Source organism: Rattus norvegicus, chromosome 18 (genome assembly GCF_036323735.1).
Source record: "Rattus norvegicus strain BN/NHsdMcwi chromosome 18, GRCr8, whole genome shotgun sequence".
NCBI lineage: Eukaryota > Metazoa > Chordata > Mammalia > Rodentia > Muridae > Rattus > Rattus norvegicus.
In genome coordinates this window covers 49,870,819-49,942,907 of record NC_086036.1, presented here as the reverse complement: position 1 = coordinate 49,942,907, position 72,089 = coordinate 49,870,819, and the positions used below count along the sequence as shown (strand labels likewise).

At 41.8% G+C, this 72,089-nt stretch overlaps 2 long non-coding RNA genes across 2 annotated transcripts; one reads left to right on the top strand and one right to left on the bottom strand.

Moving 5' to 3' along the window:
- Positions 1–22,171: 22,171 nt before the first annotated feature.
- LOC120098230 (uncharacterized) lies at positions 22,172–29,738 on the bottom strand. Its single transcript, XR_005496352.2, has 2 exons — positions 29,447–29,738; positions 22,172–26,880 (listed from the first exon to the last, which is right to left on the bottom strand). It is a non-coding gene; the product is annotated as an uncharacterized LOC120098230 (long non-coding RNA).
- A 13,124-nt stretch (positions 29,739–42,862) lies between these two features.
- Positions 42,863–46,380, top strand: LOC103694217 (uncharacterized). Its single transcript, XR_596998.4, has 3 exons — positions 42,863–42,978; positions 45,387–45,500; positions 46,192–46,380. It is a non-coding gene; the product is annotated as an uncharacterized LOC103694217 (long non-coding RNA).
- The last annotated feature ends 25,709 nt before the right edge of the window (positions 46,381–72,089 follow it).

The following is a 72,089-nucleotide window of genomic DNA, read 5'->3' as shown; positions in this document are numbered from 1 at the left end:
CTTTCTAGAGTACTGACCTGGGACACTGAAGGTCAAACCAAAGCTGTCATTTTTATTATTCCAAGATGTTTGAGCCTGAGACTGGAACATATGTCCATCAGCATTCCTCTTCTGGGGTTATTACCTCGGCTCCATTATGTCCAGATGCCTTCCTCTTCATCCCAATCCACTGTGCCTATTTAATGGTAGACTAGGCATAGGTTTATAAGCTCATTCCATGATCATTCTCTGTGATCTAGAACATTTAGTGCTCTGTGCCTCAGTTTGTCACCCTCTGAAAGGTTAAGGGTAGGGTTTGAATCATAGTTCAGTGGTATCACTCTTGACTAGCTTCCCTGAAGTCCTTGGTTATATCCTTCACAAGCACAAGAAAAGGGAACAGAGAGAGGGAATTATAAAACAAAGTATTGAGGAACAGAATAATGCCAGGAAGCAAGTAAATAAAGCTAATAAGTGTGCTTTCTTCCACAAGAAGGGGGACTAAGGCAAAGGAAAACCATGGCTCTTCTCTGGGAGTGTTTGAAGCAGAGCAGTAAGATGTCACAGTGCTAAATAGAGACATTCAACAACATGGAGACACATGGGAGACTTATAAAGATGATAACTAGGCATGTGGTTCCCATCATTCTAACACTCTAGTAGAGATCTACCCTGAGCTAAGGACTTCTTCACTGGATGGAGCAAATGGAACAGGAAGCCCAGAAAGTCCCTCAAATGCTATAGTTATCTGAAGTATTTGCTACTGGAGAATTCTTACAGACACTGAATACAAATTGGGATGCAGCCATGAACCGTCACCCCACCACAATACTACATTGCTTTAGACAGGGTTTCTCAACCTTTCCAATACTGTGACCCTTTACTACAGCTCCTCGTCTTTGGTGACCTCTAAGGATAAAATTATTTTCATTGTCATATCATAGGTGTAACTCTGCCACTGTTATGAATCATCATATAAACATCTGATTTACAGAATGGTATTAGGTGAGCCTTGTGAAAGGGTTAGTTGACCCCTAAGTTGAGAATCACTGCTTTAGACTCTAGTGCAAGAGTCTAGGCCATGCATCCATGTTTCCCATTCGACTTCTACTGCACAAAGACATCTTGAAGTCTAACTCATCCACAGTCTCCTGAAGCAACTGAGTGATGTCCAAAATCATTCAATCAGCCTAGCTGTGCTATAGAAGCCATGTGGCCCCATTGAAGAATCTTTCTACAGAAAGACTAGTGTGGCTAAATGTAAGTTTAGAGAGCCATCTTAACCAGAATCCTACTTGAGACTTATTTAAGTTTCTATAACTCAGAGATTTTAATAACTGTTGACAAAGGTTTCCTGTTGAATAGGTAAACTGTTATGCCAATACCCTGTGACAATCTTGTTTAAAAGTATTTCATTACAGTTAAAAATTAGATGTAGTAACTAAATGTGTCAATTTATAACCAATATTCCCTCACCAAGTTTTAAAGAAAATATGAATGCAATACAAGTTGCCCTCCTTTCTGAGAACTTTTAAAATAAATTCAGAATCAGTAATAATTTTTTGGCAGAATATGAAATGTGGTCTTTGGTTCCACAAAAATAACTTCAAGATCCAAAGCAGCTGTCCTTAGCTCTCACACTTCAGACACTAATGTTCTCTGATTTCTCACTCCTGCTGCAGCTCTTTCCACACCAAACAACCTATTACCTCGGAAATTGGAGTGTTTGCGCTTGCACCCTCCGTGCTCTGCTGTCTACCAATCTCCTACTCTACCAGGTTTCTGGGATTCAGCACTGTGAACCGTGCAATCAGCCAACCACGGTTCAAAATATCTGAATTTGAAAATCTACTTAGGAAAAAGAAAATTCATTTTCTATGCAACCCAGGAACATTTCACACTAAGCTTAAGAGGTATAAAGAGCCGTCCTTCGGAGTCTCTGGTTTGTTCCCAAGTCAGAGTCCTGGAGCATGCAGGTGCATACCAACATCTTTAATCTGTGCAGTAAGGGGGAGGTGTAGTCACTCAGATAAGCCAGTCCCTTCATCTCCTCTTTTATTCCATTTTCAATTATTTGGGCCACTCATACTTTTAAAAAGATGGAAATATTTATGAGGCAAAGGCTTCATTTAGATGGTCTAATTCTACCAGAGGCCCAATGCTCTAAAATGGTCTAAATCAACCAGTCTATTTCACTGTAAACTCGGAGAGGCAAGAGGAGATTTATCTAAAGAAGACCTTGTAAGTCCTTTTTATATACTCAAGTGTGAGGCTAGAGAAATAACCCAGCGGTTGAGTGTCTGCTATTCTGCCAGAGGACCCAGGTTTGATTTTCAGCACCTATATGGCAGCTCACAATCATCTGACTCCAATTATATGGGCTCTGACACCCTCTTCTGGCTTCCGTGGGCACCAGAAAGCTTCTGGTGCATAGTCATCCATGCACAAAAGAAAAACAAATGACTCTTGTAATAGTCACCCTCAGGATACCTTTTAATTTCCTTTTTTTAAAATTTTTTTAAGTTCCTTGGCAATGTAATAAATAGTAATAAGTTCCTAATGAGAAAGAACTAGAAAATGTTATTTTAATTTTCTTATAATAAACATTAACCTCAGCCAGAAATGTTGACTTAATTACATATAAAATTGCTACACTTTTTTCCCTTTTGAATGTATATCTCTTATTCATGATATAATGGAAAATGATCTGGGATGAGGTGTCAAACTAAAGTAAAGTGTATATATATATATATATATATTTGATGGTGAGTGTGTGTGTGTGTGTGTGTGTGTGAGAGAGAGAGAGAGAGAGAGAGAGAGAGAGAGAGAGAGAGAGAGAGAGCGCAAATGCAGAAATTTGTAAAGGTCACAAAACAGCTTGCAGGAGTGGATCTTCTAGGGGTTGAACTCAGGTCCTCAGGCTTGGCAGTAGGTGGCTTTACTTACACCCCGATCCATTTCACTGGCCCAATGTATACTTTTAAATTCTGTGTCAGACCTGAATTATTTCTTGGAGTATCTTAAACATTTCAAGTGGATAATATCTGGTACTAGGGAGATGACTCAGTCAGTAACATGCTAGTCACTCGATTATGAGGACCTGAGCTCAGATCTCCAGCTGGGAGGAGAGGCACACCTGAACCCAGCAGTGGATGTGTAAGAGATCAAAGACAGGACCATGTATGGGGACTGCTGGCCAGCCAGTCTAGGTGAAGCACAAGTTCCAAGTTCAGTGAAAGATCTTGCCTCAAAAACAAACAGGAAGCAATTAAGGAAGACTTCCTATACTAGTATGTGTCTTCTACAGTACACACACACACACACACACACACACACACACACACACACTCCTCTGAAATAAAATGAGTTTTATGTGACTCTCCCTGAGCCTCCACAACCATTTCTGACACTTTCTCATTTACAGAGCTGGGAATTCTCATTAGGCATGAGACTCAGCAGGCAATAGGAAACTGCCTCTCTGATAGCACGTCTGTTATCTCTTTTAATAAAACTTAATTTCCTTTCTTTCTTCTTACACTGTCAGAGATCAGCCCCTTACTTATTTTATTGACAGCCACTGGTCAACTAGCAAGCACCCCAGACTGTCTGTTTTGATTCACATCACTTGCTTCCTTCAACCCTCCAGTCTTGATTTCCCTACAAAGCCGTGGAAGAATGAGTTTGAGGTTGTCCCTCAACAGGACCAGCATTTTCCACACACATCACTGCTTGGCGTGAAGAGGATGCAGAAGGAACAGCCACAATGTGTACGGCCAAAAGCGCTTCTGGGAATCCTAAGAATGAGCGCCCAAAGAATCGCCCCACGTTCTGAGGCACTTTTCTCACAGCACATTCAGTCCACATTGTGACCGGACCCCCAGCCCTCTCAGCTGTGCTCAGCCTGGGGGTTTGAATCATGACAGGATGCCGCAGCCCGGAGTCTGTGTAATGTCGTACCCGGCAACAGAATGCATCAAATTAGAAAATGGAAACTTCTCCTTCCCCAAACTGTAATTTAGCTGCCACTTGCCTTTAAAGCAGCTGAAAACAATTTCTTGAAAGTGAATGTTTATTTCCTGAAGTTTCATGAATAATTACCAGCCTGTTTTCTACACAGTCGACATTCCCCTGGCATCCCCCATAACCCTGTCAGCAGTGTGAGCTCTGGCACACTCTACAGGGGTGGTCTTTTGCATTTAAAGATACTGTCACTAAAATGTGTGGCACCTTTGATCTGAGGCGTGGGCCGTGCTTCACCTAGGGTGCACTCATCAAGCTCAGCACACTGTCAGCTTGTGCGTGTGTGCCTGAGTACTACCAAGTTCGTTTCCTAAATGCCATGAGGAGAGCCCCATGGGAGGGGATCCTGGTTATACATCTGTCTTATCACAAGAAGAGAAGGGCAATCGAATGAATTTTTCATGAGCCATCTTTCCTAGTGTTCAGTGAGAAATCTTTGCCTGTCTAAGAAGCAGCTTTTGGCCGCCATGGTGAGGGGGTTGGCCGGTGCTTGCTGTCATTAGGATGACTGGAATCAAAGGTTTCCATGTCGGTACTCGTGGCTTCAGTAAAGTGCATAGTTTTACATTTGTGTCCCTGTGTCTTAACAAACATATGCTATCTTCGTTGGGGTTTCCACTGCTGTGAGAGACACCATGATGACCATGGCAACTGTAGAAAAGAATACATTTAACGGGGCTGCCTTACAACTTCAGGAGGTTCAGTCCATTATCATCATGGTGGGAAATATGGCATCGACTAAGCACACATAGGGTTGAAGGAGCTGGGAGTTCTGCATCTGAGTCGGCAGCAGCAGCAGAACTGGATCCAACTTCTGAGACCTCAAAGCCCACCCCTAGCAACACACTTCCTCCAACTAAGCTACGCCTACTTTACCTCCTAATAGTGCCACTTCCTGTGGGCCCATGGGGGCCATTTTCATCCAAACAACCACTACATTACATGTGCTTTGTAAAATTGTGTGCCTGAAGGTCAGTAAACTAGTCATTAAGCAGATTTAATGTTGCCAAAAGTAATGGCTTTCATGTCCCTGTGTGTAAGTGTCAAGATTTATATGCATAGAATTACTGAGAAGTTTGTCAGTTACTCTGACACAGAAATAGAAAGTTTCTTTTGCATATCAGAATTAATGTTTGTAAACAAAATACTTGTTATCAGGAGTAAAATAACTCTTATCTTACAGTTGCATAGTATTTTAGCAAATGTACTTTTGTTTTATTTTGTACATAAATGTGTGCAGTATGTATATTTATATGTGCAGTGCATGTACATGTGTGTGTGTGTGTGTGTGTGTGTGTGTGTGTGTGTGTGTGTGTGCGTGTGGGTGCCAGTACATGTGGTCATGGGCATACAGAGGCCAGAAGCAGACCAGGTATCCTGCTTTGTCACACTCTGCCCCATTCCCTTGAAACATGGTCTCTTGGTGAACCTTGTAGCTAAGCTGGTGCCCCACAACACTCACGGGACCTGCAGTCATCTCCCTTAACCCTTCGTTGCTGGTACATGTGGCCAAGAGTGACTTTTAATGTGAATGTCAGGTCTTTTGACTCAGCCTTTTGTGCTTCTGTTTACAAAGAAGGCACTCCTATGAAATGTGCTCTCTCTCCAGCCCAGGAAGTGTCTTTTAAAATACATTCTTAACATAATATCTGGTCTTCACTCTACCTCCCTCTTGGCCAAGTGTCATTAGCATTTCCATTTTCTAGAAGAAGAAACAAAAGGTAGAGAAAAACTACAGTTCTTAGGCTGAACACACATCTCAGAGGTTTCCACCCAGCCCTTCTTAACAGTCTTGCTTTATTGCAAGGCTGTCAAATTGCAGGTCACCAGATCCTGCATTCATTCCCTGGCATAAGATCATTGAAGCACAGCACGCTATTGTTTCCCCAACATTTCCTTGCCAGAAAATGTTTATTGCTCTGTTGTGTGGTTTAAAACATGTTCTGTATTTCTAACTATTTAATTTCAAATTTCCTGTTTTGTAGAAATACAATGTAAGAAACTGGCAGTGAGAACCTCAAGTCAATGTCTGTTGGTTTGTTTTATTCTGCTATTCTTTTGGTGCCTAAAATTAATAAAACAATTCTAAACTAAGTGCCAGAACCTTCTTTGAGCTGGTCCGTAGAACAAGGACATCTTCGAGAAGTTACTGTCGACAAAATAGCTCAGTTTTATTTCCCAAACTGTGAGTGACAACTATGTTTTGATTATAATAAATTTGTCTTTTTTTTTGTTTGTTTTTTTTTTTTTTTTTTTTTTTATTAACTTGAGTATTTCTTATATACATTTCGAGTGTTATTCCCTTTCCCGGTTTCCGGGCAAACATCCCCCTCCCCCCTCCCCTTCCTTATGGGTGTTCCCCTCCCAACCCTCCCCCCATTGCCGCCCTCCCCCCATAGACTAGTTCACTGTGGGTTCAGTCTTAGCAGGACCCAGGGCTTCCCCTTCCACTGGTGCTCTTACTAGGATATTCATTGCTACCTATGGGGTCAGAGTCCAGGGTCAGTCCATGTATAGTCTTTAGGTAGTGGCTTAGTCCCTGGAAGCTCTGGTTGCTTGGCATTGTTGTACTTTTGGGGTCTCGAGCCCCTTCAAGCTCTTCCAGTTCTTTCTCTGATTCCTTCAATAGGGGACCTATTCTCAGTTCAGTGGTTTGCTGCTGGCATTTGCCTCTATATTTGCTGTATTCTGGCTGTGTCTCTCAGGAGCGATCTACATCCGGCTCCTGTCGGTCTGCACTTCTTTGCTTCATCCATCTTGTCTAATTGGGTGGCTGTATATGTATGGGCCACATGTGGGGCAGGCTCTGAATGGGTGTTCCTTCAGTCTCTGTTTTAATCTTTGCCTCTCCCTTCCCTGCCAAGGGTATTCTTTTTCCTCATTTAAAGAAGGAGTGAAGCATTCACATTTTGATCATCCGTCTTGAGTTTCGTTTGTTCTAGGGATCTAGGGTAATTCAAGCATTTGGGCTAATAGCCACTTATCAATGAGTGCATACCATGTATGTCTTTCTGTGATTGGGATAGCTCACTCAGGATGATATTTTCCAGTTCCAACCATTTGCCTACGAATTTCATAAACTCGTTGTTTTTGATAGCTGAGTAATATTCCATTGTGTAGATATACCACATTTTCTGTATCCATTCCTCTGTTGAAGGGCATCTGGGTTCTTTCCAGCTTCTGGCTATTATAAATAAGGCTGCGATGAACATAGTGGAGCACGTGTCTCTTTTATATGTTGAGGCATCTTTTGGGTATATGCCCAAGAGAGGTATAGCTGGATCCTCAGGCAGTTCAATGTCCAATTTTCTGAGGAACCTCCAGACTGATTTCCAGAATGGTTTTACCAGTCTGCAATCCCACCAACAATGGAGGAGTGTTCCTCTTTCTCCACATCCTCGCCAGCATCTGCTGTCACCTGAGTTTTTGATCTTAGCCAATCGCACTGGTGTGAGGTGAAATCTCAGGGTTGTTTTGATTTGCATTTCCCTTATGACTAAAGATGTTGAACATTTCTTTAGGTGTTTCTCAGCCATTCGGCATTCCTCAGCTGTGAATTCTTTGTTTAGCTCTGAACCCCATTTTTTAATAGGGTTATTTGTTTCCCTGCGGTCTAACTTCTTGAGTTCTTTGTATATTTTGGAAATAAGGCCTCTATCTGTTGTAGGATTGGTAAAGATCTTTTCCCAATCTGTTGGTTGCCGTTTTGTCCTAACCACAGTGTCCTTTGCCTTACAGAAGCTTTGCAGTTTTATGAGATCCCATTTGTCGATTCTTGATCTTAGAGCATAAGCCATTGGTGTTTTGTTCAGGAAATTTTTTCCAGTGCCCATGTGTTCCAGATGCTTCCCTAGTTTTTCTTCTATTAGTTTGAGTGTGTCTGGTTTGATGTGGAGGTCCTTGATCCACTTGGACTTAAGCTTTGTACAGGGTGATAAGGATGGATCGATCTGCATTCTTCTACATGTTGCCCTCCAGTTGAACCAGCACCATTTGCTGAAAATACTATCTTTTTTCCATTGGATGGTTTTGGCTCCTTTGTCAAAAATCAAGTGACCATAGGTGTGTGGGTTCATTTCTGTGTCTTCAATTCTATTCCATTGGTCTATCTGTCTGTCTCTGTACCAATACCATGCAGTTTTTATCACTATTGCTCTGTAATACTGCTTGAGTTCAGGGATAGTGATTCCCCCTGAAGTCCTTTTATTGTTGAGGATAGCTTTAGCTATCCTAGGTTTCTTGTTATTCCAGATGAATTTGCAAATTGTTCTGTCTAACTCTTTGAAGAATTGGATTGGTATTTTGATGGGGATTGCATTGAATCTGTAGATTGCTTTTGGTAAAATGGCCATTTTTACCATATTAATCCTGCCAATCCATGAGCATGGGAGATCTTTCCATCTTCTGAGGTCTTCTTCAATTTCTTTCCTCAGTGTCTTGAAGTTCTTATTGTACAGATCTTTTACTTGCTTGGTTAAAGTCACACCGAGGTACTTTATATTATTTGGGTCTATTATGAAGGGTGTCGTTTCCCTAATTTCTTTCTCGGCTTGTTTCTCTTTTGTATAGAGGAAGGCAACTGATTTATTTGAGTTAATTTTATACCCAGCCACTTTGCTGAAGTTGTTTATCAGCTTTAGTAGTTCTCTGGTGGAACTTTTGGGATCACTTAAATATACTATCATGTCATCTGCAAATAGTGATATTTTGACCTCTTCTTTTCCGATCTGTATCCCTTTGATCTCCTTTTGTTGTCTGATTGCTCTGGCTAGAACTTCAAGAACTATATTGAATAAGTAGGGAGAGAGTGGGCAGCCTTGTCTAGTCCCTGATTTTAGTGGGATTGCTTCAAGTTTCTCTCCATTTAGTTTAATGTTAGCAACTGGTTTGCTGTATATGGCTTTTACTATGTTTAGGTATGGGCCTTGAATTCCTATTCTTTCCAGGACTTTTATCATGAAGGGGTGTTGAATTTTGTCAAATGCTTTCTCAGCATCTAATGAAATGATCATGTGGTTCTGTTCTTTCAGTTTGTTTATATAATGGATCACGTTGATGGTTTTCCGTATATTAAACCATCCCTGCATGCCTGGGATGAAGCCTACTTGATCATGGTGGATGATTGTTTTGATGTGCTCTTGAATTCGGTTTGCCAGAATTTTATTGAGTATTTTTGCGTCGATATTCATAAGGGAAATTGGTCTGAAGTTCTCTTTCTTTGTTGTGTCTTTGTGTGGTTTAGGTATAAGAGTAATTGTGGCTTCATAGAAGGAATTCGGTAGGGCTCCATCTGTTTCAATTTTGTGGAATAGTTTGGATAATATTGGTATGAGGTCTTCTATGAAGGTTTGATAGAATTCTGCACTAAACCCGTCTGGACCTGGGCTCTTTTTGGTTGGGAGACCTTTAATGACTGCTTCTATTTCCTTAGGAGTTATGGGGTTGTTTAACTGGTTTATCTGTTCCTGATTTAACTTCGATACCTGGTATCTGTCTAGGAAATTGTCCATTTCCTGAAGATTTTCAAATTTTGTTGAATATAGGTTTTTATAGTAAGATCTGATGATTTTTTGAATTTCCTCCGAATCTGTAGTTATGTCTCCCTTTTCATTTCTGATTTTGTTAATTTGGACACACTCTCTGTGTCCTCTCGTTAGTCTGGCTAAGGGTTTATCTATCTTGTTGATTTTCTCTAAGAACCAACTTTTGGTTCTGTTGATTCTTTCTATGGTCCTTTTTGTTTCTACTTGGTTGATTTCAGCTCTGACTTTGATTATTTCCTGCCTTCTACTCCTCCTGGGTGTATTTGCTTCTTTTTGTTCTAGAGCTTTTAGGTGTGCTGTCAAGCTGCTGACATATGCTCTTTCCTGTTTCTTTCTGCAGGCACTCAGCGCTATGAGTTTTCCTCTTAGCACAGCTTTCATTGTGTCCCATAAGTTTGAGTATGTTGTATCTTCATTTTCATTAAATTCTAAAAAGTTTTTAATTTCTTTCTTTATTTCTTCCTTGACCAGGTTATCATTGAGTAGAGCATTGTTCAATTTCCACGTATATGTGGGCATTCTTCCCTTATTGTTATTGAAGACCAGTTTTAGGCCGTGGTGGTCTGATAGCACGCATGGGATTATTTCTATCTTTCTGTACCTGTTGAGGCCCGTTTTTTGACCAATTATATGGTCAATTTTGGAGAAAGTACCATGAGGAGCTGAGAAGAAGGTATATCCTTTTGCTTTAGGATAGAATGTTCTATAAATATCCGTTAAGTCCATTTGGCTCATGACTTCTCTTAGTCTGTCTACATCACTGTTTAATTTCTGTTTCCATGATCTGTCCATTGATGAGAGTGGGGTGTTGAAATCTCCCACTATTATTGTGTGAGGTGCAATGTGTGTTTTGAGCTTTAGTAAGGTTTCTTTTACATATGTAGGTGCCCTTGTATTTGGGGCATAGATATTTAGGATTGAGAGTTCATCTTGGTTGATTTTTCCTTTGATGAATATGAAGTGTCCTTCCTTATCTTTTTTGATGACTTTTAGTTGGAAATTGATTTTATTTGATATTAGAATGGCTACTCCAGCTTGCTTCTTCTGACCATTTGCTTGGAAAGTTGTTTTCCAGCCTTTCACTCTGAGGTAGTGTCTGTCTTTGTCTCTGAGGTGTGTTTCCTGTAGGCAGCAGAATGCAGGGTCCTCGTTGCGTATCCAGTTTGTTAATCTATGTCTTTTTATTGGGGAGTTGAGGCCATTGATATTGAGAGATATTAAGGAATAGTGATTATTGCTTCCCGTTATATTCATATTTGATGTGAGGTTATGTTTGTGTGCTTTCATTCTCTTTGTTTTGTTGCCAAGACGATTAGTTTCTTGCTTCTTCTAGGGTATAGCTTGCCTCCTTATGTTGGGCTTTACCATTTATTATCCTTTGTAGTGCTGGATTTGTAGAAAGATATTGTGTAAATTTGGTTTTGTCATGGAATATCTTGGTTTCTCCATCAATGTTAATTGAGAGTTTTGCTGGATACAGTAATCTGGGCTGGCATTTGTGTTCTCTTAGGGTCTGTACAACATCAGTCCAGGATCTTCTGGCCTTCATAGTTTCTGGCGAGAAGTCTGGTGTGATTCTGATAGGTCTCCCTTTATATGTTACTTGACCTTTTTCCCTTACTGCTTTTAATATTCTTTCTTTATTTTGTGCGTTTGGTGTTTTGACAATTATGTGACGGGAGGTGTTTCTTTTCTGGTCCAATCTATTTGGAGTTCTGTAGGCTTCCTGTATGTCTATGGGTATCTCTTTTTTTAGGTTAGGGAAGTTTTCTTCTATGATTTTGTTGAAGATATTTACTGGTCCTTTGAGCTGGGAGTCTTCACTCTCTTCTATACCTATTATCCTTAGGTTTGATCTTCTCATTGAGTCCTGGATTTCCTGTATGTTTTGGACCAGTAGCTTTTTCCGCTTTACATTATCTTTGACAGTTGAGTCCATGATTTCTATGGAATCTTCTGCTCCTGAGATTCTCTCTTCCATCTCTTGTATTCTGTTGGTGAAGCTTGTATCTACAGCTCCTTGTCTCTTCTTTTGGTTTTCTATATCCAGGGTTGTTTCCATGTGTTCTTTCTTGATTGCTTCTATTTCCATTTTTAATTCCTTCAACTGTTTGATTGTGTTTTCCTGGAATTCTTTCAGGGATTTTTGCGATTCCTCTCTGTAGGCTTCTACTTGTTCTCTAAGGGAGTTCTTCACGTCCTTCTTGAAGTCCTCCAGCATCATGATCAAATATGATTTTGAAACTAGATCTTCCTTTTCTGGTGTGTTTGGATATTCCATGTTTGCTTTGGTGGGAGAATTGGGCTCCGATGATGGCATGTAGTCTTGGTTTCTGTTGCTTGGGTTCCTGCGCTTGCCTCTCGCCATCAGATTATCTCTAGTGTTACTTTGTTCTGCTATTTCTGACAGTGGCTAGACTGTCCTATAAGCCTGTGTGTCAGGAGTGCTGTAGACCTGTTTTCCTCTCTTTCAGTCAGTTATGGGGACAGAGTGTTCTGCTTTCGGGCGTGTAGTTTTTCCTCTCTACAGGTCTTCAGCTGTTCCTGTGGGCCTGTGTCTTGAGTTCACCAGGCAGCTTTCTTGCAGCAGAAAATTTGGCCTTACCTGTGGTCCCGAGGCTCAGGTTTGCTCGTGGGGTGCTGTCCAGGGGCTCTCTGCAGCGGCAGCAACCAGGAAGACCTGTGCCGCCGTTTCCGGGAGCTTCAGTGCACCAGGGTTCCAGATGGTCTTTGGCTTTTTCCTCTGGCGTCCGAGATGTGTGTGTAGAGAGCAGTCTCTTCTGGTTTCCCAGGCTTGTCTGCCTCTCTGAAGGTTCAGCTCTCCCTCCCATGGGATTTGGGTGCAGAGAACTGTTTATCCGGTCTGTTTCCTTCTGGTTCTGGTGGTGTCTTAGGCACAGGGGTCCTGCCGCTCCTGGGCCCTCCCCCACGGGAGCCCAGAGGCCTTATACAGTTTCCTCTTGGGCCAGGGATGTGGGCAGGGGTGAGCAGTGTTGGTGGTCTCTTCCGCTCTGCAGCCTCAGGAGTGCCCACCTGACCAGGCGGTTGGGTCTCTCTCTCACCGGGTCTGGGAGCAGAGAGCTGCTGCGGGCCGGGATCCGCGGGTGTGGGACTTCCGGTAAACACAGAACGTGCCCGGTTCTAGAGAAATTCTGCTTCCGTGTGTCCCAAGCTCACCAGGCAGCTTTCTTGCAGCAGAAAATTTGGTCTTACCTGTGGTCTCGAGGCTCAAGTTCGCTCGTGGGGTGCTGCCCAGGGGCTCTCTGCAGCGGCAGCAACCAGGAAGACCTGTGCCGCCGTTTCCGGGAGCTTCAGTGCACCAGGGTTCCAGATGGTCTTTGGCTTTTTCCTCTGGCGTCCGAGATGTGTGTGCAGGGAGCAGTCTCTTCTGGTTTCCCAGGCCTGTCTGCCTCTCTGAAGGTTTAGCTCTCCCTCCCACGGGATTTGGGTGCAGAGAACTGTTTATCCGGTCTGTTTCCTTCAGGGTCCGGCGGTGTCTGTGGCAGGGGTCCTGCCGCTCCTGGGCCCTCCCCCACGGGAGCCCAGAGGCCTTATACAGTTTCCTCTTGGGCCAGGGATGTGGGCAGGGGTGAGCAGTGTTGGTGGTCTCTTCCGCTCTGCAGCCTCAGGAGTGCCCACCTGACCAGGCGGTTGGGTCTCTCTCTCACCGGGTCTGGGAGCAGAGAGCTGCTGCGGGCCGGGATCCGCGGGTGTGGGACTTCCGGTAAACACCATAAATTTGTCTTTAAAGCTTTGCCTCCAATGACATGTATTTATCACATATAGAAAAGGAAAATACATGTAGATTTAAAATACCAGCACACAAACTCGTACAAAGCCCTAGTATTCAAAATCACTGAGAAAGGCAAGATGACAGATGTTATTTATCTCTTAGAATCATAGAAACCTGAGTTATCAGGCTCAGGGAATGTTCTATCATACTTCTTTGATTGCCACTGTTTTGAAGAAAAAAGTCCAAATTAAGGATTGGAGGTCAGTATTAAGAAGCAGAGCTTCCTCTTTGGTAAATGCTTGAAGTCTGTGAAGGATCTGGAGGAGGAGATCTCACCAGAGGAGCCCAGATACTTTGATTCAACTTAGTCTGTGTGTCAAGCTATGAGAAAGACAGATCACTGCTTTGCAGGAGCCATTGTCCTTTAAAAGCCACAGTGACTGTCTTTTACCCAGCAACCATCTTGTATCTATATTTGAAAGCTTTTATTCAGCTGTTTACATGATATTTCTTTGGATATCTGATAGCACTTTCAAAGTTCCTGGGTCCAGATCTGAGTTTCCCGTCTGGCACTCCCTCCACCTACTGTCTCCAGCCCCAATGAATGTAAGGGCCACCTTGGAGCCACTCAAGCCTCTGGCAGCCTTGTCTCCTCTGTTTCCTTGTAGCCAGCATTAGTCAGCTTAGCTGGCATTGAAAAGAGTCAGTCTTGGGTGGCTTAAATAAAGGAATGCATTTTCTTACAGCCTTGGAACCTACAAGAGTAAAACAATGGTGTCATAAAGTCAGAGTCTAGTGAGGGCCCTCTTGGGGGCATGTCGTATTTGTGGTCGCACTGTTATCACAGAGCAGAGAAGAATCACTCTGGTATCTATTCTCAGTTCTCATTCTGTTATCAAGGCCTCTTCCCCTCACGACTTTATCTAATCTGACTTCCTCTCCTAAAGACACTCCATGGGGACTCATTGAATGAAAGAAGGACTGGGATGGATCTATGTCATTCAGTTTGCCAATTTCTGACAAATACATTCTGTCACTATCTTCGTTCCTCCTATTCACATTCCCTTCCCAAACCCCAGGTCCATATGCCATCATATACGAGGTTGGAGCTTTAACACATAAAGAAAGGGCACAATTTGGTCCACAATATACTCACATCTAATCAGGAGATTCTCTTGTTTATATTTTGCACACTGCCTATCAGAACTAAATCATATTCCACAAGTTTTTGCTACTGCTCCCTGTCGTGTCATCAATACTATTACAATCATCTCTTTTCCTCAGCATTGCCATGTCATTGGTCCAGAAGAAATCTCTTGAATGAACTAACACACAGCATCCCTCTGCTCTCAATACACTCTCACCTCTTCCTCCCTATGCCCCCGCTCTTTCACTCTGTTTGAGCTTGAATTTGACATGCCAGGGGTGTTTATAACGTGAGGCCTTTAAATTGAACTTCCTGTGTACAGAAAGAACATGGCCATGACCGAATGGTTGCTTCTCTCCTATTTCAATTCCTTATACAACTCTCACCTCCATGGTCAGGTGTCCTCTGCCCTAACATCTCCCACCAGCAACCTTCCAGTATCACTATTCTTTTATGCCATCATAGCATCTACAATGTTATAATTTTTTGTTATTTTTATGCCATCTGTCTCGTTCCACTTTAGTGCAAGCCCCTGAGCTACGAGAACCGTGCACTATTTTGTGTGCTGTTACAACCCAACCTTCTAGAGATAAGTCTGCACAGCAAGGGACTCAGTAATGTTTGTCAAGTTAAAGAAAAGATAAAGTTAAATGTGACTTTGATCTGTGTCCTTTGTAATTTGGAAATCCCCAAGAAATTCTGTTCCTCTGTGGCCCCTCCTGTCCATGCATGCTCCCCCAAGCTTCTTGGTCACCAGTTGGTGAACAGACACATCATACTTGACTCACGAGATGGTAGAGAGCTAAACTTCGGGGTACATTTCCTAGCTCAAAGAGGACAGAGTGGTCAGGGCAACAACAAAATGCACACATTCTACAGAATTCAGTAAGAAAAAAATGTCAATGTCTATCAGGGTTTAGAGAACAGGTTGATTGAAAGAGGTTAGAAATTATGACTAAGGAAGGCTTTTCTGAATGGGAGGGATATGAATTATGATGTAACTATGTTATAAAGCTGTGTCATGTACTTCGTTCATTCACTTTCTTGTTACATGGACGAATTCCTGTTATGAAATTATTGGTATCACTCCCCCAAATGTCCCAGTAGGGACTTTAACCTAAAGGGAAGTCTGGCTATTGGCTTTCACAGACTTAGCATAAGAATAGGCAGCAGGAGTTGAGTAAGAAAGTCTATCTGCTTGGCCTCCTAGGAGATCAACCAATCAAACCTCAGTGACTTGACATAGTGAGGAGACTGGGCTTTCCCAGGAGGCCAGCAGCTAAGCCAGGCTAGCACAAAAGCACATAATCACCTTGCTCACGACTTGGAGTTCATCTCCTCTGCCGTCGGTCGGCAAGCAGTTTCAGTGAGAAAATAGTGAATGTCAGTCTGAGAAAGAAGCATGAATATATTACCTAGTTAATTGAAAGGCTTCAACATACCAGGCTTCAGGCAACCCAGAAACAAACCTCACTGAATTTATCATCGGTAGAGCAGAAAGAGTGTGAAGATCTTTTAAGTGCTTTGTAATCTTTCAGCGTTTATATACACATTCTGTTTCTCGTGGTTCATATATATATATATATATATATATATATATATATATATATACACTGATACTTTTCATCTTTATTGTGCACTAGTAATAAAGAAAACTAAAGTAAGAAATAATGTCAAAAATGTATGCCCACATAGACTTCAATAGAATCTCTGAGCATAGACTTCCTTAGAATCCACAAGCCACTGCTCTATCCTCTTCTATTAGTAATAACCACTCGTGTCATGCTTTGTACCCAGGTTTCTGACTCCCATTTCAGTGACTCCCATATATTTAACTATATACAGTTACATAGTGACCTACCAAATGTAAATGACTATAGTTTGTCCCTATAAGAAAGACAGAAGATATCGATGCCTTTGATAGAGTGGGGCATAGGATATCTGTTCATTCATTCAGTCAGTCCCTTGACTTGGAACCAGTGAGGATGTGACAAGCACGGAAAAGAAGACAAGAGAAATTCAAAAGCAAGTTTGAGAGATGTTCCGTTCTGTCTCTCGCTAGGCATGCAGCTCAGTAGTGAGTCATTTGTGTAGCAGGTTCAAAGCTCGGGGTTCAGGTTCTAGGATCCACAAATGAAAAACAGTTTTGTCCTAAAGACAGAGACACTAATATATTCAAGAGGAAGTACCGATGCTAGAGGTGGTGTGTGTGTGTGTGTGGGGGGGGTGTGGACTAGTGGCAGGAAATGGAAAAGACAGGATAAGAGCAGCCAAGAATGAGGGAACCAATGAGATGGGGCAGGAGAGAACCGTCAACTAGGCGGTGACAATAAGTGGATGCAGAGTGAGCGATTCTGCTTTGAAGAACAGGAGAATAAGAATTAGAGAAGCATGATTCCAGACAGGGTCGAACAACACGGAGGAGCAGATGTAAACTGCTTATTTGACAGATTTTACAAGGAAGGAGGATAGGAGCCGATACATCAGGGAGAGCAGCTGGGTCAAGACATTTGCTGTCTTGTTTAAAAGATTTCTATTTTGTGTGTTTAGTGTATGTGGGAGGGAGGGAGGGAGGGAGAGGCACGAAGGTGCCAATGGTTTCTTGAGAGAGGCCTCAGATCTAGACGCCACAGGAAGTTGTGAGTGATACAGCATGTGTGCTGGAAACCGAATCCTCGGCGACAGCAGCAAGTGCTCTAAACTGCTGCGTCACCTCCGTAGCTCCGGAAGAATGTTTTCTAAGGCATTGGAAGTATAATGGGATGGGTGGCAGAGAGCAAGCTGTGACTGAGGGGGCGGGGCAGGAGGCGGAGGATTGACAATTCTTGAGAGGGTAGAGAGAAGCTAAGGGCGGGGCTTGATGGTTCTGGGACAGAGGAGTAGGTTAAAAACATGGCCTCTTGGCTGTAGTGGGAAGACTCTTTTGCTCAGACAGAAAGGAGAGAGGCCTGCCAGGGAAAGGTGTTTCTAGTGAGGTTAAGTGCTCCAGGCTGTATGTGAGGATAACTTCTTTCACCTTTGTCACGTTATCCGACAACAAAAGCAACCATGTTCATGCTCGCTGGCAACCAAACTTGTCTCTCCTTCCCTGGTTTGACTTGCACTGTGTGTCCAATTTTAATGTTTACACAAAGTGTCTTCAGTGAAGCAGACGGAGTATTTCCTGCTTTCATTTATACACTCTCGCCAGGGCGGCAATCATTCCACGGCCTGCTTCTGACCCACACGGAAGCCCGCCTTCCCACATGCCACTCCAGCTGCTTTTCTTCTGGGAAAGAAACTGTCGGGTCTCTTTAGATAAAGATCACCAGAAATTAATGTAATTTGATCCTCGCCTGGGCTGTCATTTTTTTTCATGATTTTCAATTTGATTTTTACATGGAGCATGATGTATCTGAGAATTAATAATAGCACTTTCCTTTGCTTTAGTCATGTTCTGTTTTTCCATTTTCGAAAATGAATCATTTAGGGCTCTGAGCTCCAGAGGACAGCAGACACAGCTCAGTGGATGAACAAGACAGAATACAAAATTAAAGCATTAGGATTTCTCCCTCTTCACACAAAATGGGAAATAAATTCATTCGTAGTATTTGACATGTGAATGCAAGTCCCCTGACCCAGTTCGCATGTCACCCTGCCCTGAGTGCAATGGGACCGTTCTGCCTACTATAATGCATGGCAGTACCTGTTTGAGGAAACCTGTCCACTGTGTCTCCATTTTAAGGATCATTTTCATTAAGAGTTCAAGTGGTTTGAAAAGATTCTGGCAGGAAGAAAACACAGATTAAAAGTTCTGTTCCTAACACAAGCACAAATAAAGTCCTAGAAATTGCAAGAACTGCCACTTCTCAGGTGAGTTCAAAACCAACCAACCAACCACACAGACACAGACACAGACACAGACACAGACACAGACACACACACACACACACACACACACACACACCACCGCCACCACCACACACACACACACATGCACACACACATTGCCTGTCGTCACACCATATACAAACAATTTAAAGACTGACAAGCAGCTAGTCTATGTAATTGCCATCCGTAAGAAGATTGTTTCAAATACAGATTTGCATATATTATCCTTAGAGATAACCATATTTTAGATAGAGACTCAGTCTTTTAGATGCTAATAAATAGTTATAGTACAAGCAGATAAATCAATAAGTAAACTCTCATGTGAGTTTTATCTAAACATCTTCAATAATGACTTGGATACTCCAACCTAGTAAATTTTGAGGAATAACTTTTCATAAAGCAATAAAACATCATGGCTCCCATAGCTCACAGCTTTGAGAATAAAGGCAGTTTGGGGTGGCTTTTAAAATGTATTTATTTCTCATGAGGCTTATGCCTGACACTGGAGTGCATGACCGTGTATCCAAAGACATGTTCTCAGGCTGGCATACTATTTATTAATTTTATCAGAGAGCTCAAGTGGCCTTGAAAATTTTCTTCTCACTTCTACCACAGTTTGAAATGGCCCACCTCTAAAGTAGCTTGCCAAGGTGCCGCAAATATTGAATCTTGGTCATAGCTTAGAACTTGATTTTGCAACTCCGAATTCTCACTGAAGAATACGGAAAGAAGTGCTCTTGATAGTCCCACTGTGCTAGGAAGCAAGCACTCCTAATTTTGCCTTCAGGAAGAATAAGTACCTAGCTGTGCACTGTGACCAACAGCCACACCACATTTCGTCATGTGATAAGACGTCTTCTTTAAGCATCGTCAGTGTGGGGACACATGGCAAATCCAAATCCAAGTGCTGGTGTTGATTTAAGAGGCTCCAGCATGAATTCTACAAATTGTGTTTTCCTTCTCAAATATTGACAGCTGCGTGCAAGTTCCTATGTATTCAGATCAGTGCACTGTAATATTAAAGAGAACCTAGCTTGTGCTCTATTAATGTTTTGTTTGGAAACGGAGAGGCCAGCTCTGCAAGTCATTAGCTGGGCCTTACCTGCACGGTGATAGATGTTATAAAACTGAAAACTCTGTTGTGTTATTTTGAATTACAAAAAAATGATATTTAAATGGAAAATGTGTATGGTAACGACTGCTAAGATTTACGTAGTACCTGTTGAAAAGTTTCCAAGTACTTTAGAGGCTTGTTAATTCTAACGTCTTCCCTAGAGTGGGTAACAAACTGACTGAGAACACTGAAGTAACAGAGTCCCATGCTATTCCCAGGCTTCCTCACTGAGCAATGGAGAAGCAAAGATAGGATCAAGAATCACCTTATGATATAGTTACACTAGGCCAAGAAGGATCTAAGCAATAAGGTTAGAGTGTTTAGTAATGATATCTTAATACACCCAGGTGCACCAAATAAAACTGTGCCATTCAAACTATATTAAATCAAATTCTACTGACTATGTAATTTTTAAAAACAGGTTTATTCTGAAGTACTGATGTGATACTATCTCTACAAAGAGGTTCTCAGGCCATCTTGTTCAGCTAACACTTAGTTAAGCAGTCATGCTAAACCCCTCACAGCAATCTAGATTTTTAAATACCAGAAGTGGCAGAAAGCTCACAGGAATCTCTCCCTGCCTGGTTGGTAGCTTCATGCTTTTTCTGTCAGCGACTTAAGATGGACAGGACATTAACCTCGTTCATGAATATATGCCTGTCAGCTTTCTAAAGGACTGAGAAGGACGAGGAAGGCTGCAGCAGATCTCCTTAGGTAGAGAAAGTAATTAGGGTAAGAGAGGAGAGAGACCAAGGTGAAATTAAAATCTTTTAGCATGGCAATAAATTACGGCGATGGCTCCAAAAATTCTGAACGTAGTGGTTTGCCTGTGAAACATCAACAGACCCTTGAAACCTGTCAGTGCTTAGACTCCAGTGCTGGCCAGTGAAAAATTACACTCTCACTAGACATGCTTTTAAGCAGTGGTCAACTGAATAAAATTAAAGCCACAGCAAAGGGCTAGGGTGTGACGGCATGGCAGAGTGCTGCTGAGGATGTTTGAGGTCCTAAGTTCTATCCCCAGCAGCACACACACGAATTACTTTAATTAATTAAAGTAAAAATTGCAGTACGCTTTAGACCCAGCTAAGCCATCTCAGCTGACTGACCCATCGTACCTCTAGTACACTGTCAGAAAAAGACAACTAAATGAGGATAAATATTATTTACTTTAGATTCTATTTTCTTTCAGATTTGGGATATATTTATAGAGTGTAAAACATACAGCAAAGCGAGAGATGAAAACATCAGTGAAAGTGGATATGCAGGTGAGTCAAGCGTTGATGCTGTTGGTCACTCAAAAGTACAAGGAAGCAGTAACTGGTGCGGTTGAGATTGTACAGAACATCCTTAAAATAGGGGGATAACTTAAAACACAAACTTCATACAAGCACTCAAAATGAAACAATTCTATCAGTTTGCATAGCTTATTGTTTAGAGTTAAGATCATATTGGTACAGCCATGAAACTATCCAGAACATGAAGTACTCAATAGAGAATACGGAACTAAAAAGTAATCATTCTCGCAAAGCGCCAAAATGATTTAACAGTAGTGGAAGGGTTTCAAATAGTCCCAGGAGAACATACAGAAAAGGGAAAGAGGGATCGTATTTAATAAGACAGTGCCTATAGATATTCCAAAAAGGATAAAAGTATATGCAGTCACTTAGCAAGTCTCATCAGGATACATACAAAGGAAAGTAAGTTATTTCCAATGGCTGCAAACCCAAGATAGCAGTAGTCCTGGCCGGAAAGGATAGAAAAGGATGCAGATGTTGGTGCATTAGGTATCTGGTGAAGATCAGATCCTCAGTTCCAAGATGGCGCCCTGCTGCATACCACAGAGAGGAGGAAGATGTGTCTTGGTACAGCTGAGGCTCCAAGAGCAGACTGTCAAAGGCTGCCAGAAGCTTATTCTTTAACAACCTTCCATTTGAGGGGGAGGAGTCCTTATGGCCGAATTGCCTCCCAAGGTCCCCTCTCTTCATAGGATCACATTTGCCATTAAAATTCAACATCTAAATCGTCAGGGGACACACTAAAAGCATGTCATCTTAGAATAGACAGTTTTCTTAGAATACCTGCTGTATCCATGATAGAGATCAATTGATAAGTTTTACCCCATCCAAATTAAGAATTTCATGTCATTAAAAAAATCCTTTAAAAATGAATGGGAAAAGCATAGAATAGGCAAAAATAGTATAGTTATACACAGAGTAAATCAATAGTAAACAGTCCAACAGGAAGGAATACAAGAATGGTCAGCATCATTAGTAACTAAGGAAATGTAACTTAACACCAAACGGCTTATTTTTAGCCATGAGAATGGGCAAAAGGAAATCCAGAGGTTGGCATCTGTGAAAGTCGGTCATTACAGTAAATGAATCTCAGTTGTTGTCTTGAGTTTTGTGGTAGTCAGTTTCTGTTGATTTACACAAGTCATTTGGGAAGGAAGAGGGAACCCCAACTGAAGAATTGCCTCTGTCACCTTGGCCTGTGAACATGTCTCTGGGGCATGCTTAAGTGCTCATTGATGTAGGAGGGCCTAACCCACTGTGGGTGGTGCCATTCCTATGTGGGTGAGCCTGGACTGTAGAAATAACTGATCACAGAATGGAGTGAGGGCAAGCCAGTAGGCAGCATTTCCCCATGGTCTCTGCTTGCATTCCTGCCTTGGTGTCCTTTGATAAGGGACCACAACCCAGTATCTAAAATAAATTCCCCCCACCCCCTGCCAAGTTGCTTTGGTCATGCTGTTTATGATAGGAATAGAAAACAAACTAGAACTAGTTTCATTTAAAAACAAATTGCTTTATGGATGAGCACAAGTAGAATTTTGTCCTTTACTGTTCTCTATCAAACTTAACATCTGTCACTAGTTAGCCCACCATATGAACGTTGTAAGAAAATAAGTTTGTCACGAGTTTGAAATTGTCTACATCTTGCATACGTGAAGGAAAAGTATCTTCCTATTAAAAGTTGTTATTTTTGTCTGGAAGTTCATATACGTGTGTGTGTGTGTGTATCTGTGTGTGTGTGCCTCAAATAAAAACTTGACATTTCAAAGTCACAAAATTAATAAACTAAGCATTGTTTAGATTTATCTTGTTTATATGGCTTGTTTACAGAAAAATATCTATGAGATCTAACTGAAAAAAATCTACCTGTGACAGATAAAGAAAATGAACAGATTAAAAAATAGAGAAAAAATAGAAAACTCAGTATGCAAAAAGAAAACCAGAAAATCATCAAGAACAATGTCCCAATGAGATTAGGTAAATAAGATATTATTGAAGATCAGGAAGAGATACAATTTAAGTTTTATTTATTCAAAATAATTTTACCTTTCCTTAGTGAGTCACCTTCTTAGCCTTTGGTGAAGAATTCCATAGTCTTTGTCTATGGAGTCTCTTAGTGAATAATATCAGGGAGCTGAGATTCTCCTCCCTCCCCTGACAGACTGTGATGAGAAATATGAGACATTTATTAACACAGATATATTCAGAGTTATTGATGAAAAGGAAAACTCTATCATGCAATTCCCATGGTGCCAAAGAAGACTCTACTTTATTGATTCAACTGTTAATAGAATAAGTCATTTTTATGACCTGTTCAAAATGGCTTGAGTTTGAAGGATGAGTTTTATTTGGTCACTTTAAGCTTTTTTTTTTTTTTGGTACAGTGGAGGAAAACATTCTGCAACGATAAATATTTTATGCATTATTTTAAAACTTGGAGTGCAATTCACTTGGCATGGACATGTGAATAGAAATTAAAATGTAGTCACAATAAAGAAGAAGGAAGGCGGTAACAAGCACTCCTCGTTATTCCGAGGACGACTGGGAAACCAAGCTGCTTTTGTCTGGTTGCACCTTCCGCCCTGTTCTTCTGTGTTTCCAGTCTGTCAACACGGAATCTGAAAGGGGTCTCCAGTCTCTCACGTGTGCTGTCACAATGCTCCCTATACAAGTTATCTTGCCTAGTAGGTCTCACATACTTGAAAGGCAACGAAGTGTTTCAGATAAACCCCTTACAATGATCATATCCGTGATCATCTAAATGTGAAGATGAATGGTTTGAAACAGAAAAGGCCTGATATATAGCTCACCCAAACTAGTTTCTATCATTGAATGTAGAAGGGAAATAAAATTTTCCCTAACGTTTTTTTATAGAACATATCTAATCATCTGAGCTCTTCAGTCTAACCAGTTGTTTGAAAATGTCAAGCTGTATTGTGACAGCTTAACCACTACTTTACTAAACATCATTTAGGAAAATATACCACCATTTTTACAAATCATAATATGTAACAAATAATTATCCAATAGCTATAATCTTTGCAGCAAAGTGTGAGGGGAAAATGAAAACTTAGTCATATCAAGAGATCCATAATAATTGAAATGTTTTTGTGGAGTGAGTTCACAAAATAAATGTGGTTTTTGACCAAGAGTTCTACACTTCTTACTAAAATGTAAGCAGTTTTGATAGAAGATGTGTGTGTGCATCCTCTGATATATATGAGATATATATATATATATATACACACATATATAGAGATAAATATAGATATAGGTATATCCTACTATGTTTCTATCCTATACATCATGTGTGTCAACGCTAATCAGAGAATGTTAGAACATTTGAATTCCAAACTCCTGAATATTATTATATTTTGCGCTCCAGTTGATAAAATGACAAATGGTTTACATAGTATTACGTTTTTTTCCTATGAAATTATATTTAAGAAGAAAATGATTAATTAGTATTTTGTAAAAAGAAAACCCTGACTTTGTTAATTTAGCCACCCTCTTCAATGCCCTTCAACACACCAGTGAGCACTGTGAGACCCTATGGAGGCCAATACACTGTGTGGTCGGCTGCAAACTGTAGTTGTAGAATATCTAGCCAGAGGTGGCTGCCTAGATGCCCAGTACTAGTCATGACTTTCCTTCCGTTGAATGGGCCTTATGTCTGATTAGGCAGCTGTTGCTTTCCACCAGACACAGGTGCCATTAGTGCATCTTTAGGGCTACATTGACTTGCTGATCACTACTGTAGTTCCTAGACATCACAGCCAGGAAGGACTATTGATTGTTCCCTTAGAATCTATGTGTCAATCCCTTAGAATCTTAAGTAGCACCTTCTGGTAATATGAAAGCTAGTTCCGGAGGAGGAGGGGGAGGAGGAGGGGGAGCAGGGAGAGGAAGAAGAGGGGGAGGAGGGATAAGAAGAGGAGGGGGAGGAGGGAGAAGAAGGCTTTTGAATCAGTTTCGGCTCAAATCCTTCAAGTCCTATGTCCAAAGTGCATGGTATTTTCAGCAATAGGAGCCGACCTTCCACTTCAGGACTTAACAAAGGACAACAGAAATAGCCCACATTGTTCTGAGTCTCTTGGACTTCCCTAACTAATAACTCACAAGGGTTTCTCATGCTTGATATTGGGATTTTGTGGAAGGTGCTATTATCCTAAGTGGCATAAATCACTTATGTGTACAATATATATAAGTATATATAAGTAAAATGTAATAATAGGATTACCTCTGAGTATTTCAGACATCCTCACTGTACTCACCAAAGAAGATCCAGAATCCCTCCACTCTGTGTTTACTTCCTCACTTGTGTATTTATTTGGACTTGTGTGATGGTTTGAATGAAAAGTGTAACCCATAGGCTCAGGTATTTACACTTTTGGCCCGCATTTGTCGGCTTTGTTTGGAAGAGGTTATAGAACTTTTAGGAGGCGAGTACCGTGTTGTCACTGAATTCGTTTCTATAAGCGTGTCCATTTCTGCATTAATTTCTTCCATTGCCGACTGGTTATTTCAGAGCATGTTATTTTCAGTTTTGTCTTTGTATGTGCTCCGTTCTACACATGGTTCTACGCCACTGTGGTCCACGACACTACACAATGCAATTTCAGCTTTTTAAAAATCTGTTGAATCTGTTAAAACAACATATTTTACTTAAAGTGTCCTTTACTCTTTCTTATTTTAGGTTTCCATTTGCAAAACAGAATCCTTCATTTCAAGAGTTTCCTTTCCAATCCTTCTCTTTCAAGAGTTTCTTACAGGCAGTAAAGACTTGAGTCTTATACTCTTACCCACTCAACTGGTTGATTAATTTAGTCCATTGACATGCAAAGTTATTATTCATAACAACAAACTTCCTTCTTGTACTTTGTTCATTCAATTTCTCTTATTTTGCATATTTGGGTTTTCTACCTTTTTATTATTTATTTTTGTGATTTAGTTGTTTTCTCTCATGCTGGGGGTTTAATTCTCTTCATTTATTTTCATTTATCTGCTCTTCAAGTGAATGTTATACATTCCTGTGATATTATGATGGTAATTATCATCCTTTCATGTATATTGTAGAATGCCTCTAGTGTTTCTTGCAGGGCTTAATCTGTGGAGATGAATTCCCTCACTTTTTGCTTACCAATAAAGTATTTTTTCCTTCAGCTTTGAAGGAAAATTTCACTTATTAGTCATCGATATTTTTCTTTCAGCACTGATGCTCATTCACTTCTGAAACGTAAGGTTTTTGCTTGGAAATCCATTGTCTGATGGGCCTTTCCTAATATGTGACTTGATACCTTTCTCTTGTTGTCAGGATTCTTTGTAGTTTTGTACTTTTTAGTATGCCTGGACCAGAGTCTTGTTTTGTTGGATCTAGTTAGGTTTACTTAAATTTCTTGAATCTGGATTTCCACATATTCTTGAAGATTTAATAAGTTTCATTACTCTATGAAATTAATTTTCAGTACATCTGCCCCCTTTTCATCACAAAATTCCTACAATTTTAATATTGGTAACAAAACTTTGGTCCTTAATTTTTATGGTCCTTAATTTCTTAATTAGCAATGTGTTGTGGTTTCCTGAGTTCCAAGAATTGGAAAACACCCATAGTCAATTACTTCTTTGGAGCAGAGGAATCACTTTCGGCTTAGTAAGATCTGAGGATGGATTTAGATTCCAATATGCCCTACAGAGCTCAGAGTATTACTAAGGGGGTGCTTGGATTTTTCACTAGCTGGACTGTCCGTACCCGGAAGGTCAGAGTTGAAAATTAAGTTCTCCTTATCCTTCTTCATGTAGTCTACAGTTTATGGAACTTCTTTTCCTCTTTTCTAGAGTGTTCATTCTCATTCATTCTCTCTCTCTCTCTCTCTCTCTCTCTCTCATTTAAAAATGTCAAGCAAGTCTTTAAAGGGATGATGTATTCTACCTCTCCAGATACTAAAACTAAGCCATCACTCTATAGTGGGATTTTCCCACCACAAATTTCCATGTTTCACACATGACTAAACTTTCCCCTTTGTTTGCCATATGTTGATACTCCATCTGATGTAACCTTCTATACCTCTTAACTTTGCTGAATATAGTTGGAAAAAAGTGGTTGTCCCCGTAGGAGCCTCTAACACATTTTCCAAGAGATGAAAGATTGGTACTTGAATCGCAGACAGCCTGGGTACCTGAAAAGGACATATGAATAAGAAATTTTGTCTGATTTACTCTTGGCACTCATGAAATATCCCATAAGGAAATCTGGAAGACTATTATTTGGAAGGCTCTGAAGTGATGAAAACCAACGATCCTTTTATGGTTTCTTCTTCAACATCGCCCTCCACCCTTTTCTGAAATAGTCAATCTTTGACAGTCTCCTTTGTATCCCATTGAGTCACCTTATTTACCAAGAATTAAGAATTAGCATTTGTTTCAAAGGTAGTTGTGAATTTCTAAGGGCAACCTGTTTACTTTGTTTTAGTGGAATGAATCTGAGAACCTTTGCTTACTTCTAGAATGTCCTTAAGTGCTATTTTACAAGAGCTAATTGTATGTAGTCCACAGATGGTTATCTCTACTGTCCCTTGTAACCATATGTTTTTGGTGTAGATTTATAACTTTGGAGCATTTCAGTTCAGTTGCTAAAATGGACAGTGAAAGCTCCACTACCACCAATTCCGGCATCATTATACATTTACTATTTCATCTGAGATATGTGGCTCTGCTGCTGGCTACGATGTGAGGGCCACAAGACACAAAAGAAAGGATACATCAGTCAGTAAACAGGCGAGGAACTATAAAGTCTTTTGGTTCCTAACAGATATATCTTATCCACTGAGAGCATTGAGTCTTGGTGTGAAGCCAGTGCTATGAAAGGGAATAGACAGCCTTAAAGAATCCTTTAGAAAGCAGGGGTGATGATGAACTTGAAGCTGTTCTACTTCAACACTTCTGGTTATTCTGGAGTCAGTTTGAGTTGTACATCATTCATAAGCTCCACGATGAAGAAAAGGGATATAGAGAGACCTTGAATGACATGTCCCCTATAGTTTTGTCATTTGTGAACTTGGTCTCTAATTGATGGCCCTGTTTGAGAGGGTTAGGAGATGTGGCCTTGTTGGATGGAATATGTCACTAGACACAGGTTTTAAGAGTAAAAGGACTCTGACATTTGGAATTTGATCTGTCTGTTTGTGGTCCACAATGTTAGCTCTCAGTTTCCTATTTCTGCTGCTATATCTCCTTTCTGAGATCATGGACTTTAACCTTTTGGAACTATAGGCCAAATAAACTCTTCCTTTGTAAGTTGCTTTGGCCATGACATTTATTATAGCAATAGAAAGCTATCAAGTACAGACACATCTTTGATCTGTAGTGAATAGAGGAAATAATGCATACGAAATACTTTCTTATCCTTATAAGGCATCTAGACTTATTTCTCAAGTAAATATAGTTATCACTGTTATCCTTAAGAAAAAAATCTAAGAAAATTCCAATACCACTTTGCTTTGGTAAGAGGACCTAAGAAGAGAACTGATTGAGTCAGATCTGGTCTCAGCAGCCCTCTTGCTATATACAAGTAGAACTCGGATGCTTACTTTAGCCTCCATTTAACTTTAAACCTCTTTCACCTGTTCAGAAATCTCTTGATTCCTAGCATGTTTTACTCTAGTGGAAGTTTTACTCTCCTTAATGAGTAGATGATCAAAAATAAACCCATGCCTTGTGTGTGTGTGTGTGTGTGTGTGTGTGTGTGTGTGTGTGTGTACCTGTTTATGTCTCTGTGTATGACCTTTTTGTTTTTAAAAACTTACAAGGCTATTTTCTCAGACAAAAAACAAAGACAGTTATGACGTGCACTCTTAGCTCCCTGTACCCAGAAGGAATGCCAGCCTCTGTGTTTAAATAAGTTCAATGAGTACATGCAGGATTACTGCTGTGAGGCTTTGCTTCCAAAGTTCTCGTGCAAATTGAGAAAACCAACATTGGCTTTTCTTAAAATAATATCATGGATTTAGGGTGGTCAGAAGAGGGCAACCTCTGGTTACAGAGGAAGAATGAGATGCACTCCTGTGGTTGAAGGTCAGGACCCAGGAGTTGCATGGATTGGTTATGTTGTGACTGGTAGAGAAGCCACGATTACACTCAGGAATCTTTCTGACCCACAGATTTGCAGAATTGAGGCTGAGTCCTGTGAATGAGCTGGCCATCTCAGCAGTGGATTCACGTCATTGCCTTTATGAAGAGCACCTCAGGTTAGACAAGGGCCAACTCAACCGTAGTCAATAAGAACCAAAATCATGGATTTCTTCACCAGTCTGAGTTATATGAGCCCTGAAGTCCTAGGCCAAAGGAACCATAAAAACCTAGCCATTATTTCACCATAGAAGATGAGCTTGGAGCTTGCTATGTTGCAAATATGGAAACATCTTACCTGCCATGTATCTTAAGTGGCCAAGAAGATTTCCTGCTCCTCTGAACATTTTTGGGAGAATGTTGCCAGTAGCCTTTGCTACCCTGCCTAAGCTCCAGGAACAGGCTAGCAGCCCCCACCCAGCTTCCCTTGAATCCATGGATAAAAGACACACACAGGTTGTTCATTTTCAATTTATCTTCTTGGCACAATTGCTACTATCTGCCACCTGGAAGAGCGTGTCCTTATCAATATTCTTATCTTCTCCATACCTCCCACCTGCCCTAAACGTTAGTTCCTCAGTTATACCCAGTCCCTGCATAACTCTCCTGACCACTCACCTGTAGGAGCCGCCTGTGTGGCCGCTCCGTTTAGAGATCTCACGTGGCTGGTCAACTTTTCTTCATCAGAAGCATAGTGAACTCCCCTCTCCCTCTCATCTGTCTGCTTGCCTCCAGGGCCCCGGAAGTCCTGCCTATTTCTTCCTTTCAGCCATTGGCCCACGGCTTCTTTACTGACAGATTAAGAACCAATTGGGGAACAGGACCTTACGACCAGACCTGCCCCTACATGAGATTCCTGGTTTAAGTATCTAAAACCATCTTCTGGTTTGTGCTGCGGTGTCTCCAGGCCTAGCACACTTATGTCTAGGCGACTCTGAACATGTATCTGGATACACTGTTTTCCCTTCCATTGTGTGATTTTTCTTGTAAGTGGCTAACTTTGAATACCAAAATTATCAATAGGAAAATCTTGATTTTTTTTTCCTTTATTCTTTTTGTTTTCATCTGTATTTCAATTTATGAACTAGAGGATAGGGTCAAACATTAAAAAGCCAGTCAATTGTAAGTGTATTAGATTAGATGGAAAAGCAGTTGTTATACCATTAGTAATCTCTCCCATTCACAGATCCCATTCCCTGTTTTTTTTTTTTTTTTAAAGAAAAGTGTTTAAGAAGAAAACACTTAGTGAAAACCATAAGAACAAAATGCTTTTCAACTAAGGTAGCATGGGGTGCTGAGCACCGAGATCTGGAGATTAAAGCACACGTCAGCTTTTCTCTCACACAAAGCTGTCCTACTTGTCATTTCAGGAAACTGGCCTATGAAGTATGTGCTTTGATCATTTGGAATAGATTCTTTTTGATTGGCTGTCAATGTGAAAATTACAACATCTTGTTGAGAAAGGACAATCCAGCTTTGGCAAATGAGGATTAACCATTTGTTCCAAAAGTAATGATAACATGGTCTAAAAAAAATAAAAAAATAAAAACAACTAGACTGCTTGTTTGCTCGCTTGCTTTATCAGAAATCATGTCACATCTATCGTTTAGACTATTGTAAACTGTCTTTAAGATCACAATTTTTCTTTATGTATAGGTCACTGCAGTGCATATGCTTGGCATATTAAATAACTAAGAAAATTCTATTCCTGAAGAGCTGTTGTTCACATATTTAAATTAACTATATTATTAGACATTATTATATTCTTAATCTTCTAACAAGTTAGAAAAATAAAGGAAATGAGGCCAACAAACACAGCAGGGCATCTATTTAGGATTAGCACTTCGTTGACAATAAATTCCAAATAGTTTCAAAAATGAATTAGCTAAAGTATACAGTTTTACATGAAAACAAATAGCCCTGTGAAAGAAAAAAAAAACCCAATAACATAACTCGTAAGTGTTCTTTTGCAATAATTAAAAGATGAAGCACATGAGATCTAGTCGATATAATCATCTGTCAGGGGTGTATAAATATTTTCTTATCTCCATTGTTATATCAGAAAAAATATAAGCATGCAGTGTATGATATTTTAAATCATGAGCTCTAAGCGGTTATATGTGTCAGCCATCTTAATTTTTAATCATAATTTTAGTCCATCACTAATGATAGCTGTTATAGTCCTCACCTAGAACATGAGTTAGAAGAGATGTAGGTGAGCTGCCATTCCTGACATAGGAATCCGAACATGAAATGTATAGGTGGTCATTATAGAGAAATCAGGGAGCTATCTGTTCAAAGAAGAAACAGAGAGTTAATACCGAAACATCATGAAAAATAACTAGATCCATCCTTTCTCTGGCCTGAAACTGTAGAAGGTTTTTAAGTCTATACTTACACCACATCTTCTGCTGTGTGTCCTATGAGTCATCAAAAGGACACCTTGTATTAATTCACATTGGATACCAAACTAAATGCAGGCACCGAATGAGCATCTCTAAAAGAGGAAAGATTAAAGAGGTATTTTTTTCTGTGTAGAAAATTTTTGCCATTTTCCAGACCATGTTGCCACAAACCATAATTTTGAAGATAGCAAGGCAGTTTATGTTTAAAATAGTGTTCTGTCACATCTGACCTCAAACTGTATTTCAAAGCTACAGTGACGAAGACAGTATAAAACTGTCACAAAAACAGAAATACAAATCATGGCGACACCATAGAAGACCCTGAAATAAACCTACTAATTTATGGATGTCTAATTATCACAAAGACATCAAAAACACACTGTAAAAGGGACAGCCTCTTCACCGAAGGGTGCCAGCAAAACTGGAAATTCACCCTCAGAATAATTGAATTAGATTTATAGCTCTTTAAAAGGAGATCAAAGACCCGAATTTAAAGCCCAGACATAGAAACTTCTAGAAGAAAACATACGGAAAACACTTCAGGACATAGATCCAAGCAAGAACTTTCAGAATAGTATCCTATTAGCACAAGAAACAGCCCCAATAATTGAAAAAAAAAGTGGGATTTCATAAAATCAAAATCCAAAGGGAAGAAAACCCCAGCTGAGTGAAAACATTCTTATTCCTACAGAATAGGAGATCTTCAGCAGCCATACTTCAGACAAAGAGATCCATCTCTAATATACAAGCAACTGCAGAGACTAAACGATAAAAAAAAACCCTCACTAGCATCAGTAAATGGTCCAATGAGAGCAACAGAAAACTCAAAAGTGTTCAACATCCTTGATCGTTAGAAAAATGCAATAAAACTATGCTAAGATTCCAGATCAATCCAGTCAGAATGGCTATCGTCCAGAAAGTAATGGTAACAAATGCTCCAAGAATGTAGAGAAATGGGGATCTTTAACATTGCTAGTGAGAGCGTAAACTGCTGTGGCCACTATGGACATTCGTGTGAAAGTTGATTAAAACACACACACACACACACACACACACACACACACACACACCCAGCAATACTATTCCTGGTCATGTGGCCAAAGGACTTTATATTCTACCCGAAGATATGTGAGCATCTAAGTTCATTTCTCCTCTATTCATGACCGCAAGGAAATGGAATCAGACTAAATGGCCATTGACAGATTGATGGATATGAATGCCATGTTACATAATGAAATTTTATTGTCATAAAGAAAAATGAAATTATGAAAACTGTAGAAAAAAAGAATTTTGGGGGAAAATGTTATATTCCAAAATAAACCAGTAATGTGTGTCTCACATGCACGTTCTACTTTCTAACTTATACATATGTGTACTCACATGGGAGTTTGTATGAATAGAGGTCAGGACTGTAAAGTTGTCCGTGAGGAGGGGAAATGGCAAGGGTTCCGGAGGGTTCTATGGAATACATGGGATTTGAAAGTAGAAAGGAGACAGATCAGTGCAAGTGGTCAGGGAAGGCAGAGAGGTAGGGGAGAGAAGCCAAGAGCTGGGAAAGAATAAAATTAAGTACGTATAACGATGCCATAGAGAAACTTGTCACCTTGTATGGTGATTAAAAATAAAAACCATATAAATGGATGCTATGGTCAAATTAGTTGAGGAACACTCACAGCTGTATTCAATCCCACATTAATCTGTGTTTTAGAAAAGATCCAAATAGGGATTTTAAAATTTAGTGAATAAAAAAGTGTACAGGCGTGGGTGCACAGCTAGTTAGATACCATAGAAGGCATGCATAGTGAACTTGAACTGAAGTAATAGCTACTCAAAATAAATAGAGGTGAAAAAGCAAAAAGACTCAAGAAAAATAAACACAGCCCCAGGATACATCGCACAACAGCAAAATGCTGAAGGGTGTGTAAATACAGCTTTGGAAAGGGGCGATATGAAAATATTTAAATGTGTAATTATCCAGATCTGTTGTAAACTATAAACTCTCAGATCTGAAAGATCAATTAGCACTGAGAAAACGAAGTCTAAAGAAAACCCTGCCAAGACACATGAGCATCTAATTGCTTAAAATCAGCCCGGAAACCTTCTGAGTAGCCAGAGACAAAAAGAGCTGTAAGGAAACAAAGCAAGAATGACAGCCGATCTCTTCTCTGAAACCATACAACTCAAGAGAAAATCAGGACACCACTTTCAGCTTTTACGGGGAGAAAGAAAAATGACCAATTTATCCTATCATTTTACACAATTAAAAAACCAAACAAAGAAGAGAAGACAATGTACGGAAGAATAGCTTCTAGACGCCAGACAGTAGGCAGCACTGGACAGAGGGACGCAAGCAGAACCTACCAGTGTTTCAGCTGCAGCTAGACGGAATTTTCAAGATAAGGGCTGGCGGCAAACAGTGGGTAAAGTGCTTACTGTGTGAACAAGAAGACCAGAGTCCAAATCCTCATTGTATATATATATTGTGTATATATATGCACCCAGTAGGACAGGACTGAGGCCCCAGTGCTTCCACATTGAAAGGGACTTGGGAACAAAAGAATTCCCAAAAGTTCCCAGGTCAACTGTCCTGATGTATGCAGCAGTAAATAAGAGATCCTACCTCAGAAAAAGTGGGAGAGGACCCATGGCTGTGTCTGACCACCTGTGTACCATGCATACGATTGCATTCACACGTGTGTGTGTGTGTGTGTGTGTGTGTGTGTGTGTGTGTGTGTGTGTGTTCGCGCACGCGCAGTAGCCAACTATATTTCAATACTGTTCTGAGACGTCATCAAACCAAAGCACAGCGGTATATTGAGTGTGACTGTATGGTTTAAACTCCTATTGTTTCTCTGTTAGACAAAGGGCATCAACATTTTTCCAATCTTTAGTACTATTTTGTTTAACAATTTTTTTTGCAGGTTTGCTGGTACTTTTCTTGCCCTGTTTTTGTCCTACCATTTTCTCCACTGTTCTTTGTCTACTGATATTTGTTCTCTGGCTCTAAGAAGATAACTATCTATTGGCAACAGTGTTACGGTGTTCTGAGTAAAGCCTCTTTTTTTTCATTGCCTGGCCATTGGGTGCTTGAAAAGGTTGGTTGCCTCTTTTATTTGTTTGCCTGCTTTTGTTGTTATTATTTTGTTGTTGTTTGGGGGAGGGGCCCTCCCACTTATTTGAATGAATCTCATAATTTCAGATATGGCAGGGCATATCTGAAAGTGTAAGTAGTTGGCATTAATTATTTTTAGATGACAGGTGAACAGTCAAATTCCCAAGTTTTGGGGGTGAGGAACGCTGATGGAGTTTTCTAATTAAATAAAAGTGGTTGTATCTTAATATATTCAGAGGGCTAATTTTGGAAATTATTCCTATTAAGGTATGTAAGTATTATTTCAGATCTGGTTAAGATTTCCTGTGCATTTAAAGGCAGCGTTGAATCATCTCCAGCCGTACCATGTGTCCACAGGTTTTTCACTGCTTTCAAGCAAGGAGTGATTTTCTCTCCTTACAATGTACATTTAGTGATTTAAAAAAAAAAGTTTGTTGGAACCCATGCTTGCCCCTGCTATAGCTGGGAAACCCCATCTGCTCTCCTTCCTTCAACTCCACCAGCAGGGAGAAAACTCTTGGCTGACAAGTCATCACCCCTCCTCTTCTAGTTTCTGCAACCCACCCAAGAGTGCCTGCCCAGGGCTCAGCTTTTGGCCATATGTGTGCACAATCCCAGCTCCTGGCTGATGCATCATCATTCCTTGCTTAAGAACTACAAAACCCCCTTGCCTTCACCCAGGCACACAGCTTCTTGGGCCCTGTTACTTGAGACAGGCAAACCTGCCCAGGAGCAGCACCTACCTAATAAACCTGCATTTATCTACTTTATGCTTATATTTGTGTCACCGAGAGAGAAAAACCTATTATCTTGGTGCCAAAATTCTGAAGGGATCCCCAGCCCCACCACCAACACATTGTGTAGGGACCACTCCCCCCATCCTCTGCCCCCTTCCCTTCCCCTTCCCTTCCTCACCCCCCCCTTACTCTGGGAAAATTGTCATTTCCCAGCCGTCACCTAAAAGTCACTGGGTGCTTTTTCCAGGTTCAGGACCCCTGGGCCCCCTGCCAAGAGTTATGCCCCCCAACACACACACACACACACACACACACACACACACACACACACACACACACACACACACAGGGCAAGCCCATTCTGAAACAAAAGTCATCTTTAGATTTGGAGATGTCCATTCCAAGGCTGTCCCACTCCCTCTATTTGACCCCAGGCTATCTCGTGGGATACTGTGCCCAAGTCTTCAGTCTCTGGAGCAGCCTCGGAAACGGGCAACACCAGATCTAAACCTGATCCTCAGTTGCCCTTGGGATACCTTCTGAGAAATTTATCCAAACTGGGGTTGTCTCAGGCCCTGCGCCCTCAGCGCCTGATTTTCTATTGTTCTATGGCCTGGCCTCAGGTCACATTAGATAGCCAGTCTACATAGCCACTAGAGGGCACTCTTGACTATAACAGGCTTCATCATTGTGAAATTCTCTGCCATACAAACAGGTGATCCGAACTCCTTAATTTTCGGGAACTGTGATCCTGTCCCTCCCTCTGTAGCTACTCCTCCATGTCCCAGGTCTTGTTGGCCAGGGTTGTGGCACCTTCAGACACCCTTTCATCTGGGGACTTAGACATCAAGTCCTTCACCTGTCTGAGCCACCTGAATCACTGGCACCCCCACCGCTGCCCCAAGCCCCATCTACCCCTCCCCATCCAACACTGCTACGTGCTCTGACTACTGGCTTCTTCCTTTTCTCCAACCCTTCCTCCTTCCCTTCCTTCTGAGGGTATGACCATGAGCAGTCAGCCATCTTCTCCCACTGCTCCCCCTTTACTACCACAAGCTCCGCCAAATGCTCAACCCTCTCCCCTTTACCTATCTTCTCCCCATCCTCCTCCTCCTCCCTCCTTGTCTTCTCTACCTCTTACATGTGGTGCTGAAGCCCACACTCTGGTCCCTGTCCACACACTGATGAATCCTTCCTGTAGCCTCTCATGTGCAGTCCCTAGAAACCCTTGCTCTTTTCCACCCTCTCCAGGAGGTGGATGGAGCTGAGGGGTACGTCTGAGGCCATGTTCCTTTCTCCCTCTATGATCTCTCCCAAATTGAAAAGTGCTTAGGCTGCTTTTCTGCTCATCCATCTGACTAAACCGAAGAGTTCTTTTATCTTACCCAGGCTATGACCTAATAGGCATGGCCCTGATGTCATCCAGGCCTCCACTCTCACTCCTGAGGATCATGGAAGGGTTCAGGCAGTAGCCAGGCAGTATGAAGGCCAGAACCACCTAGTGAGCAGTATGGTCCCTATGAGCGACAGGGTTGGCGGTGGCACCAGAGAAGGGACCTCACGGTCCACTACCTCCTTCAAATAGGTCTCAAACAAGGTTGTTAATTTTGATAAGCTCTCCAGAATTAGACAGTGTGCTTACACACACACACACACACACACACACACACACACACACACACACACACGTGCGCATACGCGCTCATGCACAAACAAATCTAGTCTTTTTTCTAACTCAATTATAAGAGATCATGATTCAATTTTCCCTGCCTTGACCCAGACTCCCTAGGGGGAGCCACAATCCTGGATACCCATTTTATTTCTCAGTCATTGCCAGATATACAAAGTGGGGGGGGGGGTTGAGGATGGTCCCCAAATCCCTGCATAAGAGTGAGTAAAAATTGGCCTTTAAGGTCTTTAATGCCCAAGAAGAGGTGGCGAAATCTTCCCAACAAGCTCAGCTACAGCAGAAGCCTATGCTCCAGACCCAGACCTTGGCAGCCTCCTTGAGGCCAATGGCAATGCCACAGGGAGAATAAGGCGAGTCCAACAAACCCCATCCAGCTGAGGTCTGGCCAAAGTCAACTCTGCCAGGGGCCTGATTCAAATGTGGTCAGAAAGGTCAGCTGCCCCAATCCTTGTCAACCCACCAGGCTATGCCCTGTCTGCTGGCAGCCCAGCCACTGGAAGCTGGAGTGCCCCGGTGTGGGCTCATGCTCTGTGCCACACCATGGAGGGCCACCCCACCAGCGCAGCGCTACAAACCCTTCCAGTCTTCCAGCTTCTTGGCCTAGCAGAGGCCCAGACTCAGGGACTTCCATCACTCTCACAGAGTCCAGGGTAATGTTCCAGGTAGCTGGTAAGTCCTTCACTTTCCTGATTTTGTCCTTTCACTCAGGGCCATGGTCCCATTGCCAATTTCTGTCATAGGGTTGGACAGAAGCCCCTCCTTTCCAAATAAGACCCTGCCACTTTCCTTCACTCTTGTAAAACAATCCTCACATTCTTCTGGTCATGCCTAGCTGCCTGGCACCTTTTCTTGACCACCATATCCTCAGATGCATTCGGGCTACCCTCTTCTTGGCCCTATAATCTCTCCTGACTTCCATACTCTTCTTCCCCTGATTGCCTCACAGATTCCTACACCAAACTGTTCCTACCCTACCAGATCTGGTCCAAATATGGGATTTTTCCTCCTGGTGATTGCCACCCACCACCAGCCTCTCCTAATTTACCTTAAGGACCCCTGTCCCATCCCTTCCCTTCCAGAACCCAGTTTTCCATTTCTGAAACATATCACTGTGGTCTCAAGCCCATCATTACCAGCCTCCTATCTTAGGGACTCCTAATCCCTATTGACTCGCCTTGTAAGACTCATTTTCCCTGTGTGTAAGCCCCGTGTTGCCTACCACTTAGTTCAGGACATCAGCCTCGTTAACAAGGCCGTCATCCCATCCACTCTGTAGTTACCAACCCCTATACCCTCCTCTTTCACATTCCTCCTACAACTTCCCACTTTACTATCCTGGACCTAAAGGATGCTTTCTTTACTGCCCGCCCCCTACACCCTAGCTCACATTGTCTCTTTGCCGTCACCTGAGAAGACCCTGGTACATGGACTTCAAGAGAGCTCACAGGGACAGTTCTCCCCCAGGGCTTTTGGGATAGTTATTTCTTTGGCCAAGCCTTGGCCAGAGACCTCTCCTCCTTAGACCTTAATGCTATGTACACTTCTCCAATACATGGATGACCTCTTACTTTACAGCCCCTCCCTGTCTTGGTCCCAAAGGGCCACCTCTTGACTTCTACACTATCTTGACCCCCTGGGATAATTTTTCTTCCCATCTAAAGTCTGGTCTTCTGCCATACTATACTTGGACAATCAATTCAGTCCAAGGTCTGAAACCTTCACTTCTGACCAAGTCTGACACCCCCCCCCCCCATGGGACATACAGTCCCAATGACAGTGGATTAGATTCTTTCATTTGGGGACCTAATGGATTTCTTCTATCACTGGTTCCCTTACTTTGCCACTGTGCACAAACTCATGTAACCAGACAGCCAAAGAGACCACCACAGGACCCCTTGCTCACCCAGTCACAGTCCACCATCACTTATCTTTACTGCAGGATGCTCTTCTAGCAGCCCCTGCCCTGGCTTTCCTTGACTCTACTTACCCCTACCACCTCTTTACAGACACCAAACCTTACACATGAACTTCCAGAGCTCTGTTCCACCTTTTAGAGCCCCTCTTTGACCCCGCCAATTTTGAGCTGTATTCTGCAGATCCACTCTTACTGTCAAGACCAACCCACAAGGGGCTCTCCAGATATGCCAGCTTCTGCACCACCTCCAAGGACACCAACCGTGAGGGGACTGGTAGATAGACTTCACCCACATGCCCACACGTGAAAAGTTCCACTAACTCCTTACTCTTGTTGACATCTTCACAGGGTGGATCAAAGCATTCCCTACCTCCAGGGAAACATTGGATGTGATGGCCCAGACATTCCTTGAATGTTTCATTCCTTGATCTGTCCATGGACCATCCAAACAGATTGAGTCTGTCCTTCACATCTAAGGTCATCGAGCTCCTCTCTGAAGTTTTGAACACCTTCTGGAAACTTCATATTTTGTAGTGCCCCTAGTCATCAGGAAAGGTAGAAAGAGCCAAAAGACTCATCAAGCAACAATTCACCAAGCTCTTCTTAAACGTAGGTCATCTTAACCCTCCTCTCTCCTTATTGCCCTCTCCTCTGAGACGCTCCACACTCTCCTACAGCCCCCTGCCCTTTCAAGCTCCTTTCTAGGAGGCTATTCCTCCATAACCATCACCTCCCGACTCAGACTTCCCACTGGCCAGTTACTTCCCCTACCTCTCTATTCTATGGTCCCTCCTCTGTTCACATGCTGACAGCTACCTACCTATCCCCACAATGGGCCCAACTGCTCCCTAGCCTACCCCTTTCTCCCCAAGGAACAGAGTACTTCTCAGTTATCTCCAAAGTCTCTAGAGCCCTGGTGGATAGGACCCTACACTGTAACCCTCACTGTGCCTTCAGCTTCCAATCTCCTAGGACATCAGTGCTGGTACCACCTCTCTAGGCTCAAGAAAGCACCTACCCAGGATCAGTGGGCTGTCCAACAACTGAGACCCTCTACTCTATGGTTCTCCAGAAAGCCCCAATGAACAGCCAGGCTGGTCAAATCTATCTGCCTTTACTCATACACCTTATATCTTCTGTTTTCTGGACTATATTTCACCTCAAATGCTAGTGCTGCTGGAGGTAGGGCCCACTGCCTCCAAATTTCATGAAATTCATACTAGTAACGGTAATCTTGGGGTCCTTTGGTTGAGAAGGCTTGACCTCAACACCCACTCTCCAATGGCAGTTTTATGTTCGCCAGTAAGATGCTGATAAGGAGAGGGCAAAAATGGACTAACCTTTCAGATCAGGCCAACTACAGCCCTCAAGAATGCCAAACAAAAATTTCCATTCTTGTCCCTGACTTCTTTCGTGCCCCTCAGGTTTGGGGATTACAAAATCAAATAGTGCTACTTCATATGGGTGTTGGTGACAGACCCTTTGCTTCCTCTTTGACCGAACAGTTTAGGATTGCAGGACTCTAAATATGAAAAAATTGGAGCCTGACCATGGGATGGGTATATACAACATAAACCTTTATTCACAAATAATATCCACTGTGGTTGGGCCTGCCTTACTTCCAATGGTCAACCGACCTACTCAATCAATATCAGAAATTCCTGAAAACCCCAGTAGGCTACAGGGGTGAAGAGAAGAATATATAAGACCTAACAAGCAGCCTACCCATGTGGGTGGATCAAGATCTTCTGTATGTATGTCCTCCGACACAGTACAAAACCTCATGGACACAATCAAATGATAGGAGGAAATCATCCATCCCCAGACAATCCACCCCAAAAGGGAAAAAAAATCCCTTCTCATAGCTTGGCCTGGTACAGGATAGAGTAACGCTGCTCGATCTAATGGGTTTCTCCAATTGGAACAACTGCTTCCTCCTCTCTGCTCTGGATAACTCCCCATTGGCAGTCTTGCCTCTTGTCCCTGCCTACCAGATCCCCTGAACACTCTGTTTCCTTTTTGCTACTCCAGTTCCCTTGCTGCAACATCTCCAAAACACCCTTAACATCTCCCTGAACATGCCCCACCCCCCCGGGGGGGGGGGATTCTTTTGATGCAAAACCTCTTGACCAGATCATATACCACCTGTCCTATGCCTTCAAGTGACCTTGGTTCCTCAACTAACCTACATGGACAGGCATGGACAGGCTGAGCTCATTATGGCTCCTCCCACACCCCACCCTGCACCCAAAGGGGACCAGGCTGTTTTTTTTTTTTTTTTCCTAGTCATGGTTGACATCTCCGTCACAGCATGTATTGTAGCATCAGTTCTGGGGTCAAATAAGCATTTGGTCACTGAATAAAAACTCTCTCCGAGAAACTTCAAACTATTGGAGACTCGGCGGAATTTCTGGCCTCCCTCCAAAGACAGTTCTCCTCACTGGCCCAGGTTGTGTTATAAAATCACCAAGCATTAGACCTCCTGCCTTTAAAGGAGACACTTATTCCTGGGAGAGGATGCTGTTAGCACATCAATGACTCTGGCCTGGTAAAAGCTTGGATTGAATCACTTCAAAAACTGGGGGAAGATCTCAAAAGACACAACCAACCAGGGTGCCTCTTCCCTTGGTGGCAGTCCTCCCTCTTTGCCTGGCTTGCCCTCATTTGTCTTTTTTTTTTTTTCTTTTTGCCCCTTGTCTCTTCTACTTTCTCCAGGAATGGATTCTGAAAGTTTCCAAGGTAACAGTCAACCAGATGCTTCTTCACGCATACCCCGCACTGAGCTCCTGTGCCCACCGACTCCCACCCAACTCTTCCCACAAGCAATCTCTCTTCAGCAGGAAGTCATAGATCTGAAGCGCTGTTCCAACTCAAAGAGGTCTGGGGGCTTGTTTGGAACATCTGCTCGTTCAGCGCTAGCTGGGAAACCCTATCTGCTCTCCGTTCCTCAACCTGGCTCGCCCAGAAAACTCCTGGCTGACCGGTCTTCATTACCCTTGCCTTCAAATTTCCAGCAACCCACACAAGAGTGCTGGCCAGGGGCTCAGCTTTTGACCATACATGAGCATAATCCCAGTTCCTAGCCAACATCCCTCACCTAAGATCTCTAACTGCCCCCGGCCTATGCTTCCTGGCCCTGTTCCTTGGGACAGGTGAACCCACCTGGGAACCGCACCTAATAAACCTACACTGAAGTGCTTTTAATCTGGTCTGATTTGACCTACATTTGTATCACTGAGAGACAGGGAGGAAGGGAAGGAGGAAGGGACGGAGGGAGGGAAGAAGGGAGGGAGGGAGGGACTATTGTAAAACCTATAGTTGATAATAAAATATTGATAAGATGTAAGCTCCAGTAATGTTAATAATAAGTATACAACATTTACTATATTAACAAGTATATCTAAGAAATTTTACTGTATCAATTTTACTGAAGGGAGGGAGGGAAGGACTATTGTAAAACCTGTAGTTGATAATAAAATATTGATAAGATGTAAGCTCCAGTAACATTAATAATAAGTATATAACATTTACTATATTAACAAATATATCTAAGAAATTTTACTGTATCAACCCAGGTATCTTCTGTCAGAAGTACAAGAGAAGGTGATATGCAGAATAATTCAATCTAAGAGTCCTTTTATCTGCAAATGGTCTCAGGACAGGATAATTTCATATGCTTATACACATACATGCACTCATGCACGCGCGCGCGCGCGCACACACACACACACACACACATGTCTGAGATCCATTGAGAGACTCTAGAAATTTTAGAGATTTGAAGAGAAGACAACTCTTTTTAGAACGGTTTTCTCTTCTACGGAGGATGAAGCTAAAATAAACGATCTCAAAATTGTCTTCTCTGCTTAATTTTTCAAATTAGTACTGTATATATTAGCATATGAAAACATACAATTAGGATCAAGTATTATTGTATACTCTGTACTTCTGTGGATCAGAAATTTGTATTTTGTTTCTATTTTCTGCCCTAGAAATGTACAGCAAATCCAGTCTCTGCATGCAAATAAGCATGGTGATTAAAGCAATAATTATTTATCTTTTTTCCGTTAAATCCTAATCCTTTCCTTTAATCACTAGTGCAGAATCGGTGTGGGAGAGACTCCAGTGCTGACAGTTTGGAGGGAAAGGACATCACAGGCACGCAGTGAGCCCACGCGCATGCGCAGCTGCCTTGCCTGCGGCAGGCAACTGAGGATCCCTTTCTTGAAGGAGTTTCATTTTCTTGGCTTATTCAGGAGTCAGCCTCGGCTTATATGGATTCCTTGCTAAGGTAGAACTCTATCCCTGAGGGTTTAGTTTGTACAAGTTACTGTATTTCTGACTTGGCTTTTTCTGCCAACTGGGTCGCAGGGACAGCCTCTAAGGGCTTAGGAGTCCTGAACGGATTTGATAAGGTTTCAACTTAAACTCAGATGTTAACACACAAATCAGAGGGCTTTGGTTCTGTGATGAATGTGAGGATGATACTTTACAGAAAGGTTATTGTATATATAAGCCCTGAAAATTGCGGCGGGGCCATGAGTCTACAGTCACATGAAAATCAGAGCTGGGTAATGACCACTAGCATTTTCTAAGTCTCGATTACATAGATTCCCTTGCCTGGAATCGCCATGAATAGCTTAGAATGGCAGCCTGCCGGTGATAACCCAGCCAGGAAGCAGTGATCCAACCCCAAGGAGATAACCATATATTTAATAATAATAAGGAGAAAAATCTCCTTAACTTCTACTGTTCATCCCCTCACAACAGGAAGTGCCAAGGTCATCCAAGGAATTATGGGATTCAAACCTCCTTCACTCGGAAGTGATAAAATCCAGAAACTTGGCTCAGAGTCTAAAACAGTGGTCCTCAGCCTCCTTAGTGATGTGACCCTTGAATGCAGATCCTTATTTTATGGTGACCCCCCATCATAATATTATTTTGTTGCTTCTTCACAGCAGTAATTTTGCTATTGTTAGGAATTGTAATGTGTGTACTACCCAAAGGGGTCACAGCCCACAGATTGAGAAATGTTGATCCGTCAGAAAACACAGAAAATTTAGCTTCTTTACTACTCTAATATAATACTGAATGTGAGATTAAAGTATAGTTTTAAAATGGATTTTTTTTACACAATAATTACTTTCTAAGCTGCTGCATCCTCCTCCACATTGGCCTGAACCTCCAGCAGTTCTAGTCCAAGATTGAGAGTTAATACAACAAAATGTAATTAAAAATCGTCAGCTCTCTGTGTGTGCTAGTTAAAATCTGCCCCAGGTCAGGCATGTACCACTAGTGAGTTCATCCTTGGGATAAATATGAAATGTATTTTGTTTGTACAGTGTCCGGCCTATGAAGGGTCTTAGATTAGCCTGGTGCAAATGGCTGCTGCTGTAGGTAAGGAACGAAAAGCTAAGCAAAGCAATCCCATGGTCAGGTGGATTAATATTTCCTTAGCACCTTGCTCTGTAACATACGCCCTGCCACCCTTGCTATTATGTTACCTTTCTCCCGGTTCTCTAAATTTGCCTGATTTATCTCTGCACAGCTAACTGGGGCTGGGTGTGGGTTATATTGTCGAACAAGAAACACAGAAGTGGTTGAGGTGTATGAACTGCCAATTTCAGCTCAGCGTGGTTTTTTAACCCTGACTTCCCTTAGCGAAGAAGAATTTACCAGGAGAAAAGTCGCATATTTGAACATCTCACTGAACTTGCTTCTGCCTTTTCAACTTCTCTTTCCAGCAGCCCAGAAACAGCTACCAGCTTTAAATAGCAAACCTCATGTTTCCATCCCTCCATCCCCACCAGCCAGAGTAGAGGCAGGTTCTTTGATTGGCCTTTTAAAACTCCCTTGTGTCAAAGCAATTGAGAAAACCTTATTTTAAGAAGGATACCTGCCCCTAAAGCTTCCACCGAGCCCTTGTGATTATATTATTGCTGCTTTCTCAATCTCTTCTCCCCGCCCCCCGTAGCTGCAACACTGAGCCTTCTAACATCCTGTCTTTGGAGGAAGAAATGTCTTCTTTTATTTGCTACAGTCTTGGTTTCTTTCCCCATTGTCATCGTCGACATGAAAAGGAATTCTGACCGCCTTGTCTCACCCCCAGGAGGTCTTCAGAAACCCGCTGACCAAATGATATGTAATGAGCGCTGTGCATAACTAATAGTTGGGTGGGCCTCTTTAAAAGAAAAATTAATACCTGCTTTCAGTTTCTGGTTTAATGAATTCTCTCTCTCTCTCTCTCTCTCTCTCTCTCTCTCTCTCTCTCTCTCTCACACACACACACACACACACACACACACACACACACACACCCTCTTTCTTTTCGAATTTTGAAACTTCCATCCCTCAGGCCTCCTCAGGCCTTGTCTGACCCGGACAGCGAAAACTCTGGAGCTTGTCTCCAGAGTTCCCTTCCTCTCACCTGTCATTTTCTCAGGATCCCTATTATTTGCAATATGAAATGCTCTGTGCTGATAGGTATTGGCAGAACCTGGTTAAAATTCAGTTCACATAGCTTGCTCTCACTTCAAAGGAACAAAGGTTTTATTTCTTTTTCTTCTTCCCATTTTTCTTTCCTTTTGCCGCCCCACCCCCAGTCGCAAGAACAGAAAATCAAGTCATCTTTGTGGTGTTAAGCATGAAACTGGGTCTTTGTTTGAAAAGCAACATCTGATGTCTCCTCTCTCTTTACAGCCAAAAGCACCCGGCACTTCTGCAGAGGAGCTCTGGGGTTTTGTTGTGTCAGGCACTGCTGACAGCTGACAAACTACAGTGTGAGGGGGATTCTTAGCCTTATGAGCCCACCAGGTAAAGAAAAGGCCTCTGCTTCTTTCTTTCATCAGGAATCCATCTCTGGGTACCACAGTTCCTCCCCGCCCCAGGCAGAGCCGTCAGTATCCGCCCCAGCCCTTCTGGCCCTCTGCCGAGCATCAGCCTAGCAGCCTTGTATGCACTCAGAATCCATCACTGCTCGCTCTGCCAGAGCCTCACTAAATTCCCAGCCAATTCTCTATCGCAGGAGTTCAGCCCATAAATAATCATTGAAAAATGTGATCTGTGAGTAAAACATAAAAAAAAAAAAAAAAAAAAAAAAACACAATGGCCAAGTCATTGAAAGCAATCAGAGTATTTTGTACTGATTGATTGACACACACGGGGCTTAAATTAAGCATCCAAAATGAAGACAATAAAATTAGTTATTGCTTAGGGTAGGAGACTGGGCGCCGAGTTCCACCGCCTTCGTTTTGTCGGTGTGAGGTATTAAATATGGGTCAGTAGTTACAACACCTCTAATGTCTGCCACATAAACCATCAGCTAAGAAGCGTTTGACTTGCTTATAGCCATCTGTCATTTAAAGAGATCTTGTTTGAACGCCACGGCTGTCAGCTTCATAAAAGACTAAATTTTGACTTGGATTCTGGAGAGGCCATGGGGAAAATGCTCCTGCAGAATTTTTCTTTTAATTTGAATCCTATTTTTTTCTTCCTCTCCACACAGAAAAAGATGGCATCCTTCTCAACAATACTCACACCTTGAATGTAATATCTATACCACTCTACCCAAGGGAGCCTGGACTGGTGATTTGGGCACAGTCCGGGGTTCATCAGTTACCCTTTACAGTTGGTTCTGTTCTGTGTTGCCTACGAAAGAAATCCTTGAAGCCAAATAAACAAACTAAATAAATAACAGGCTGCACTTAACGTGCTTACAGAATTATAGGGTTTTGAGAGACGACACGGCATCATGCTAGAAGCCATAAAAGTACCCCAGCTGTTTCATAGCGTGCAGGAAATATATTGGTTTTACATTTTGTAATTTCAAACTCTGTTGACAACAGGCGACTTATGTTACTTTATATTCCGGTCGTCACAGCCTACCATAATTCCTCATGGCAGGGCAGAGTAAAATATATCCCTGTGTGTTGACACTACTTATTGTCTTTTGTCTCCTGTAGATGATTTGTAGCCCTGCTTTGAATTTTGGTAAGAAAGTGCGTTTCCGGGAGCTTTTATAAGCAGCAGCACATTCTGCTGTCTGGGAGATCTGGTCTCTTAGGAAACAGCCATAGGGCCTTTGGCTCTTTCTCACAGCCGCCTATGTGTTCCTCCTTCCTTTCTGCCAGTGTCCTTTAGGCTTCGCTTTGCAGAGAAATTCATCAAACAGCTATTGACTCTGTTAATCCTCTTCCTGTGTGCCCATCAGCCCGCGTCTGCCTCTGGTAGTCATGGCAAGCCCTCAACAGTCTCTTCTTAGGTTTTTAGGGTCCAGGTCAGACTCTCTTCCATTGCCATTTTATTGTGGATTCAAAGACTATCCAGCTGTAATTGTCAAGAGCAGTGAAGAGTTGACACCATTGTGTCAGATTAGGAGCTCTGTTCAAGGTTTTGTGCTGCAGCGGCTTTGAACAACTTACCCAAACATCAACTATCAACGTAATAAGAGGGATCAGTTACTTTTATTTTTTTAGTACATCTACACTGAGCTATATCTTCATGGAACTTTTCTTTGTAGTCTGAAGGCATTGCCTGCTTGACATGGCTGATTTTTCGAGAACAGTAGTTTTGAATAGAAGGAGAGAGTAGGGAGCTGAGGTGGGAGCTGTGCCTTTCGTGGCAGTGGGTAGATACTCTGTGCTGGGACTCTGAAAGGCTGCAGAAACTTTACCGCAAGGATGGAGTGATAGCTTAGTCTGTGATGTCTCACAGGTATGATGACCTGAGTTAGTGATCGTCCCAAAAAGCCAGACACAGTGGTGTAGAGTTGTAATTGTAGCACCTGATATGTGGAGACAGGTGGACCCTGGTATATAGTGGCAGCCACCTGATTTGGTGAGGCTCAGGCCAGTGAGATCCTTTCTCAGGGCTAATGCAATGTGAGTATGATAGCTAAGGTTGTTCTCTCTCTCTCCACACACACACACACACACACACACACACACACACACACACACACACGATGAAGTGCTTCAGTTAGTGTTTCTGTTGATGTGATAAAATACCATGACCAAAAACAACTTGGGCAAAAGTGATTTATTTGGACTGACGCACCCCAATCACAGCCCATCATGAAGGGAACTTTCAGAAGGAACTCAAAGCAGGAACCTGGAGGTGGGAACCGAATTTCTACTACTGTTTACCATTTTACAGGAAAGAACACAAGGTCCGGAGAGGCTAAACAACTTGTTGAAAGTTCCCCGGGTGCTAATAATAGAAAGGAACTTTAAGTCCTCCAACTGGGTCCAGTGGCACACTTACCAGTATCGCTACCCATGTAATAGAACCCAGGGACTTGACCATGCCAGGCAAGTGTTCTGATATTGAACTACATCCCACCTTACCCACCATATTTTAACCAATCCCTCCCAAATGACTATTGTGAGATCCCCTTGCATCTTGTAAATCACTTGTATTTGATTATTTTCTGAAATTTCCCAGTAAATATCTCCTTACTTGCTTGCATATTTGGGGGTAGGGCATGCCACTCAAGGCCAGAGAAGGGCACTGAATCCTCCAGAACTGTGACCATAGGTGGTCGTGAGAAGTCCAATGCGAGTGCTGAGAACCGGATTCAGGTCCTCTGTAAGAACAAGCGCTCTTGGCTGTTGCACCCCACCCCCACAGAAAGCTTTCCTTCTTGGAGTTAAATGGGGTTTATATTCAGAAAGAGAAGCAAAATAGCAACCCAGGCCTTTTCCTTTTGCTGCCTACCAGCTCACCCAAGAATCATCATCCATCATGGCAGGCAGAGAAAGGGACATAGGAGTATCCAGCAAAGCGACACACGGAATGGTAAACTTGGGCTTGCTTCAAGGTCGGCAAAGCACTTCATAAATGCTTACTTTTCCCAGATAGTCCTGTATGTGTTTTCCCATTCTAAAAATAGGAAAATGGAGTTCACCATTCCACAGCAGAGAGTTAGGAAATCCACTTTATGCCAGATCCTGTGTGGGCAGAGCCTAGGTGTCTCTCCTACCTCCACTTCTATTACCTCAAATCAATTTAAGTTGGAAAGAAATGCCTGGCTCTTCCAACCCACAATCCCTAGCTCACCTTGCAGAACAGTTGCAAGCTTCAGTTTGGTTTTAAAATTCAACAAAGCCACCTTATGCTAGAGACGTTCTGTTTCAATCTCTCAGGTGGGGTGGGGGGTTATTTAGTCAGATTCTCTGGGGAGCATGATCCATTTCACTTCATTAATCTGAAGTAAGCAACTCATCTCTCCACGCAACCTCGTTTCCCTTCACTAACTTGTGCTGAAGCAGATTTCTGCAGTTGGCTGCTTCATCCTCTAGGAGAGAGATTTCATCTGCTAATTGAAAGGAGCACAGCTCTGTCCTCAGCAAAGCTAAGGACATACAATTTCACCACCAAGGCCAGACGCATTATCAGTGTCCTGATCTTTGGCCTTTGATACTTTCAAGAGGTGTTCCAGGGGAAATCTGTCTCTGGAATGTTAATCTGTTGCTTCCCTGACCTTCTACACATGTACCACATTATTATTACAACCCTCATGCTTCTCTTTTCACGATGTCATTTTGACAATAGAACCATCGGGCAATTCATCTTTTGACTGGAAGGCTGAAACAAAGTGCGGGGCGGTGAGTGGGATCGGATTGGCTAATGGTATTGTTTAAAATGCAATAACATTTCTCTTCTGAAATCCGCCCAGATTTCAAATGATATGTCGCGCCTGTGGGATGCGCTGTGACAATTAGCTACCGGTGATTCATCAAAGAGTCTCTGTGTGGGGATTTTCTTTTTAACTTTTTTTTTTCTCCACATGCTCTTGGAACATAAATTAGTCCTGGAACTGGATTGGTGTGGATTTATCACTCATGTTTCCTGCCATTACCCTCTCTCTCCTTTCATCTGTCAGGTGTTTGTTTCATCTACAGATTTATTGGAAGTGGTATGGGGGTCTGAAAGTGTTCAGCAATACTGAGAACCCAACCTTTAAAGACAGCTCAAATTTCAAATGTCACCTCCTCCTCATCTGGGCCCTTTTTTGACCACGCCATATGACACAAGCCCGCTCCTGTTAGTACTGTTTCTATCTGAATTTATTATCCCTTATGTCTATCATCCAGTGGCATGGCATATTTGTTTCTGAATTGAAAGTAGCCTGCACCTCACAGAAGTGACTTTCAGCAGTTAACTTGGTCTGCTCACTGCTATCTCTGTGGGGACAAGGACAGTGCCTGGTTCAGAGCAGGGGTGACACTTGTATTCTTCTAAAAGATGCTCAGACAAAAAAGCTCACAAAAAGCATCACAGGAGAGATGGAAAATGATGTTTATTGGGGGGAGAAGGTGCCACACAGAGCCACGTGACAAAGACATGGTGATAGTCAAAGGCAGAAGACAAAATGGAAGAGCACATTAAGGCAAATGAACGATTTAGGAAGTTAGAGTCATTGTGAGGAATGGTGGACAAAAGAATCGGCCCCAGCCCCTGAGCTCTGACCCTGAGATGGTTGAAGTACAGTAAGAGTGCCTTCTGGTACACATGGATCATTTAGAGCCATGGTTCCCAACTGTCCTAATGCTGGGACTCTTCAATACAGTTCCACATGTTGCGATGACCCCAACCATAAAATTATTTTCATTGCTACTTCATAACTGCCATTTTGCTACTGTTAGGAATCGCAATGTAAGTACCTGATATGCAGAATACCTGATATATGACCTCCCAAAAGGCCAGAATCCTCAGATTGAGTACCACAGATCTAGAGAAAGGAAGCTCTGAGGCTAGTTAGCCTACAAAGTGAAGGCAAGATCTAGTTGGATCCCCTTGAGCAATGTGTTCTATCCACGGCCAGAGAGATTGTTGTTGCTTAAGTCATAATACCAGGGGCTAGAGAGATGCTAGGTGGTTAATGGCATTAGGCACTCTTGCAGAGTTTGGGTTCAGCCCCCAGCACCCACATGATAGCTAGCAAGCATCTGTGGCTTCAGTGGTCCTGATTCTGTTTTTCTAACCATCGTGGTTAAAGCTGCACACACTGTACTTAGAAATAAAATAATAATTAATTAAGAAGTCATAATATCACCCTGCACAGAAATATTTACAGTAGTTCTGGCTCACAATACATTCTCAAAAAGAGTAGTATCTTTTGAGTGATGTGAGGCTCTCCCATGGAAAGCACAGGGGTAGAGCAACGCTCTGACTGAGCACATGAGCTGCAAACCCCCAAATTAGTAGGCATGTTTCTGTTATACCCACATTATGGAAATAGGATATTAAATACGAAGTCCTCCCCCATAGCTCAAACTGGCCATCCGAAGCATTTGAGAAATGAGTCACTGGGGAATCTGTAGTCCATTATATATTTCCTGTTTCCTATCTTACTGTCATATTCATTAACACAGATAGTAAGTACCCAATGTTTATTTCAAATTATTCCACGTTAGAGGCCAGGAAGGACTCAAGTTATCACAAAGCAGACTTTTATGTGAGTTCTTAAGCCAAAGACTCTCAATACCAAGAGTGTTTTTCAACTAGCAGACAGTATGTGTTCCTGGGCATGCAGGCACACCTGTGTCTTCAAGCCCTTCTCAAACTACTATGGTAAAGCTAGCAAAATGATATGCATCTCTTCAATACACTTGAAAAAGTTCCATTCAAAGTCAACGTTGTAAGCTGTGCTTATCTATGCTCCTGGGAGATAATGCATTTTTTTTTTTTTTGTAGCATACATTGGCGCCTTGAAAGAGTTCACTCTGTTTCCAGTGTTAACTGTAATAAGTAAGTGTCCCTATTACTGACGGAAGATGCTTCAAGCAGGGGTAGTGTGGGGAAGGCATAAGACACATCTTCCTTGTGTGTTCCACCAACTACTCTTATTTTCTTTCTCTTCTGAGATGACGACCAATCTTTCTTGGCAGATTTGATAATGGCTATATTGATGTTACAGCAATTTCAGAGAGTTGCTATGGAGCTCAACAATGCAATCTTAACTGGTAGACAGCATGGACCAGGGATGGAATCACAAAAGAGATGTGTCTGTGCTCCTCTGGTTATAACATTTAAAATAATGTCCCATCATTTAATTATTTTAAGTATTTGTTTATTTGCTTTTCTTTCATGTATGTGAGTGCTTACCTACAATCATGTGAGCTGCTTTGTGAGTTCCTGGTATCCACAGAAGGCAGAACTGGCCCTTGAATACTCTCAGATTGGAGTTACAGATGGTTGTGAGCTGTCATGTGGGTGCTGGGAACTGAACCTAGGTCCTCTGCAAAAGCCGCAAGTGCTCTCCACCATTGAACCGTCTCTTCAGTCTCCTTTAATTTTCTTTAATGTCTGCTTTTCATCTCCCATTATCTTCTGAAAATGATCGTCCCAACACTGTTCCTTAGTGATAGGCACAGTTTCGAGCAGAATCTTTTGGGCAGTGAGCAAATGATCTGGGGGCTACCTAGAAAAGAAAAAAATCATGTCCTGAGTTCAAATTAAGCATCTCAAGGGCAGAAATGCAGAGGCTGAAGAAAAACATCAATAGCAGTGCCTTCTTCCTCGCCTGGAAAAAATTTCACACCCATTTGAATTTATCACAGTAGGCCACATAGTTAACAGTACATTCTTTGAATGTAGAATTAAAGGCGGTCCTTGCTGTCTTCAAAGACTGTCAAGAGGAGCAAAGGCAGAGTACAGTAGCCCAGAGCCCTCAGCCTTAGGGTGCTTTCTTCCTAAGCAGGAGCTTGTCCTGGTGTCTTTTCAATTCTCCCTCCAATATTCACTTTGCTGAGTTATTGCCTTTAATCTTTATTGTTAGTTCACTCTAAAGAAGTCTGGTTTTGTTTTTTTTTTTTAAAGAATGTAATGGCACATTCCCAAGTGCCTTAAACTAGCACAGAAAGCTGCAAAATTTCTACTTCATCTTAATGCAAATTGAATTGTTCAGACCAACTTTTCATTCAAGGGAGATAGACTTAAGGGAAGCGTTGTTTGAACTGGTCTTTCTTCAGGAATGAACTAGAATTGCTCGAATTCAGTTTCTTGTTTTCCAATCAACAAAGTGTGTGAGATTAAAAAAAAAAAAAAACTCCAGAGGGGGGAAAATAGACATTTAAATTTGGATCTTATACGAGCATTTGGAAAGACTAAAAAATCAGAGTGACACCAATGTAGAACAAGAATTTGATTTTCAAGCCCTGAAATCTCTGAATTATTACTTCAGTCAGGGCTGTCATTTAGGAGTATGTGTTCCTTCCCAATTCACATCCCCTAGGTGGGAACACTAAAAAAAAAAAAAAACGATGGGGCTCCTGGGAAGTGGCTAGAAGGTGGAAGAGAGGTGGTCTACTCTAATAAACATTAAGCTTCACATACATGGCATCTGGTCTTTCTATGTCTTTTATCCTGTGAGACCACACCAGAAGTCACACCCTCACGACATACTATATTTGCTTATACTTAAATTTTCTCAGCCTTCATATGCTATTTTTACTAATCTCTACTGTGTATAAATTATTCAGCCTGTAATATTTAGCACAGCAAGAGTGGACTAAGACCATCAGCATATATTAGTAGAGCATCCCTTACATGCAAGGTATAACTTTAGGCTCTAATCACAGCCATGTTGAGTGGGCACTTGAAGATTATCTGTGTGCCTGATCAGTGTATCAGGAAAACCTGAGTCGCTTATACGAGTCAAGCGTTGTCTGTAGCCTAGGCCCCAGGTCTCATTTACCCCCTTTCAATTCAATTCCCAACTCTTTGTATTACTAGAGTGAAATATTGGAGGTGGGAAACTTTGTTAGAAAAATAAAGCATGTTTTAGCTTATGTTTTGGAAGCCTAAATGTCCAAACAGTATCATACAAAGTTGCCAAGATCCTTGTGGATGGTGATGATGGCTGGCAGAGCCAAGAAACAAAAAACAAGAGGGCAGACAGACTCAAGTCTTACTACTCCTGTCTGAGGATACACATTAATTGATCTAAGGACTTCCCACTGGGCCTCATTTCTGAGAGACAGAGACAAAACTCTGACCTCCTCTGTGAGAGAATTTGTAGTTTGGGCTAATTGAGTTGAGAAGACCCACCATGAATTGTAGGCTACAGCATGCCACAGGCTGGGATCCTCAAATGCGTTAGAAGAAGGAGCAAACGGAGTGTGAGCATTCCTGTGTTTTCTAGATGTGAGCACAGCAGGATAAGCTGCATGCAGCTCCTGCCGCAGAAAACTGCTCCCAGGAAGTGGGGTGGTTGCTGCGATTCACAGGAGTTGGTGCAAGGAGAACCTGGGGCAGGTTTCAACAGTGTGCTGCCAAGTCCTAGAATGCTGTTAAGACGAACTCAATGGGTCATTCTGATAGGAATTTCAAAAGACAAGATGCAAAGAGGAAAGTGGACAGTCAAGGCCTAGAGCCTGAGATTCCAGAGTGAGGCTATGAGCTCTGTCAGCAACTGGGATGAAGGCCCTTCATATTGTATTCTGGCAAAAATTCTGGCTGCATTCTACTGGCGCCCTAAGAACAAGAGCGAAGTTAAATGCAAACGTAATAAACTAGTTTGCTTGAAAGAGGAAATCTTTACAAAGAATAGCACTCAAGCCACGCTACGGTTTCTGTTCACTGCTCCCATCTCTGTATGGAATGAGGGACAGAAAGAGGTGAGGAAAAAAGTAAAGATGTGGAAAATACGCAATCTATTAGATAGAAGAGAGGATTTAAAGATCCAGACAAGGCTGGTGCCAAAGCTGTAGCCCTAATAGTTTTTAAAGTATTGCATTGAAGAGAAACCTCCCACCTTGCACTGGGACAAGGGGAAAGGTACCCTGAGGAAAGATAGCACCCATCAAAGGTTCTGTCTTATGAAATTTATTTGAAAGTAGAGATCCTAAAAGAAATGCCACTGGAGTGGTTCCCTGTTCAAAACCAAGCACCCTGGGAAATATTTGTCCAGAGTCAGCCTGGAAGGCACAGAGAGGGTGACACCGCTGTGATACAAAGGCAGCAGGCTCCGTCTCAGATTGGCAGAACTCAGCACAAGAAACCATGCTTCACTAGTTTTACAGGCACGACAGATGCAGAAGTGAGGGAGCCATGGAGGCTTGTTCCAATGTTGCAGAAAACTCTTTTAAGCCAATCAGTGTGATTCAGGTTGAATTCCTTGAAAAGAGGACTTAAGAGGCCATTGTATGAGCTGTGAAGCTCAAGTACAAGTTACATTGGAGACCCAGGATGTTGGAGGGGCTATAGTTATGGGACATAGACCAAGAAGAGCTTTATGCTCTCAGTGGGGATAGCCCAAAAGAGAGGCTATAGGAGGTGCCTCCCCCAACCTCGACCACAGGAGATCTTCTTCAAGCAGTTTTACTCAGGAACCTTGATACAACCTTCTGACTCTCTCTCTCTCTTCTGACTCTCTCCTCTTGTCTGTCTGTCTGTCTCTGTCTCTCTCTCTGTCTCTGTCTCTCTCTCTCTCTCTCTGAAACCGGAAAAGCTTGTATCTTGTACTCTCTCCCAGAGTAATAATATAACCATAAAACTCAAAGTCACACCCATCATAATATCCGCTTGTTCTTGGAGCAAATACAAAACTCTCCAGATTTCCGGGTGTAAGCTACATCCCTCTTAACTTGTCCCCAAACCGGGAACCTTATTGTCTCAATCTGAGAACTTATCCCTCGTTCCAAAACCTGGGAACCTTATTGTCTCAATCCAAGAACTTAACCCTCGTCCCAAAACCTGGGAACTTTATTGTCTCAATCCGAGAACTTAACCCTCGTCCCAAAACCTGGGAACTTTATTGTCTCCTTTTACCACAAACTTTACTTTTGGTTCGCTGCTACCGCCAACTTTACTTGCTCACTACCCTAAGACTTTATAGCCGCTTATTTCCCGCGGTCCTTATTGTCCCACCTTACCTTGGGAGCTTTCCAGCGCTGCCCTGACTGCAAGAAGTTCTGATCTCGGAGAGAGTTGAGTCCCTTTACGGTGGATTCGAGGATTCCCCGTACGGGCCACCTCTTGCCGCGCCCAACCTCGACCAGCAAGGAAGACACGACCACAGGAGATCTTCTTCAAGCAGTTTTACTCAGGAACCTTGATACAACCTTCTGACTCTCTCTCTCTTCTGGCTCTCTCTCTCTTCTGACTGTCTCTCTTTTCTCTTTTCTGAGTCTCTCTTCTCTGACTCTCTCCCTTCTGACTCTCTCTCTTCTGACTCTCTCTCTTCTGACTCTCTCTCTTCTGACTCTCTCTCTTCTGACTCTCTCTCTCTGACTCTCTCTCCTGACTGTCTCTCTCTCCCCGGGGAACGCCCTGCACCACACTTAAATAGCTAGCACTGGCCAGTCCTAGCAAGCCACGTGGGTCATGTAGATAGGCTGTCACTATGCGGAAGCTAGCGGGCCAGGCAGACCTAGCCAAATAAGGACTTGTTTACTGCAAGGAGCGCTCACCGTTGGGAGGGTGGAAGGCAGAAACCAGCGCCATCTTTGGGGCGTGGCACGTCGCATCTCTCTACAGGAGTTGTAAGAGGTAGAGCTCCAGACAAAACAAGGGGCTATATAAGACCTCTGGAGGCAAGATGATCTCATCACGAGCTCTATGGAAGTGTAGGGCTGACCTTTGTCCTGCAGGATTTTAGTCTTGTCTTGGTCCAACATTTCCTTGCTTTGTTTCCTTTCTTCCTTTTGGGGACGAGAACATTTTTTTTTAATTTCTGTCCTATCATATCACATAAGTTTATACGTTGTTTGTTGTTGTAGAGGCTCATTGTCAAAAACTGCCTGAACTTTGAGCTTATAATTTTCAAGACTGTTGGGACAGTTAAAGACTATGGGAACTTTTGAAGGTAAACTAGATGTATTTTACATTATAAAAAGGTCATAAGCCTATAGGGAAAAGTTGGGGTTTTAGGGGAGACAGTGTTATTTCTTAAGAGTGATATTTTTGGTTATCAGTTTGACAAGGAGGGGATTTGTGGTTGTTAATATTGTCAACATGTCAGGATCTAGAATCACCTAGAGAAAAATACCTTTGGTATGTCTGTGGGAAAGCTTCTAGACTGGGTTAAATAAAGGAGGAAAGCTTTCCTTACTGTGAGTGAGTGAGTGACACTGTTCATGGCCTGAGGCCCAGTCTGAACTAATGAAAACACTTCAGCTGAGTACCAGCATGCAGCTGTTTCCTGCCAGTAGATGACGACTGTGACTGGCAGCCTCAGGCTCTTGCAGCCATACTTCTCAGCCAGGATGGATGGATCTCCCAGACCCTCAACCAAAATAAAGCCCCTTTACATGCTTTGGTTAGGTATTTGACCCAGAAATGAGAAAAGCACCTGATACAAGTGGTAAAGTGTTGGGGTAGAAATCTCGGCCTGTGCCCATAGGGAACACACCAAGCCAACATAGTTCCATGTGGAGAGGTTTAATGAGAGAAGAGTAGAGGAGGGGAGAGAAAAAGGAGGCTGGCCATGGGCATGTAGAGGGAAGGGGGGATGGGGAGAGAAGGGACAGGGACAAAGAGGAAGAGCAAGAGAGAGCAAGAGGGGAGTAAGAGGGAGAGGAAGGGGCAAGCAGTCTCCTTTAGAGTCAGGCACAGCTGGCTGTTGCCAGGTAGCTGTGGGGGTGGAGTTTAGACAGAATACCAACATCAAGGACAAGTCCAGCCCCGCAGAGACAACATGTATCTTTCACTAGTGCTCTACAAAATCACAGTGTACATGGTTGTTGAACACAGCCCAGTTTCTCTTACAGTTCTGGAGATCAGCAACTAAAAATGGCTCTTGTGGGGTCAAAACTAAAGTCTTCCCTTATACAAAGTCTAAGGTAGAATCTGTTTTTTATTTACCTTTTCCAATATCTGTAGGCTGCTTACATTCCTTACATAATGGCCCCATTATTCCGTTGCACATCCAACATTTTAACTTTTCTCTCCTTTGTAATTGTATTGAACCATCTGAGAAATATCAGATCATCTTTCCACTTTAAGATCTTTGATTTAATAGTATCTGCAAAATATATTTCACCACATAAAATAACTACATATCAGGTTCCCAAGACTGGTAGATGGATATATTCAGGGGAGGTCATAATTTGGCCTGCTGCAGATGTGAAACATGATGGTTTATTTTCTTATTTAATTTTTCATTCACTGTGATATGTTCTTAGCCCACTTAGAAACAGCTCTCCAATCTCCCAACAGCAATTACATCTCCATAGAAACTGCTCTCTGCAAGGTCACCCAGAGGATCATCATGGCCACAGTAACCTGATGCATTCTTGGGCCTTTATCTGTCTTTATAATAGAAGAGTATGATACATGGGTGATCACCTTCTTATTAATAACAACAAGGCAGCTCTCAAGGTTTGTGTTTACTGTGCCCTGGGCAGTGAGCTAAAGTTTCACAAAGACTATTTCACTGTTATTTCCATAACCTCCCACACTTCATAAATGTTAACACAGGGTACAAGGAACAAACTGTACGGCTGCCTGGTGCTTTCTAAGCCTTTGTCTCCAAGCCTTGCTTTTCTTCTAAGCCACAAACCTAGACAACAGGCCATCTTACATTTTCAAAAACTAATACTACAAGAAAAAAAAAAACTACCCTCTGGTTATGAATTGCAAGTTCTAAGGATGGCTTTCATTTAACTAATGCTCACTCTGTGTTAAAAAAAAACACACTTCTAAGAACTTAATGTGACTTGTATCCAATTATGCAATTATTATAATGAATTGATGGACTCCTTTAATAATTAGCAAAATAAATGTAATTGATAATAAAAAAATCAAGAGGCTAAAAGTCAGAGAAGAGAGTCTATATATGAAGTCTTTTTTGGGGCTGAAATTACAGTGAAAGTAAGAGAGATCCAGGGATGACTGTACAGTAATATCCTAGAAGCAAGGTGTTGTGCTTCTAAACAACATAGGGTTTTTCTTTCTAGAAAAATAAAGCAAATGACCTTTAATTTCAGAGGTACAGCCTTCAAAACCTGTAGAAGGCTGTGTTCACCTGGGGATGCAAAAAGCAAGAGTTCCTGGACAGCCTACCCTGAGAAGAGCAAGTCCCAACGTAATTGTTTGGGAAATGTGTTGATCACTGATTGCTGTGTAGCAGATGGCTCCAGGACTTAGCAGGTCAAACAGAGTACACATTTCATTTCTTCTCAGTAATTCTGTGTGTAAGTTCTTCACCTCAGCATCCTGAGAAGGTTACGACCATCTCAAGTAATAACTGGGGAAAATATCATACTAGCTCACTCACAGACAGGGCTATTGGTGAGACTGACTTCCTTCTAGGTTACTAAACCCCAGGTCCTCCTAGCCCGATAGGCAGAGATTTACTTTTGCTCTTTCTTTGGACATGTGCATCTCTGTTGAATATCTCACAGCATGAAAGCTTATTTCATCAATCTGTGAGATCTAGAAGGGAGGAAAATGTAATACGAAAATAAGGAATACTGGAAGGAAAGAGGTAGCAGTGTTTTGTAACACAGTCAGGGGAAGCAGCAGGCCATACTTAAACCATGTCATACTCGATGTCCCCTGGGTCCAGACTACACCCAGTGGGAAAGAATCATAAACACCAGAGGGGAGGGAGGAAGTGTTGAGCGTCCCAAGTTAGAAGCTACCTTATACTGTCTCCCCCAAGCCTCCCAATCATGCGTGTCCCTTCCACATGCAAAATACTCTCACTTCTTACTGGGATATAATTCCCCCTACTCCATCCAGTTCCTCCCCATCTCTCCTCCCATCTGGATTCACACACTTTCTGACTCCTTAGAAAACAGGCATCTAATAGGAATAATAATAAAATAAGATAAATAAAAGCCAAACAAATACGAATGTGACAAAACAACCAAATAAGACAAAGAGCCAAAGAACAAGAAACACATATAGATGCAGAGACACACATTTTACACACTCAAAAATCCCACTAAACCTCAAACTGGAAGCCACAATATGTACACAAAGGACCTTCAAGGTGTGTATGGGAGATGCCTTGACAACATTATAAGACAAAGAATATACAAAGATTCCGTTGAGTTACTTTTGTGTTCGCCATCTATTGCCAGGCATAGAGCCTACCTTTAGGAGTTCTGCTGACTACTTTTGTGCCAACTTGAAACAAATAAGAGTCATTAAAGAGGAAAGAACCTCAGCTACAAAAATACCTCAATGAAATTGGCTTCCAGAAAAGCCCGTAGGGCATTTTCTTAATTAGTGATCCGTGTGGGAGATCCCAGTGCATTGTCAGTGGGACCACCCTGGGATAGTGGTCCTGGGTTCTGTAAGAAAGTAGACTAAGTCATGAGGAGCAAGCCAGTAAGGAGCACCTTTCCATGGCCTCTACTTCACCTCCTGCCTTCAGGTTTCTGCCCTGTTTGAATCCCTGCCCTGGCTTCCTTCTATGACAGACTGCTATGTGACAGTATAATAAATCTTATAAGATTATCTTATAAATTATAAGATAATAAGCCTCCCCAACTAGCTTTTTGATCTTGGTGTTCTGCTGCAGCGATAGTAACCCTAAGCAGGAGTGATTTGTTTCTCCAGTAAGAATCCCCTGGAAATCTGGCTTTTACACTCTTTCCACCTTCTCTGAGATAAAGCTCCATGAGTCCCGAGAGAAAGAATTTAGTGGGCAAATCCCCTTTAGAACTGAGCATTCCAAGATTTCTCTGCAAATTGTCTTTGTATTTGTTCCCATTTGCTACATGAAGAAGTTTCTCTGATGATGGCACAGATCTATAGAGTATAGAATGTCAGGAATGCTTTAGCAGAACAGTTATGGTTTATTTTACCCTCTTGGCCTATGCTTGGTTTTTCCAAGCAGCATTGAGTATGAGTTCCAGGTACAAGGAGTAGACCTTAACTCAAATCAGCTACTTTTTAGTTACTCCCATAGGCTTCACGCCACTATTGCACCAGAATATCTTGCAAGCTCATCATTCTGGTAGGTCTAAGGGTTCGTAGCTGAGTTGGCATTTCTCCTTTTGTCACAAGCCTAATGTCTTCTAGTATCATGAAAACTACTCTGTAGGGGTAAAGGCTCTATGTAGGCACCAACTCCACATGTCCATGTTCGATGAGTTGTGGGAGTATTATACTCAGGAATAGGGCCTTGCAGTTGACTTGTGGAGAGCCACCAGTAGCCTTGGCAATAGCCTGGGTTGTTTAGTGCTTCCATTAGACCCTTTCAGCCAACAACTCGATTACGTGTAACTTATTCTCAGTATTGGAAGCCTCATTTGGTGATGAGAGATGACCAGGTGGGGCTCTGCCTCCCCTGTTACTTGCTGATTTCATTTTGCTCACTTTCACATATATGTATATTACAGGCAAATTCTACTCTAGTAGGTTTCCATACAACCCCACAAATGGCCCTTAGTTTTAGTTATCCCTTCCCATATTCTTCACTCATATTTTTACTCCCACTCCTAGTTTGACTTCCCATTCTAGTTCCCCCTCCCCTCATCCATCCCTAAATAGCAGTCTACTTCCCCTTAGGAAAATTCATCCCTTAAACTCTTTTTTTTTCATCAAGTTCATTAAGTAAATATTCTCCTTTATGCCTCAGTGTGCAGTTGCATTAAATTTCTCTTTATTATATAACGATACAATAAAGCCTCCATTTAGAGTCTAAGAACATGTTCTACAGGTCCGTTGAGCTGACGCTCACACATATACCCATGCACACACCTACAAAACCAGAGCAAGATGTTGAATGTCTTTCTCTATCAGTATCTGACTTGCTGCTTTGAGACATAATCTCTCACTGATATCCAACTATCCACCTAGCTAGGTTGGTCAGCAAGTTCTTGGATTTACCTGCTTCCATTTCTCCCCATTGCTGGAATTAGGGGATTGCTGGGAATTGTAAATCTTGTCTTCAGGTCCTCATATTTATGGAGACAGTATACAACAAAATGTAATAAAAAATGGCAATATATAGGCAACCTCAGCTTATAGTAAGCACTCCAAAGAGTGATGTATCTGGAGGTATTGTAGTGATCTGTAATTTGAAGAGATTAAGAATGGCTTTGCTACTCACAGGTTAAGAGACCAGGTACAAACAGCTGTTTAGCATCTCAAAATTTTGGTCAACCCACCTAGAAGGAACAAAGTGTCCAGTGTAGACCACACTGCGAAGTACTCTCTCAGTAAATGACATTTGAATGATAGTTCAAGCTTTGAGGTGTGCATTCTAGTGTCAGACAAATTGATGTCTCTGGACTCAAATTCTAGTTTCATTATTTACTGTTCACAAGACTATAGACAGACAAGCTGTGTGTTTTACCTTCAACTTTCTCGTGTTCTGAACTGAGTTAGCCACAATTACGTCATAAAGTTTATAGGAGGATTAAATAAGTACTACATATAAATGTGAACAGCCATTAGTTCAAGACCTGCTACATAGAATATCATCAAAAACTGCCTAGTCTTCCATGGAAGAGGGAGTGATTAGATGCAGAATTCTCGGGATTTTCCATGATGAATTATAAATGGCAGGGAGACAATTTGTAAGTGACAATGACTTGGCCAAGGAACGAAATTACCGCGGGAGTCAAAAAGGAAGACTTTAATGGTGATGGTGCACATGTGAAATCATATACTTGGGAAGCTAAAGCAGGAGGTCCAAGTTTAAGCCTCTATAATAAGACCTAAGTTCAACAAAATAAATAATGTGCTCTTCTAAAGTTATGGCGGACAATTATTTAATCAGAAATTACATAGTCAATGAGTCTATGAAAGTCAACATCGCATCTAAATATCTTCTTCTTTAAGTTGTTCCCCGTAACAAAAATGGCAAAGAGTTGATCTGACAGATTACATGTCATTGGGAGACATGGTTGCTCTACAAAAAACAAAACAAAACAAAACAACAACAACAAAAAAAAAAAACTAACGATGTTAAACCCCTTTACCACATTTTCTTTAAGTTATTTTTTTTGTTCTTTTTTATTGAAGCTAAAAGAGTCAATGGATTCATACACAAGAAATTGCCTGTAAGAAGTCACAAGTTAACTTCATTATCTATAAAAGAGTGGACTAACAAATAACGAAATATCTCCTACCTTTTTTTTCCCCCTCCAGTTTGCTCTCTCAATTTCCTTTTGCAATTTTCTAGATGAGAGATTATCTTGGAGAGCAAATTGGGGCTTTAAAATTTAGATGATTAAATGAAGTCACTCACTCTTGGTAAGCAAAACAACATGCATTATTGATTTGTGGACTGAGCTGGCGGCAAGTTGATGTGCGATTTACCCAAGCGCTCCACGTTAGACAGGTGATGCTGTGAGAAGTGAAACCAATTTGCATCTTGCCAATTTATTCCAATGATGTTTCAGTTCTCTTTTTGGAACCGCAGCCTAGGTGGATACCCAGCTTGCTTTCTCATTAATTTGGCTCTGAATTCTACTTCAAAATCTGTAGGACACTGAAACACATGAGAGCGAAAAAAAAAAATCTGTAAATGTGGCTCTTCTAGGGAAAGCAATTCTAAAGGAAATACTCCTTAGGAAATGCCTGCCATTGGGTTATTAAAAAGTGCTTCAGGTTAACCAGCAGGAAGGCATTAGAGAGGCAGTGGCTTTTATGATAAGCACAGTAATTAGGCTGGGTCAGCTGGCCCTCCATTGAGCACGGAGATTGAATCCACGAATTTTATGGTGTTCTTTTTTCAAAGCATTCCCCTAGCTAGGGAGAACAGTATTCTCGGATAGAGAATAAAATCCTCCTCCGACTACGGGCACTTAAGTTAGTAATGTTTCTTCAGATGACCTGGTGCTATTTGGGTTTCCGGGGGCGAGAATCTCTATGATAAAAAGATTACTGGGAATGAATGTGGTAGACGTGGGGGGGAAATACTCCAATAGATTGACTTTTCTCTTTCACTTTTCCAAATATGTAATAAAAATTAACCACCACTACTCCCCAAGGCTTTCAAGTTTATGTGTAGGGAAAAGTCAGGTTCAAAAGATGTCACACTCTTCTGCTGCCAGGAACAGAAATCTTTTGAAAAATCAGAAAGGAAACCAGTTTCCTCTGTTTTGTAGTCAGTTCTGTGTGGTATAGTCCTGTTTCAAGTGGTTCTTTATTTCCTGAAGGAAATCATGACCATTTGTGATGAACTAAAACTCAGTATGCTGAAACTACCATAAATGTGCTGATATTGACATTGAATGAAAACCCGCTTATACAAGCTTGGAGGCCTCCCTTGGGGAGCTGGGTTTTCTCAAGCAATACCTTTGTTTACCGTGAGCATGGAAAGTCAACAGCAAAGAGGAAGCACAAATAAGACGCCTGCGTGTGGCTGGTGGCCCAGAAAGCTCTATGAAGTGAGAAGAGGAACTGTTGATTGGACAGCAAAAAGGGGGAAGGGTTAAGGTTCCTTGGGCATGCGCAGATGATCATTCCACCTTTACACACATTCAAAGGGTGATTTATAGGGTTTGGGACTTCTTAAGTCGAAAGCTTATTGACTACTAGACTCGCCATTTCCTTCTATGCTCACCCATTCTTGAAAAGCTGCTGTAAACAGACCTTGAGCAAATCAGGAAGGCTTTTCTTAAAGACAACTGAAGAACGTTGTTGTTGAAGGAATTTGTGCCTGGGGTGTCTCCAAGCTGTAGTGGATTTCAGTGTTAAAAGGTGGGTCCTAGGATGTGATTATCAGTTGCCTTTCTATTTGCTCCAGGAGAGCGCACACAGTTGAGATGACTCCATTCGGTGAACTGGCAGTGGGTCCCCACCAGAACTCAATCTTCTGTCATTGCAGTCTTCTACTTCTGAGCTCCAGAATTGAAAATTAATGTTTTTGCTGATAAGAACTGAGCTAACAACTAGCACCTTAAATGGACCAGGGCAGGACTGACTGTGTAAATAGGGTAGGGAACCTGAAAAACACTTAACTCACCTTATTTTGCTCTGCTATCTCCACAAATCTATCAGATTTGCTTTTCTGTTTGTTCTTATTTATTTTTAATTTTTTAATTGGATGTTTTATGCATTTACATTTCAAATGTTATCCCCTTCCCCCCTTCCCTCCCTACTCTCCCCTCCACCTGCTTCTCACACCCACCCACCCACACACTCCCACCTCAACAACCTGGCATTCCTGTACACTAGGGCATCAAGCCTTCACAGGACCAAGGACCTCTCCTCCCACTGATGCCCAACAAGGCCCATCCTCTGCTATATATGCGGTTAGAACCATAGACCTATCCCTGTGTTCTCTTGGTAGTATGGGAGTTTAGTCCCTGGGAATTCTGGAGTGTCAGGTTGGTTGCTATTGTTGTTCTTCTTAGAGGGTTGCAAACATCTTCGGCTCCTTCAGTCCTTTCTCTAACTCCTCCATTGGGGACCCCATTCTGAGTTCAATGGTTGGCTGTGAGCATCCACCTCTGAATTTGTCAGGCTATGGCAGAGCCTCTTAGAAGACAGCTATATCAGGCTCCTGTCAGTAAGAACTTCTTGGCATCCACAATACTGTCTAGCTTTGGTGGCCCCACCTGGGGATCCATCCTAGATGCAGCCATCAGTCCATTACACTGTGAATAGCCTAGGCCTTATTACATCTGTTCCCATGGATCGGATGGTTTTACCCTGCTTTCCTCATTATAAAAGACTGAAATCTACTGACCCAGGAGCAAGAATAAACCTTTGCTCCATTAATTTGTTTCTATCAGGTACTTTAGTCACCCTGATGAAAGTAACTAATATGGGGACATTTCCTTTTGGACTTCCTCAGATAAGAATCAGTCATTAGTTCCATTTGCCTAAGAATTTCATGTAGTTATTGCTTTTAATAGCTGAATAGTACTCCATTGTGTAGATGTACCACATTTTCTGTATCCATTCCTCTGTCGAAGGACATCTGGGTTCTTTCCAACTTCTGGCTATTATAAATAAGGATGCTATGAACATAGTGGAGCATGTGTCCTTGGTATATGTTGGAGCATCTTTTGGGGATATGTCCAGGAGTGGTCTAGTGGGTCCACAGGTAGTAACTATGTCCAATTTTCTGAGGAACGGCCAGACTGATTTCCAGAGTGGTTGTACCAGCTTACAGTTCCACCAGCAATGGAGGATTAGTGTGAGGTGAAATCCCAGGATTGTTTTGATTTGCATTTCCCTGATGACTAAGGATAGTGAACATTTCTTTAGGTGTTTCTCAGCCATTCAATATTCCTCAGTTGAGAATTCTTTAGCTCTGTAGCCCATTTTTAAATAGGGGTATTTGATTCTCTGGAGTCTAACTTCTTGTGTTCTTTGTATATATTGGATATTAACCCTCAATTGAATGTAGGATTGGTAAAGACCTTTCCCCATTCTGTTGGTTGCCGTTTTGTCCTAATAACAGTGTCCTTTGCCTTAAGAAGCTTTGTAATTTTAGAAAGGCCCATTTATCTATTGTTGATCTTAGAGCATAAACCATTGGTGTTCTGTTCAGGAAAATTTCCCCCGTGCCCATGTGTTCATGTGTTCGAGGCTCTTCCCCACTTTCCCTTCTATTAATTTCAGTGTATCTGGTTTTATGTGGAGGTCCTTGATCCACTTGGACTTGGGCTTTGTACAAGGAGATAAGAATGGATCTATTTGCATTCTTCTACCTGCTGACCTCCAGTTGAACCAGCACCATTTGTTGAAAATGCTGTTGTTTTTCACTGGATGGTTTTAGCTCCTTTGTCAAAGATCAAGTGACCATAGGTGTGTGGGTTCATTTCTTGGCCTTCAATTCTATTCCATTGACCTACCTGCTTGTGTCTGTACCAATACCATACAGTTTTTATCACTATTGCTCTGTAATGCAGCTGGTGGTTAAGGATGGTGATTCCCAGATTTTTGAAATATCTATTTCTTAAAGAATCTCTCTCCCTTGAAAAGATATATGAATCAATATCATCTTGATTACTCTTGAATTCTTAGCTAGCCCTATCACCGTTTCTCTGACAACATGCCCTGTAGAAATACGGGTACCAACAATTATAGTAATTTGGATGCTTTTTCCCCCTTTGACAAAGTATTTTGATCTTAGTAACCCTGTCCTGTAGCTCCTCTCAGATGTAGTTCATCTCCCTATGAACAGCCCACAGAGTCCAATATCAACTGTCCAGCTACTCTTGGATATGAGGTCTGCCTACCTGGGTGTGCTCAATCTACCAGGAATTACATCATTAAACAAAACTATCTATCTATCTATCTATCTATCTATCTATCTATCTATCTATCCATATATATATATACACACACATATATCCTAGCAGCTATGAAAAATTCATACGAACCTCCTCTATTCCATGTGTGGATTTTATTTGGCTTACACAATTGCTGTAAGTTCATATGTGCAACTGTCTTGTTGTGTCTTCAAACAGCATTTCCTTGATGTTATCCACTCCTTCTGGCTCATGTGATCTCTCTGGCCCATCTTCCACAAAGATCTCTGATGGTTAGGAAGATGGATCTGGCAGATAATCCCTTTCATGGCTGAGTGTCTCCTATTCTTGTTTCTTGTCGATATCCTCAGTATGTAGAACTAAAAGCAATCTGTTGGCTGATTCTTTCCAGATTTTGACACTACCAAAGATAAGGACAAAATAACACCAATTTCAATCTTTTTCTGAGGGGAAAAGGGAAGACATTCTTTATGAAAAATACCCATCCTTGGAGGTCTTTCCCTACTCAAAAGTAGAAACAAATAAAGCATAGCCTTTGGATGAACATGTGTGGTTAGTAATATTTCTCCTCCAATGTGGACATCTGTGGGAGATGTGGAGGTCAACCATGTGAAGGAAAAAGTGGGACAGAGAGAGAGATACCACAGGCTCCTAGAACTCCTCCAAGAGTCCTGATCTACCCTGCACAGCATTATATCTAAGATGGCTCCCAGCACACCAGTGAGATATCAAAAAGAAACCAAGGCCAAGGCTTTGGCCACTCCCCCATCTTCATGGAAGTCCTCACAGATAACAATACTCCTTCCACTCCTAAGTTACCTCATTAGACAGGACTTTCATTGGAGCACAGTGACGGTGTGGCGAGATGTGACTGGCTAAGGATGTAAGGGCTTCAGATTGGCTCAAACACTGTAATTAAGTTTAAGGACTGGACAATAAATTCAGATCTGCACCCTGATGCTGGTCTCCAAAATAGGATTTCCTTGGATTCATTACGTGACTTTGTTGCCTCTCACCCAGAAATGCCTCTCAGATTCATCCCATAGACATCTAAGGTTCTTTTCTCAGTAAGGAAATAATACTGTACATTTGTTCTATGTCTCTGATGGGGAATTTGGCGCTCCAGTATCTTTACAAGGTACTTTTACCTAGACATACTGTACACAGGGCACCACTGCCAAGTCAGTGACGTTCCTGCCACTTACTGCCTTCTTATATACCAACATTTTCTCTTACCCCAAAATTTCTTATTTGACTGACATCCACACCCCTGTGGCTCATCCTTGGCTCTTAAAGGGACATTGAGATTGATCTAAGATGTTCATTGCTTAGCCACAGATCAGATCCCCTCCATATAAATGTATACTCAGGCCTCTTTATTTCTCCAGTATTAGGACAAGATGGATGATCCCATTACCTGGGCATCTAGCCCCCAAGCTCTCTTGGAAGGACTTGAGGTAAAGTCATATGTTTGGACATAGCTTCAGTGACTCCATATCACAAAATGTGGAGTGACATATAACTCAGCTCACCCTAAAAGACTCATTATGATACACTTCTTTGATCTACATTCCATATTTTAACTCCTTCCATGAGAAGGATTCCTATTTTAACTTTGCCGAATCACTGTGGGAAAAACTCATGGGTTTTGAATTGAATATATTTGTGGCAGACGCACTTTCAAAGATGCTGATGAAAGGGCTTCCACACTACATTGTCCTCTAACACCTCAGCCCCCTCCTCATAAAAAGGCAAACTCTAGCTGCTTTCTACTCAAGGTTATCAGGCTACCACTTGATCATAACTAACAGAGTACAAAAGACAGGGAAGGCTTTTTAAGACTGACCCGCAAAAGCCATGACACTTCCATTTTGCTGCTGCCCTCCATCTTGACGGCCTCACTCACCATGCAAGCAGATGGATAACCCCCGAGTTTGTCCCGCCAGGAGTCCAAAAGTTTGCACAGAAAGATCTCGTGCCACATTGTGCTCTACGAAGAGAGTGGGATGCCCAGCTGCGATCCAGCTGTTCAAAATAGACTGCAACGCTAACAGCATCAACATGGGAGCTGATTTTTGGGCCTTCCTTCTGTGTGTGTGTGTGTGTGTGTGTGTGTGTTTGTACGTGTACACATGTACGTGCACGTGTGTTTTACAGGGGCTGGAAAGATGGCTCAGCAGCTAAGACCACTTGCTGCTTCCTAGTGGTTTGATTCCCAGAACCCACACCAGATCACTCATAAAAATCTTTAACTCCAGCTCCAGAGGATCTGATTTCCTCTTCTGGTTTAAAATACACAGGCATATAAAAAAAAAAAAACTTCAAAAGAAAAGTGTTGCACAGTTCTCATGAACTAAAAGTGACCGGGGTCTGAATTTTGTGTCAACCATGAATTTCAATGCTGAAATCGAATCACCGGTGTGATGAATCAGCAGGTGAGACCCTTGGGTGACTGTTGAGTCAGAAAGGGAGAGAACCCCTGCTGATGGTGTTACTGTCCTTATCAAAGAGCTAGATAAGGATATCAAAAATGCCATCTGAGAAGTATGTCCTCACCAGGTATTCAACTGTTGGCACCTTAATCCTGGCTACCAGCCTTCAAAAATATGAGAAACACTTGTTATTTGTAAATCATCTAATATCTAGCATTTTGAGCAGTATAAATTAACTAAACATTCACTAAACAATTCCTGGATTAGTCTGCTCCTATCATACATTAGTCAGGGTTTTCTAGAGGAATGGAACTTACAGAAGGAATATATATATATATATGTATATATATATATGTATATATATATATATGTATATATATATATATATATATATATATGTTCCAACAATGGCTGACTCTACCAGTAGAAGGTCCAAGAACCCAGTAGTTGCATTGCTCAGTGTGAGGCCAGTTGTCTCAGTTGGTCTTCAGAATATGCCAGAATACTGAATAAGTAGATGGTAATGTCAGAGAAGGAACATACTTGCCAGAGACAGCTTCTAGCAGAAGGTCTGGCCCAAGTTATATGTGAATCTTCTCATCTCAAAACACCTGGATTAGAGTTATATCTTTTCACCTCAAAAGATTTGGGTTAAAAGAGGGTCTTCCTGTATTCCTCACTGGTATACCCAGCCACTTGAGTTTTGGGTAATCCAGATGTAGTCAAGCTGCCACTAAAGCATAGCCATTGCAGGCTGTATCACAGAATGGCAGAAGTTCATTGACTTAGAGTTCAGGAAACAAGAAGTTCACAATCTAAGATCACAATATATATTCGTCTTTGCTAAGAGTTCTCCTCCTGGCTTACTGATGGTCTTCTTCTATTTTTACATGTGTGCCTCTTCAGTGAATGCACACATGCCTGCATCACTTCTCGTGACGACACCATCTGACTGGATAATAAGATGAGAACATCACTCACATGCTCATTTAAACATAATTATTTCCCAGGAGCCTTGTCTCCAATTATAGCCATATTCAACGTAGACGTTTTTGATATGTGAAGGGGGAATGGATTTGGGAAAGGAGGCAAGCATTCGTCCATAATATCTGAGTTTGAAGTTTTACCACTATAAAAAATTTCAATTTATCTAATTTGAGCATGATTCTTAGTTGTCAGCTTGACTCAACCTGAAATTAGCTGATATCCAAAAATGGAGGGCACACCAATGAGGAATTTTTACTTAATAGAAGTATATTATACATAATGTATTATTTAATATGTAACATATTATAATATATCAATACAATAATATATCAATATAGTATATTAATATAAAATTATATAATATAGTAATATAATTAACATATTAATAGTACAATGTTGATTGGTGTATTTTATATCCATATAGTAATATAAATTAAATATTCATATTAGAGAGTAAAAGGGAGATTTACTCTATTAATTCTGTTGTAGAGAATCCTGACTGATACACAGAGCAATTTATATAATGTCTCTGAGCTTCAAATTTATTTTTGGTAGACATGAAAATAATAATCCTATCCCTCCAGATTGAGAGCTAAAGAAGAACATTTCTAAATATTTTATTCAGTTCTAAGAGGAACAATGGCAGACCCATTCAGGCCAGAATTGTCCACCGTCTTCACTGCCTTCTTACCTTTTCATATATAGGAGTCTAAGATGACTCACAGCAGCCTGAGACGGAACATTGCTCCTGGTGAGGTAACCAAGAACTAACACTTTATCTTAAAAGTTAGCAATCATTCAAACTCATCATACCTACTAGAAGGCATTTCTTAATCTTTCAAGAAAATCTAATAAACATGATGCTGTCACATAGAACTTCTACATAGATATCTATATTGCAGTATGATGAATGAATAGTTAAACGTACCATCTATGAGAGAAATCAATGATTCATGCCGCTATCCTATTAATTGTTACCACAGTTCAGAAAAACCAAAGTTCAGAGTGATGCGGCAGCCTTCTGGTCCCAAAGTACCCAGTTGGTGAGCTGCCCAAAGAGAATCTGGCTTCAGATGACTGGTTCACAATCTCAGTGTTTTTAAATTATATGGAATGTTGGAGGTCACCTTCCCTGAAAAAGGACTTTCTCCCCTTCAGTATCTCAGGTTATGATTAATGGGAAAGAGGGGGAGGCTACTACCTTCTTAGCCTGAACTGCTATGAGCTAATGACTCAGTAGAGTCCTTCAGATGCTCTGACAAAGATCTAGAAGAGTCAGAAGGATATCGGTCAAGTTGATAGCATGGAGATCCCAGGTGTGACATATATAGGAGAAAGACAAAGAAAAAAAAGAAAAGACAGTGTCTCTGTTGTTAACACTCAATTTGGTGTTTTAGTGTGCTAAGTAACTGATGATGTGTGTGTGTGTGTGTGTGTGTGTGTGTGTGTGTGTGTGTGTGTGTGTGTTTCACAGATATACTCTCAAAGAGAAAATGAGAGAAAGGGGGTGATTTTAAAGGCTATCTTCAGACAGAACCATAGATATGACTTTTTTTGTTTCTCACATGTAACACATTATTTTACAGTAATTTTTTAAATAAAAAGTAACAATGATTAAAGTTGATTAAAAAAAAAAACTCCTTTCAAAATGCCTGTTGGAGATGTAGAGAGGGTCAGGAAATTGAACAGAGGTATGTAACAATGGGGCACAGGGAACTAGGGGTAGCAACCAGAAAGTCCCGGATGCCAGGAAAGCAAGAAGCTCCCAGGACCCCACAGGAATGGCTTTAGTTGAAATACCTCAAAAAGGGGAGGGAGAACCTGTTGAGACCATATCCAGAGGTTAG